Source organism: Cornus florida, unplaced genomic scaffold, assembly GCF_030987335.1.
Source record: "Cornus florida cultivar Cherokee Brave unplaced genomic scaffold, ASM3098733v1 CherokeeBrave_3.0.0_Hap2_Chr06, whole genome shotgun sequence".
Classification (NCBI taxonomy): Eukaryota; Viridiplantae; Streptophyta; class Magnoliopsida; order Cornales; family Cornaceae; genus Cornus; species Cornus florida.
The window spans coordinates 68611238-68683326 of record NW_026775576.1 but is presented as its reverse complement, the minus strand read 5'-3'; the positions used below and the strand labels follow the sequence as shown (position 1 = coordinate 68683326).

At 36.4% G+C, this 72089-nt stretch overlaps 3 protein-coding genes across 3 annotated transcripts; all 3 read right to left on the bottom strand.

Annotated features, from left to right (window-relative positions):
* Window positions 1-31545: 31545 nt before the first annotated feature.
* Window positions 31546-32530, bottom strand: LOC132314277 (uncharacterized). The gene is made up of 2 exons (XM_059813155.1): window positions 32077-32530; window positions 31546-31937 (listed from the first exon to the last, which is right to left on the bottom strand). The coding sequence occupies exons 1-2, from the start codon at window positions 32528-32530 to the stop codon at window positions 31546-31548; spliced, it is 846 nt and encodes a 281-aa protein (XP_059669138.1).
* Window positions 32531-32620: 90 nt separating this feature from the next.
* On the bottom strand, window positions 32621-34300 carry LOC132314276 (uncharacterized). The gene has a single exon (XM_059813154.1). It carries the CDS (start codon window positions 34298-34300, stop codon window positions 32621-32623), a length of 1680 nt encoding a protein of 559 aa, XP_059669137.1.
* Window positions 34301-41744: 7444 nt separating this feature from the next.
* LOC132314275 (uncharacterized) lies at window positions 41745-42643 on the bottom strand. The gene is made up of 2 exons (XM_059813153.1): window positions 42047-42643; window positions 41745-41942 (listed from the first exon to the last, which is right to left on the bottom strand). The coding sequence occupies exons 1-2, from the start codon at window positions 42641-42643 to the stop codon at window positions 41745-41747; spliced, it is 795 nt and encodes a 264-aa protein (XP_059669136.1).
* Between the last annotated feature and the right edge of the window lie 29446 nt (window positions 42644-72089).

Below are 72089 nucleotides of genomic sequence, written 5' to 3'. Positions count from 1 at the left end.
TAAAAGACATGCATACAACATGTATAAGCATCAAAAGCATGCAAGACAAGAAAATATAAACCTATAACATCCCCTACCTCACTAGGGAAACGTCTCTCTAGAATCCAAGGCAAATCAACACAAAATGGCAAACCTTTCTAGGGTTATGAAGAGGAGAGTGAGAGGAACAAAAAGTGTTCCAAGCTTCATGATCTAAGGTGAGTGGAAAGCCCTCAAAATCAAGGTCAAAACTTAAGGCTCTAAGCTTCATCCATGGAGGCTAGTGTTTTCTTTACAAGAGAGGGAGATGAAGAAATAATGTGTGATAGAATGTGAGTGGATGAATTAGAAATCCTTCACTCATTATGTGGTCTTACACTATGGTCAACACACACTAGTTTGGTCAATTGTACAAAAATCCTTCTTAAAAACCATAATCCCAAAGTGGCTCAAAAGGAATTGCAAGACTAAATTTGGAGTATACACTTGTCACAAATCAATGGCTCCTTCCTAGGCTTAATCTCAAGCCTACACTTGTCAACCATCCAAGCCAACAAGTGCACCAATCCTAGGTCAACAAGTGGATAAATCTCCACCCTTCATATGTCATCATCCAAGGCATCAAACTGTTTCCACACAAATATCAATAAGTGGACCAATGAGAATGTGACGCTTGTCACACTTTTTCGAAAATTGTAAAAAGGTCCTTTTTGAAAATATCTTTCAAATTAAATTGCAAAATGGTCCCTAAGATGAAAATTAATTACTTTTGATAATTACACTAGTGACCCCAAAAGAAAGAAAAATTCCAAGGAAAGTGTGCACCTACACCCCTAAGGAAGAAAGTGCACAAATGGTATGCATTTCTAGAAAAGTAAAAACACACGTCTTTAGGAAATCATATATCATGAGTGCATGCAAAAGTGGAAGCAAAACCGAACACAAAAAGTGAGTTATGCCAACAAAGTGACAACTGATAAAAAGACGAAAGATGAATAGTGTCAAAAAAAATGAAAAATGCAGAAATGACTCGGTCCTCAAAGGAAGTTGTCAATCCGCACGAAAGAGTCTCAGAAACCAATTCCAAGCACTCGAGACGACACTAAGTGACAAGAAACAGAGCTCGAAAAAGGAAACTAAACGAAAAAAAAAAAAAAAAATTATTCGTAAAATTTCAGGAAAAAGGAAAGGCAAATGACCGGGTCGTTACAAGAGAGATACATTTGATGTTGCCTAATGAGGAGAGTGAATGGATGAAGGAATATCGAGCAAATAATTTACCTCCCAAATAGATTTGTTAACATCAAAATGTTCACAATTGAAATGAGTCAAGCAAATTTTCAGAGGATCCTCCATTGAAAGAGGTGTATCAAGCAAATGATTATTTAGGGGCTGTTTTGGATTAGGGGAGACAATCTCTTCATCATTATTTTCCTCATTTTGAACCACAAATTCTTCAATTTTTTATGTGGCAACAATTTGATCTTCAACCACCATTTCTTCATTTTCACATGTGGTAACCATTTGATCATTCTTATGATCAAAGTTACTAGTAGTAATCTCATCATTTATAGAATTTTCTTTTGGATTGGCCACAAGTTCAATGGGAAATTCTTCTTCCTTTTTATGATTTAGAGTATTAACCATTTGTTGAATTTGGGCTATTTGGTCATCTAGCTCAACTCTAGATTGTGAATGAGAATAGGTGGTAGATTGCATGTTAACAGTGTCATCCAACATTTGCTTGTTGGAATCCATCATTTGCGTGCTGATAAACTCCATCATTTGTTTGTTAGCAGCAATAAACTCATCCAATTGAGACTATAGAAAAAGAGAAGAGGGCTGGAAATAATGATCATTGGGTTGAAAATTAGCTTGAAAATGTTGCCCATGAGATTGTGGGACTAAATTTCCCATGTCATGCGACAAGAAGTTTTGATGATCTCCCCAACCCGAGTCATAACCATTGAAGTATGGTTCATTACCCAGTTTAAAGAAATTTGCATTTGGTTGCTCTAGATAAAAATCTAAAAATTGTCCCGATGGAGGACAATCTCTTGTATGATGTGCATGACTAGAGCAAAATGCACAAAACTCATGTGGTGTGTAAGATTGAGTTGAAGGAAAACTACCCTCCATGTAGGACTAATTCAGCCACTTGTTTAGATACATTAAGGTAAATTCACACAAAATATATACAACACAAAAATGAATTTAAAACTAAAACATCAAACACTTACCCGGAGTCCTTAAGATTTCAAATTTTCAGCTTCTCCTTAGCGAGTTTTGAGTTCCTAGGATCACACAGAAACACACAAAGCACAAAAACAAAAAATATACACAAAACAAAATATTCACAATCAAACTAAATGTAATCCTTAAAACCTCGGTCACAAAATCGTTTGCAATCCCCGGCAACGGTACTAAAAATTGATGGGATCGGGCGACGATCTCAATTATAAATCAACCTTTTGCAATAACACAAATCATTGTATTATAGGGCTATTGGACGGGTAAGTTGGAGCACTGGGATTGCTAGTTTATAGCAACCAAAGTCTTTAAATTCACTTTTAGTTTGATAACAAGGGTATAGAGTTTGTTGGATTTGTCACTTGATTACTAGAATTGAAATGTGCATAAAACTATAATTTGCAAGAAATTTAGAGGAAATAAATCTAAGTAGAGAGGACTACGGAAGTGAATTCACTACCTACCCTATAAACATGTTAGTTGAGATTAATTTGGGATAACAACATATGCATATGACCATGGAATGCAACAACACAAAATTGGTACATTACCTTTAAGAAATTCATGAAATCAATAGGCAAGAATAATCTATCAAAGTTTTACATGCTTTGACCACCTAAACTAGGATGCAGCCTTAGACATGCCCACTAAGTTAGAGATTATCAAGCCCTTAATCACATGATAAAAGCACATGAAGTTAGAAATCAAGAATAGTCTATCAAAGGAAGGCCCTAAGATATAGACTATCAAACTTCCTAAACATCATGCCATTAAAACCATTCCACAACCTCATTTACATTGTCACTATTAAAACCAAGCCATATAATCATGAGAAATTAGAATCTAAGACAAGACAATAACTTCAACATAATCATTTATAGAGATTAGAATTCATTACATCAAAATGAATGCTCCAGATTGTGAAAAATCATAAATATACATCATTTCCCCCAAAATAAATCAAGACTAGAACATGCTTACTAGAGAGGGCTTCATCACCTCCCTAGATAGGGAGTTAGTTGCTCATGGATGCAAGAGAGGAAGGGGAAGGAGTGATCTTCAACTCCATTTTCGCACCTTGAGCTCAAGAACACACAAACCCCACACCTTTTAATATTTCTCTCTCTAGAATCTTGCTAAAAAGTCAGATCTCCTAAAATACAAACCTCCTAGCCTTTCTATATGCCACCATAGACTCCTAACCACTCCAATTTTGTGGTCCATGATCCCTAGGAGAGTGCAGCACCACACAAAATAGGTCAAGGTGACAGCCTTGAAGGAAACAATACTGACCATGCTCACATGTCTATGAAGTGGCGGGCACCCGCATGCGCAGGGTTGGCGCCCGCGAAAGCTCGAAGATTCTGCCCAAAACGGCGGGCGTCCGCGGTTGTTCCTCAGCTTTGCACACCTTTGGTAAAAAGGCCATAACTCCCTGCTCTAAACTCCAAATGATAAACCGTTTGATGATTTGAAAACTAACTCAAAGATCTAAGTACTTCATGTTTTAATGGAAGTCCAATTCTCAAGTTTGGTGAGTCAAAAATGAAGAACAAAGTTGAACTTCACTGCTGCCAGGTTGCTTTTGGGCTCGGTCTGCTTTGGCAGGCATCCTCCTTAGTGCTTTTTGTAGGGAAAACATGAGATTAATGGGTCACTAGCTTAGCCAAAGTGAAGGTCCCTGGCAACGGCATACTTTGATTCTTAAAAAACTCAACAAAGCAGTGCTTTTAACTATCTTTGGGGCACCAACCTGAAAATGAACAAAAACACGCAAATGAAGCTAATATGCATAATATGAATTTCGTTATCAAAACAAGTCTAATCGAGTTGTAAAATTTCAGTTCAAAAATTCAAAATTGAAGATCGGATGCTAATTTGAAAAAAGTTCAAGTGTTCATACTTTAATACACTTCGGGGTGATAAGAACAATGCTTTAGAAGGTATGTGAGTGTGTGAGAACACTTAGGAAGTTTTGGAAGTTTGAAATATTTAGGAAGTTTACATTCTGCCCAACTCAAAGTGGTAACCAGTCAAGAAACAAGTTCAATTTTTGAAGATGTGTCTTCTGTTCATTAGGACCCGGTAGCCAATCCCTCTACCAGTTCAAGAATCACATCAGATTCTTCATTGTCCATCTTGAACTGGTTCAAGAATCACAAAGGATTCTTCTCTGCCCATCTTGAACAGGTAGTCGAATCCACTACCGGTTCGATCAAGGCTTCAGATTTGCTTAGGTGTCTTTAGTTTTCTGATCTGTTTTGATTCTTTTTTGGTCCAGACTTCCTTCCAAAAGCCTATACACGAATTTCACTTATTTTATAAATATTATTAAGTCTTCCAAACTTCTATATAATACCTCTTTCATTTAACATTGAGGTATGGCTTTTAGAAATAGAAATTCATTATTTTGAGAAAGCCTTTTGAGAGAGATTTTTTAGAAAATCAAATCTGATTTTTCTGATTATATTTATAAGAGCACACACATATATATACTAGTGATTTAGTTGTGTTATTCTTTATCTCATCAGAATTGGAGTACAATTGAAGATTCAGAGATTCCGGAAGAGCAGATTTATTTCTTCTACATCAAATTCAAATCTTGAAGAACAGGAGTGAAATGATCACACTTTAGAAGGGTTAAAGCATTCGAGGAGTATTGTTTGATCTACCAACAATCCTTCTACAAAGATGAAGAATAAGTCTGAGGTCAAGAGTTGTTGGATGGGACATCGCAAAGCCAGAGAATTATCAATAATTGGTTTTGGTAGAACGATAGAGTGTGAGCTTGAGTCAAAGTTCAATGTATTTTGTTTCAAACATAGTGGATTATTTTGCTCTGAATTGCACAATCCGCAAGGTTTTTCCCACAACAATTGGTCTATTATGCCAATTGGGATTTTCTCGCTAAAATCCTGGTGTCATCTCTCAAATTCTACTTGTTTTACCTTTTAGTATTTATCTTTGTGATTTTGAGTGTTTAATTGATCATATTGCTTAAGTAAATTAATCAAACACAAAAATTGGGCAAGTTAACCTATTAATCTCATGTAAGCCATTTAGGGAGTTAATCACTGTTAAATCAACTAACAGTTTTCGAACCTTGTAACTCAAATCATCCTCGTCTCGGAAGTTTCGATCTAAGCTTAACTTACCTAACAGCTCGCATGAAACGGCGTCCAAACTGAACTGATATTGTTGGGAAACGTGCAAGTTTTAAAAACTTTTCGAGGGATTTTGATTCATAGATCTTGATTCATCACATAGAGACAAGTTTTATGCAAAAATAAAAATATGATGTATCATTCAATTGATGGATCGAATACTTACATCAAAGGTCTGAGTAAACCTTTAAAACTTTCCTCTAAAGTGAATGTTCTCACTTATTGTAGATCCCTTAGCAAGATGCCTTCTCCTTGGATCTCCATCTTCTTGGTAATTATTTTGCCTTTAGGAATCACTCATAAGCCTCCATGAATTACCTTGGAAAACTAGGCTTGTGGGAGCCTCTATTAGATGAGACCATAAACCCTAATTTTCTAGAGAGAGAAAATTTATTCCTTTTTCATTCTCATAAAAATCACCACCTAAAATATACATAGACCATGTATATTTATAGGCAACATAAAAATAAAGAAAAGGAAACAACAAATCCTTCTTCATCTCTAATTCATATGTCTCAAATCTAATATGATTCCAATATCAAGTTGGGCTATAAGTGAGAATCCATTGGGCCTATTATTTTATTGATTACAATGAATTAATAATTGGCCCGGTCCATGGACCCAATTCAATTAATTCATAAATTAATTTCTACTCCACTAAAAGAAATTAATTGAACTCCAATTAAATAATAAATAACCTCTAAGTCAATATTGCACTTTGACCCCTCTATGCATAATTAGTTATCGGATAAATATAGCCATCAATCCGACTACTTAATTAATATATTTATTTTGGTACCTTTGATTATTTCTGACTCGATCACAATAAAATATTTGTTTGACAAAAATAATAATTTAAATAAATAAATATATAATAAATCATTTTGTCTAAAAACACACGAAGGCCTTCGAATTTACTTTGTGATCAACCATAATCAATACAAAATAAATACAAGTAGCAATGATGCAAATATTGAAAATATAACCCTCTAACTATTAATTACATAACTACCCAAAGTGTCGGTCTAAGGATCCCGAAGAATCCGCCGAACAAATCAAAGTAATTATTAATTAATAAAAGAGTCTATACTTTTCTCATGCTTAAGAGTCAAATGTCATAACGGTGATAGGGAGTAATTGCATACGACGGCTCTCGCAATATATCTCAACCTAACGCGGATCCAGTTCAAGTCTTAATTAATTATGATTCCATCCATAATTACCGACTATGAACAATTTATAATTACTATTTATATATCATGCATTGATTGTCATCACATACATATATATAAATATTTCTTGTAATTACATGGACACTATCAATTTCATAGTGAATCGAAACATAATACATTGAATTCACCAATTATATAAATCATAAATATTTCAGATATGTCAGGAACATATGTCACTATAATCCAGATAGGAATTTGCTATGCCAGGGCATATAAATCCCAACAGCTCCCACTTGCCCTCATAGCCAATTCAAATTGCACCTAACTCCAATGTTATCCAGATGATGATCAAAATTATTGATCAATGACACCTTTGATAATGGATCAACAAAGTTGTGTTCCAATGCAATGTTCTAGCTACAAGTACATTTTCTTGCCGGATAATATCATGTAGAACATGATACTTCCTATCAGTGTATTTTGTTCATCTATGGAACCTTGGGTCATTGGTTTGGACTACTTCTGCACTATTGTCGCAATATAGCTCGATAGGCAGGCTAGTATGCTCCACAACCTCTAAATCAGTGAGATCAAACCAATAGGCTTATATTGCCACCTTTAAGGCTGCAATATATTCCACCTGCAGGTTTGAGTCAACAGTTGAAATCTGCTTGACAATCTACCAACTGATTTCCCTTCCATTAAGTGAACATACACTGAGTCATGAACCTCATAGTATATACTTCTGATTGAAAATCAGAACTAGCATACCTGACTAGGACCATATCATCACATCCATAAATGAATATGATATCATTGGTTCTCCTTAGATACTTAATGATATTTTTCACAATAGACCAGTTGTCAAGTCCAGTATTGGACTGATCTCTACTGACTATCCCTACTATGTAGCGGATGTCCTGTTTGGTATAGACCATGGCATATATGAGACTCTCATATGCCGAAGCATATCGTTCCAGTCTCATTTGCTCAATCTCCTTTTAATAGTCTTGAAAAACTACTTACTAGAGAGAGCCATCCATATCAATAAAGCAAGAACTCATTCTTTGAGTTATGCATACCAAACCTGGTCAAAACTTTATCAATGTAGGTTTATTAAGATAAGCCTAATTTCCTTTTAACTTGATCTTGCAAAAGCTTGATCCTAGGAATATAGCTTACATCTTGAAAATCCTTCATTTAAAAGTAATTGAACAACTACCTCTTTATTGATGACAAAACTTCCACATCATTTTAAATGAGTAGGATGTCAACAATATATATAGAATTAGAAAAATAATGACATTCCCTTGTACACTTATGATTTATTCACTAAGAAATCTTCTGATATCCTTTTGTAGATTAACTTGCCTTCCATAGGTATCACCCTACTAAAAAGTTCTACAAGATCCCAGAATTTATTAGAATACATAGATTCCAACTCTGATTTCATAGTAACTCGCCAAAACGATCTGTATCCATATCGATTCACGCTTCCGTGTAGCTTACTGGGTCCAACTCATGTTTAACAGGGATGTCCATAATGGTCTCACCTAAAACATGATTCTGTCGGATTGGATGATAATCCTCCCACTACCTCAATGTACCGATGCAAGAATCTGTGTAGTAGATGATGCTAACGCATCAATAGGGAATTCATATATTATTCTCAATCTCTATAATAAGTGTGTTCACATGTGGTACATCTGGTACTCATACCAAATTCTCTAACATTATGCTACTAGGTATGTGATTCATAATATGATTCTCCTATAGATAAACAGTGAGTGAAAACAATCAACTTTTATCTTTGAGATCATAAAATAATCCATTCTAGTGACTTTTAGAGTAGCTGTCAAATCTATCATGCGTATGATCTGTTTCCAACTTATTTGTCCATATCAAGCGCACATGTGCAAGACTACCCCATATGTGCATGTGATTCAAACTAAGATTTAGTCAAAAACACAGCTCAATGGTATCCTTGAGACAGACTAAGATGGAATGCAGTTCATAATGCGCATCGATGTCATTGACGCTAAACTCTTAAATGAAAGAGATAATGTGGCATAACTGATCATAGATTTAACCATGTTATCTGGTATTCTGTTATTCCTATTTGACACCTAAATGCATTTAGCGTCAATTGCGGAAAACTGGTACACAACACCCTCATTGACCATATAGTCTTTGCACTATCCCAAGAAATACTCAAATACTCGATCAGATCGAAGTGTCTTGATAAGTTTACCTAATCTGTGCTCCACTTCAGTCTTGACCCTCTCGGAATATACCAAAAGTATAAGACTTATGTCGCAACAGGTAAATTTATCCAAAACGTGAGTAATCTTGATTGGATGTTCATAAGACTACACGTGTACGTGTGTACCGACTCCAATTGTTCTTTATGTCTATTTCATTTGGCTGATTAAGCCCTTAGAGTTATCTATCCTTCAAAACAAGATTCACAAGTTTGGTTTAGGCTCCTCTGCCTCACTAGGTAATAAACCTTCTTTAACCAATCTTTAAATCTCATTTTGATTGATTACAACCCAAAAATAGACACAAAAAATACAATGAGTCAGGAATAACAAATTTTCTCTTAACATTCAATCTAGAAGTTGCAACATTAGTTTCTACATCCTGCAAATCTTAAGAGCTTGTGATTATAGTATATTAACCATCTTTCAATGCACCAGAAGCAATCGCATATCTATTCAATTTTATAAAACCAGTTTTACAAAATAACGATCTAGTTTTTATAAGCCCAAAAGTGAAATAAGAATGAGATTGCGTTTCACTTCTGTGCATAAAGATAGTTCTCTAATACTAATATCCTCATACTCTCTATTTTCAGATGTAATACTCCCACTGACTTAGCTACAACCTTGACATCAGGTTAAGTACAAATATATTCCATATCATCGAGGCTTCTGGAATCCTGAAATCCTTACAATAAATTGCAAACATGTTTAGTGGCTCCAGAATCTATCCATCAGGAATTAATAGACACAACCACATAACATGGCTCAATGATTAAATATATATTTTCCTATGCCACGTCATTGCTTAAACAGTTCGTCCTTTAGTGTTTTAGTTAGCGACAAAAGAAACAGTTTTCTTCGCCCTCAACATACATTGCCTTATTCCCTTTAACCTTTTTGAATACCCATGTTTTGTGCTAGTCTAGTCCTATTATCATCCTTCTTCTTTGCTTTGCTCGTCCACTTGGGCCTAGAAGAAGATGGTATAGACTAGGTTAGATTGATAGGAACGCCCATACTCTTGATTATCCCTTCATCTGTTACCAATTCTATAAGAATATAAGCGAGTGTGAACTCAAACTGATTCCTTATTTAGTTCACTCTAACAGAGTCGAATGAGTTTGGTAACAAGGCAATAATCATGTCAACTTGAAACTTACCACCCAAGTCAGCCTTATTGATCTCCAGCTAATTTTTAAATAATAAACAATCATTTTTCAAAATTCGATTTTATACTGGAGTTCCTTAGGCTATCTTGATGCTATTCAAGTCTGACATAGTACTTTGGCATACTCTCTATCTAATCTCACCAAAACATTTTATTGACATTTAACATGATGCTTGAAGAAAATAAAATAATACAAATGTTAGCTTTGGAGTATATTCGAGCTAAACTCTAGAATATTGCACCAAGTCATATCATTTGCCTTATCTAATTTATTAAAAGCATTAATGTCAAATTTGGTATTTCAAAGTAAAAGAGATAGGTATAGGAGTAATAAACACATTTTGTACCCTTACGTTGTGAATAAAATATCTAAGTTCATTTTCCAGTCATTATAAATAAGGTCCAATATCATAAAATATGTAAGCAAGCAGATAAAATGGATTAAACATAATTCATCTGAATATAAATGCATTCATACAATATGCAAGGTGAATTATTAATACTGTCATGCATATTTAAAATTAAAATGAGTTTGTTAACCACATAATATAATAAATCTCAATTGAACAAGAGATCATTATCATTATTGGTGAACAATCCCTTTTAATTAATGCGGGTCCCTCAACTCTGTAGCAAAATAAATCAACCAATCAATATGTCAATAACTTATCCTGTTGGAGGAGTTCATTATTACTATTGTTGAGATTCATCTACTATTAGGTGAGCACTTCCATTAAAATAGTATGTGGGTCCCTTAACCACTGCATGAAAAATCGGATAACCAATACACCAATAACTTATTCGGTTGGCGAAGTTCATTATTGTTATTGGCGGGCAAATCCCATCATTTCCATATCTCTTAAGACAATGCCTTGTCTATCTATATGAAATGATTTCCGATTATATTTAACCTTTCTAAAATCACCTAGTATAGACCACTCCGTTGGGGAGCTAACACTATTGATTTTAGATTGAGTGTATAACGTTATTAATGCTCTAATAAAAATAAAACATTAAATATCTTGTCATTATAATCTAGACTCTTTAAATCATGCGTAGGGCCTTATTTTTAAAGATCTAATTACAATGAACATTTAATATTTGTATTTTCATGAGACAACCATTCTTGTAATATTAATACTCTTCAAATCATGCGTGGGGCCTTATTTTTGAAGATCTAATTACAATGGTGTTAATAACAAAGGCCATGGGGCAATGTATAAAAATCCCCGCTCCCACTCAATTTTTAATCATTCATAATTAGGGTTTTCATTTTATTCATTTACATGATATAATGCATGCAAAACGTCTTGATTTTAATCCAATTAAATTTAGAAAATATTTGGACTTTAAACGATTCACTAATATTTAATTTGAATCACACTTTAAAAATAATTTACAAAAATAATTTTGCGTTTCCCAATAGGTGCCCTCAAATTAATTAGCAATCTAATCCAATTTATATTCATAATTGAATTAATATAAATCAAGCCATTTAATTAAAATTCATGGATCCAATGCATGAACATTTATAACAACTATTAACTTATTCCATGCATCAAATAATAGACAGAATCAATATAAATGGCCAATGGATTCAGCTTTTAACATTTAAAAACTATTCTTGCTGTACGGGCATCCTTCAACTGTCTGTAAACACCCATAGGAAGCTTGTACGCGTCAGGAGAAGCAAAACGCCGCTTGAAACGAGCTCGGAGGACCCCACACGCGCTGGCACGCGCCTAGGGCAAGCTGCACGTGCTCCCACGCGCTCCCACGCGCCGGCACGCGCCTGGGGCGCGTGGAATGCACACTCACGCGCTCCCACGCGCCTGGGGCGCGTGGGACGCACCTCCACGCGCCTTCACGCGCGTGGAGGTCAAGCTACCTTGGCTGGCGCGTGCAATGCACTCGCCAGCATGTGCACTCTCCTGGCGCGTGTGGAACACGCGCCAGGCTCACCATCTTGACGCCACACCTGATCCGGGCCACCTCCGACGCCCCTTCTCGCCGCCGGCGAAGTTCCGGCCACCGGAAAAACGCCGAAAAAATTCCAAAAAATCCGGAAAAATGCCAGAAAATTAAATTAAGCCTCAAAAAATTCTAGAAAAATTCCAAAAAATTCGAAAAAATTCCAGAAAATTACTGAAGCATAATTTAGCCCTTTTGGACCTTCTTGAAGCTTCATAGCATCCTTTGACGAAGATTACATGGCTTTAAAAATATTTACAATTTGAAATACAATGGAAAAAATTAAATTACATCATTGAACTTTCAAACGGCTAAATCAAAGCCTTAATTACATTCATCCAAAGATAAAATTACATTAATTTAACCTATAAGCTTCATCCATGGCCCAACCATACATCATCATTCATTCACAATTATTCATACATCATTATGTATCAATATATATCAACATATTAAATCATACATCAACATACATCAATAAAAATATATATGAATATAATTTTGGATCCATGAATGATGATTTTCATAAAATCATGATCTCTAGTAATGAATCAAACCATGCTCTGATACCACTGTTGGGAAACGTGCAAGTTTTAAAAACTTTTCGAGGGATTTTGATTCATAGATCTTGATTCATCACATAGAGACAAGTTTTATGCAAAAATAAAAATATGATGTATCATTCAATTGATGGATCGAATACTTACATCAAAGGTCTGAGTAAACCTTTAAAACTTTCCTCTAAAGTGAATGTTCTCACTTATTGTAGATCCCTTAGCAAGATGCCTTCTCCTTGGATCTCCATCTTCTTGGTAATTATTTTGCCTTTAGGAATCACTCATAAGCCTCCATGAATTACCTTGAAAAACTAGGCTTGTGGGAGCCTCTATTAGATGAGACCATAAACCCTAATTTTCTAGAGAGAGAAAATTTATTCCTTTTTCATTCTCATAAAAATCACCACCTAAAATATACATAGACCATGTATATTTATAGGCAACATAAAAATAAAGAAAAGGAAACAACAAATCCTTCTTCATCTCTAATTCATATGTCTCAAATCTAATATGATTCCAATATCAAGTTGGGCTATGAGTGAGAATCCATTGGGCCTATTATTTTATTGGCTACAATGAATTAATAATTGGCCCGGTCCATGGACCCAATTCAATTAATTCATAAATTAATTTCTACTCCACTAAAAGAAATTAATTGAACTCCAATTAAATAATAAATAACCTCTAAGTCAATATTGCACTTTGACCCCTCTATGCATAATTAGTTATCGGATAAATATAGCCATCAATCCGACTACTTAATTAATATATTTATTTTGGTACCTTTGATTATTTCTGACTCGATCACAATAAAACATTTGTTTGACAAAAATAATAATTTAAATAAATAAATATATAATAAATCATTTTGTCTAAAAACACACGAAGGCCTTCGAATTTACTTTGTGATCAACCATAATCAATACAAAATAAATACAAGTAGCAATGATGCAAATATTGAAAATATAACCCTCTAACTAGTAATTACATAACTACCCAAAGTGTCGGTCTAAGGATCCCGAAGAATCCGCCGAACAAATCAAAGTAATTATTAATTAATAAAAGAGTCTATACTTTTCTCATGCTTAAGAGTCAAATGCCATGACGGTGATAGGGAGTAATTGCATACGACGGCTCTCGCAATATATCTCAACCTAACGCGGATCCAGTTCAAGTCTTAATTAATTATGATTCCATCCATAATTACCGACTATGAACAATTTATAATTACTATTTATATATCATGCATTGATTGTTATCACATACATATATATAAATATTTCTTGTAATTACATGGACACTATCAATTTCATAGTGAATCGAAACATAATATATTGAATTCACCAATTATATAAATCATAAATATTTCAGATATGTCAGAAACATATGTCAGAAACATATGTCACTATAATCCAGATAAGAATTTGCTATGCCAGGGCATATAAATCCCAACAGATATAACATACCCAGTTTTGATGTGTGCCAATTCGATCCGGCGAGCTTCCCTTCACTCAGTCAGGCGAGCCTTAAGCCCGTGATATACAGCTGAGATCAGTGAGTTTCATTACTCTACACAGTCAGTGTCCAAGCTACCTCGACCCACCTTTACGAAACCCAGCGGTGAGCTCCATTGAAACTCCGGTGAGAACAAAACCATTTCAGCATCCATTGAAATCGGCGAGTTCCTTTTATCCAGCTAAACCCAATTCGGTTTCTTAAGCTTAGTCATTCTTTATGCATAAAACCTCAACTAGGACCGAAGTAATTAACTCAGATCAAACAACAAAGCCAAAACATCACCGGCATCGGCATCAACAGTTCGTCACCGGCGCAGCACAACCCACTGACGAGGCTTCCCATTCATCCACCTTCGCGTAAGTTTAGTTTAGTTTGAACAAAGCATTGTTTGGTGAGCCTCATTGCTCAACCACGACCGTGATAACACTGCGAGTTTCCAAGACTTGCACAGTCCTTCGGTGACCATCTACCAAGCACAAGAACAACTAGTAACGACGATGACGGCGGACAGTACAACGAGCTCCATCAACCCAGTTTCAACGGCGAGCTCCATCGACCCAGCTTCAACGTTGAGCTCCAAGTGTTGACGATACCAAGTTCAGTCCAGCGGAATGGTGCCAAAGAAAGGGACTTTGGAGACGTTGAGAGAGATGACTCGTGAGTCCTCGTCGCACGGAACTCCGGACGTTGGAGACTTTAGTGGGGCTGGTTGAGAGCTATGGAGATGGTGGCGATGGTTCTAAGTGAGAGCTATGGAGATGGTGGCGATGGTTCTACGTGTGGATGGCGGTTTTGGTGGTGGTGGTTGTCGACATATATGTAAGTCGTCGGAATAAGTGTTGCCGAACAAGATGGAAACCCATATAGCATGCAGAGAGGGATGGAGCAGAACGACGTCATTTTAGCTTATGTCCTCTTTAGTCATTTTATAAATGCAGCTTTTTAAAATAATACGAAAATTGTGTATAAAAGGGTAATTTGGTCATTCTATTTCTTTAAAAGGTAAGGTGAGAGACATTTGCACAATTTCAAAAATTAAAAGGTATTTTGTACACATGAGGAGTCAATATGCCCTATAAGCATATCAGGGGTTTTAAGTTTGCTTAACCCTATATTTTTTCCTATTATTTACTTTAATTTTTATACATCAACAATTTACTGTTTTTCTTCTTTGGTTCTGTTTCGGCCTCAGTTATTTCGATGTTGTCCTCTCTTACAGGCTAAAATAATTTTTTCATTCTTGTTTATCTTTTCATGAAGTCATTATTACTCTTCACACTATTAATTATTGTTATTTGTTCCTTCTACAGATCAAGAATAAGGTTACTGGGGAGTTTTTCAATTAGTTGACTTCAGAAATTTGCCATAAGTCTTGGTTCATACTTGCTTGAATTTTCGAAAAAAGAAAAAAAATAATAATAAAATAAAAGAACTGGCTCATTGCAGTAGTGAACATTTCAGCTTGTCATAAGGGTTTAAAATGAATATTTACTTTTGCAAAGTGGTCTGGTTTTGTTGCTTTGAAATCTGTCTTGTTTAGTTTATGCGTCAACATAAATTGAATGTGGGAGGAGATAAACGATAATTTTTTTAAAATATTGATTTTTATAATTGAGTCTTTATAAACAGAATTTTTATACACCTATTTTAAGAGTGACAAATCAAACAAACCTTTATTTGTCAAATAATTTTCTAATTTGAGTTCTTTGAAAATTATCTTTAAAAAACTAAACAAAATATATCCTAGATTTTATGGTGTTGTGGCCTGAATTTGGTGCCGGGTCACAACTTAAAGCCCGATGACCCGTTAGAAAAGCTTTGCCTGAAAAATTTTCACCAGTTTTTTGCTCATGGGTCGTGGACCCTAATTAGTCTCTTATAGCCCAATATATAAAGGCGCTTAAGGTTTGAAGTGGAAGATGAGAGAGTCTCTGAAATGAAACAAAGAGAGGGACTGAAAACTTGTAATCTCCGATTTGCCACATAGTGAAACCTTTCGCCGGATCCTAACCTTGGACGTAGGCTGTTACCGAATCACGTATAAATCTTTGTGTCTTTGTGTGGTCTGTTTACGTTTCCATCGTGATTCTTGATTTTGATTTGGGTTTGTTGCGTTTGTCATAACAAATTAGTATCAAAGCTTTTGGTTCGAAGCATGGATGTTATCCAAGTTTCTGGAAATCGAGAAGTTTAACGGCAGAAACTATTTCAACATGTGGCAGGTTAGGATGCAGGCTTTGTTGGTTTAACAAGGGTTATCCAAAGTGCTGAAGGGGAAGGATGCACTGCTAGAAAAGATCAAAGATAAAGATAAGGTTATGGAGAAATCACACAGTACGATTTTGTTGTGCTTGAGTAACGAGGTTCTGCGAGAGATTGTTGGAGAGACTGCGGCGGATGGTTGTGACAGAAGTTAGAGTCCCGGTATATGATGAAATTTCTTGCAAATCGCTTGTATCTCTAAAAGACCATCTTGACGAGGTAAATAGCATCATCATGGATTTGAATAATATTGATGTCAAGATAGAGGATGAAGATCAGGCTATTATTCAGTTGTGTTCTCTACCACCCTCGTATGAGAACTTTGCCGATACAATGATGTATGGCAGAATTGATATGTCTATAGAAGACGTGAAGGTAGCTTTGAATTCTAAGGAGTTGTAGAAAAGGGTTGAGGGCAATACAGAAAGTTCGACAGAGGGGTTATTTGTTAGAGGGAGAACGAATCAAAAGGGAGGTTCTGGTAGCAAAGGTCATTCTAAGTCTAAGAACAAAATGAGGGTGTTGAGATGATTTATCTATCACAAAGAAGGGCACTTCAAAAAGAATTGTCCGGAGCGTAAGAAGGGAAATGTGAAATCCTCTGAAGTTAAAAATGTAGCTGTTGTAGAGGGTAATGATTCAGATGGTGGTAATGTTCTTACAATTTCAGCCGGTAGCTCTTGCGATAAGTGGATTCTTGATTCGGGTTACTCATTTCATGCTTGTCTAAACAGCGAATAGTTTACCTCTTATCAATCCATTAATGGGGGGAAGTTTTGATGGGAAATGATGTGGCGTGCAAGGTTGTAGGTATCGGTACAGTTCGAATCAAGATGTATGATGGCATAATGAGAACACTGACTTATGTCAGGTATGTACCAGAACTGAGAAAGAATTTGATTTCCCTTGGTACATTGGATTCCATCAGGTGCACTTATAAGGCTGGAGGTGGAGTCATTCGGGTTTCCAAGGGTGCTCTTGTGGTGATGAAGGGATGGAAGAAGCATGGTTTATATGCTCTGCAAAGTAGCACAATCACGGGTTCAGTTGCTGTATTGTCCTTGGATCTAGATTCAGACACTACCAGATTGTGGCACATGCGGCTTGGGCATATGAGTGAGAGGGGGATGGATGTTCTGAGTAAGCAAGGTTTACTTGGTGGTCAGAAAACTGGGAAGCTGGATTTATGTGAGCATTGTGCCTTCGGGAAGCAATGCAGAGTGAAGTTCAGTACATGAATTCACATGACCAAAGGTACGGTGGATTATATTCACTTTGATCTTTGAGGTCCCTCTCAGGTTACTTCACATGGTGGTGGTAGATATATGATGATGCTAATTGATGACTTTTCTTGGAAAGGTTGGGTCTATATTTTGAAGCACAAGAATGATGTTTTTGTTACATTCAAGTAGTGGAAGACCTTGATTGAGAAGCAACAGGTAAAGCGCTTGAGGACAGACAATGGCTTGGAATTTTATGATGGAGAATTTAATGAGTTCTGCAAGACTTACAGGATTGTGAGACACCACACAATGAGGAAGACTACGCAGCAGAATGGAGTTGCAGAATGGATGAACAAAACGCTATTAGAGAGGGCATGGTGTATACAGCTAGACAAAGCATTTTGGGGTGAAGCTATTTATACAACTAGTTACTTGGTGAACCGGTCTCCATTGACTGCTATTGATTGTAAGACTCCAGATGAGGCATGGTCTGGTTCTCCTGCTTAGTTATAGTAATCTAAGAATATTTGGGTGTCCGGCCTATGCTCATGTGAATGAGGGGAAGCTTGAACCGATATTTCTTGGTTATCAGCCTGAGGTCAAGGGATACAAATTATGGTGCCCAAAGGCTTCGGGAAAGAAGATACTTGTTAGCAGGGATGTGACCTTTCATAAGTCTATGATGCTTACTCCGCAGAAAGAGGTAGTTGATTCAGGGAAAGCTCGGGGTGTCAGTGAGCAGATGGAACACATAGACGTTCAGTTAGAGGATAGTCCTGTTTGGTCGACTCACAAACAGGTGTAATTTCAGGCCGAGGGAGATACACAATTGCAGCAGTATATTATGGCTAGAGACAGCCTATGAGGGATATTAGGCCACCTTATAAGTATGGGTTTTCGCATGCTGATTCGGTTACTTATGCAGTTAGTGTGGCAGAGGACATTAATGAGCCGTGTTCATATCATGAGGCCATCACAGGTGGAGAGTCAGCAAAGTAGTCTGTTACCATGAGTGAGGAGATTGAGTCTTTCATAAGAACTAGACTTGGGAGCTAGTTAAGAAGCCTAAGGGCTAGAAGATTATGGGCTATAAATGGGTCTTCAAGAAGAATGATGGAATTCCAGGGGTGGAAAATGTGAGGCACAAGGCATGCTTGGTGGCAAAGGGCTATACACAGAGGGAAGGGGTGGAATTTAATAAAGTGTTTTCTCCTGTGGTGAAACATAGTTCAATCCCGGTGTTACTTGCTATGGTTGCTCTGTATGACTTAAAGCTTGAGTAGCTTAATGTCAAGATTACTTTCCTGCATGGTGAGTTGGAAGATGAATTTATATGCATCAGCCTGAGGGGTTTGAGATATTGGGAAAGGAAGATCATGTTTGCCTACTGAAAAAGTCGTTGTATGGGCTGAAGCAGTCTCTTATATAGTGGTACAAGCGATTTGACACCTTTATGGTTGGGATAGGAGTAAGTTTGACAGTTGTGTGTATCACAGGAAGCTCTCAGATGGTTCGTATTTGTATTTGTTGCTGTATGTTGATGACATGTTGATAACTTGTAAGAACATGTTGATAGCTCAGCTTATTGGTGAATTTGAGATGAAGGATTTTGGTGCTGCAAAGAGGATATTGGGAATGGAAATTCACAAGGACAGAGAGCGGGCAGATTGTATTTGTCACAAAAAAAAAAAAAAAAAAAAAAAAAAAAAAAAATACATTGAGAAGGTGCTTGAACGTTTCAGTATGCAGGCATCAAAACCTGTGAATACTCTATTGGTTACCCACTTTAGACTTTCAGAACGATTGTCACCACAAACCGAGGAGAAGGTGGAGCACATGTCTCGTGTTCCTTATATTAATGCAGTTGGTAGCCTTATATACGTTATGGTGTGCACCAGGCCAAACATTTCACATGTAGTTAGTGTAGTGAGCAGATACATGGATAGACCTGGGAAGGTCCATTGGCAGGCTGTGAAATGGATATTACGATACTTGCGAGGCACTGCAGATGTTGGATTAGTCTATGATAGAGGCAGCGACACGTGTGGGAGTGTTGCTAGATATGTTGATTCGGATTATGCTGGAGATCTTGATAGGAGGAGGTCCTTGACAGGGTATGTCTTCACTCTTTGTGGGAGTGTGATCAGTTGGAAGGCGACTTTGTAGCCCATAGTTGCATTGTCTACTACTGAGTCTGAGTACATGGCAGCTATAGAGGCAATGAAGGAAGCTATATGGTTGAGAGGTTTGGTTGGTGATTTGGGCTTGCAGCAGGATGATTTGACTGTGTTTTGCCACAGCCAGAGTGCCATATATTTGATTAAAAATCAGATGTTTCATGAGAGGACCAAACATATTGTTGTCAGGTATCTTTAACAGAGATGTGGTTGCACAGGGTGCTATTGCAGTGAGGAAGATTGGGACAGCAGAGAATCCGACAGATATGATGACTAAAGTCATTCTCACACTCAAGTTCAGACATTATCTGGACTTGATTGGTACTTGTAGTTGCTGAGGCCCTTAGGGGCATGAGGAGGCGATGAAAAGAGTAGCTGGAGATTGTGGAGCTTGGCGTAATTCGAGCTAAGGTGGAGATTTGTGATGTTATGGCCTGAATTTGGTGTTGGGTCGTGTTGCGACCCACTTAAAATCCAACGACCCGTTAGATGAGCTTTGTGTGGGCCCAAGCCCACCAAAGCTTTGGGTTTAGATTTGACCATAATTAGTTTCTTGTAGCCCAATATATAAGGATGCTTAGGGTTTGGAGTGGAGGATAAGAGAGTCTCTAAAATTCGTACAGAAATAGAGAGGGGCTGAAAACTTGTAATTTCCGATTTACCACATATTGCAAACTTTTGTCGAATCCTAACAGTAGATGTAAGCTATTACCGAACCATGTATAAATCTTTGTGTTTTTGTGTGACGTGTTTACTTTTCTATAGCGTTTCTTGATTCTGGTTTGGGTTTGATGCGTTCATAATAACAGATTACTAAGTGATAACTGCTAGGAAATTTACACTGCAGGTTTGGTAACGGAATAACCCATTGCGATTCGCCAAACATTGATGCAAAGCACAGTTTAAAACTCTACCAGTAGATTAGATGCATGCAATATCACGGAAGTATTACTGCCTGTTACAGTTGGCAAGGACTCAAAAAAAACATAAAATTATTTTTCTGAAAGTTTTAAGAGAACTATTATCTAGTAACAAGATCTTTTAGTAACTCATTTTTAAAAAAAAAAAAAAAAAAAATAGTTTTCAAAACATCGAATAAAATAGAGTTTTTATATAATTTTTTATTTTGAATTACAAACCAAGCCAAGCGGTCACCGTTTCCAAACATCCATTCAAAATTAAACTTGTTTACATACAAGTATACTCCCAATTTACTACCCAAACCCAAGAATGGAACCAAAACAACCCAAAAAATATAATGGATTGGGATTCATATCATTACTGGTAATTATTATTTTCTTTTATTAATAATATTTTTGGGGCCAATATATATATATATATATATATATATATATATATATATTCTCTTGAACCCTATACTTTATTTATTGAAAAATGCTTCACGAATAGAATTTTGTCATGTTATCATAATTGATGTGGATTTTTATTTTTGAAAAGAACTAAGCCAAATAATTAAGTCAAATAATAAGAAAGAAATGCCTCCAGGAAACTAAACTTGCAAATTGTTTTGTCATGTGCATCTTTCAATGTAGGGTTAGTTGTGTATCTTGTCCATATCTCAATTTAGGGTTTTGAATTGATGAATTATGGTGATATAAATATATATAAAAAATGAATGGTGAATGGAACCTAATTGAATGTTTAGATGGATTAAAAATTCAAAACTAACTCCAAACTAGTTTTAAAGTTAATGTTTTACAAAGTCAATTAGGTCTCTTCTTAGGTAATTTCTTACATATTTACTGAATGAGTAAAAATAGAACTCATATATATAATATTCTTATGTGTGTATATATAGCTAAAGAAAGAGATGAGGGGAAATATGGGAAAAAAAGGTAATAAAATAACTAAAAATACATATTTACCATAAATATATACTCCGTATTTCATAAAAAAAATTTCGTCACATGTAGCGTTGCTCTTATTTATTAAAGTTTCGACCGCATAGTATCCACTCAGGTTTAGACGCGTATTGGGCAAGAGTTGTTTCTAATAGTGGATTGTGAGGCGGTGTCATTCGTCGGTGTACGAATAGAACTAAGAAACTAAAGTCACTTGGTTTAGAATTAGGAAACCAAAGTCACTTGGTAATTAAACATGTAACTAAGAAAATTCTATTTAAGTAGGTAAACTAATGTGCTCTCTCTTTCCTCATTCAGTCTTCTTCTTCCTTACTCTCTCTCTCCACCCACAAACTTAACGAAGAATGTCACCGAACCTTATACAGTTTCGCCCTAAAAAAAGTGTTATTTTCAGCTTGTTATGCTAACACAAGGTTCATTGACTATTCCCAAGGTTGGTTGATTACTGTAGACAACAACACGCAGTGCTTGACCCTCATCAATCCCTTAGTTCAACAAAAGGGTATCATCAATCTTCCTCCACTTTCCCATCTACAGAGACGAACGTCGATCTCTAAAGTTGCATTGTCAGCTGACCCTGCTCAATCTCCACATGACTATTTAGTGACGGTCATATACGACGAGTCTCAAAGATTGGCTTTCATCAAATCAGGTGGTCAAAATTGGACTTATGTGTCCACTTTTGGTGGAGATTGGGACGATGTTATCTGCCACAAAGGCCTGATATATTTAACAATGCGATCCACTGGTGAAATTTTCTCGTGTGACACTAATACTAACCCTCGTCACGAGTTGAGAATCGTGGTGACATCTTATAATCACGATTATGAATTCCAATCTAGGTGTCATTATTTCGTGAAATCGCCTCAGGGTGATCTGTTGTTGATTCGCAGGAATTTTGGTTGGTGTTATGATGGTGTTGGCGAAGACCATTGGTGCACTACCAGGTTCGTAGTTTTCAAGATGGTGCTAGGTCAGGATCAGGGAGATAATTGGGTCAGTGTAACGGAGTTGGGTGACATGACACTGTTTGTGGACGATAATCACTGCATTTGTGTTTCAGCTTCTCAATCTGAAGCGAATTCTATATACTTCACAGATGATCGTGGCATTTTCATCTTTAACTTGGGAAGAAGAAACATTCGATCACTTCATCAACCAGATCATCAATTCATGTCTTCCATCCCGAGTCCGGTTTGGTTTCTGCCCTCAAATATTCATGGAAGTTAGTACTCGCTTGAGCATCGCCTGTTTGAGTTATCAATCATTCTTGATTTTATGATCGGTTTCTTTGAATGAAAAAAACTAATTGTGAATCTTTCTTTCTTTCTAGATATGAGTGATTGAACAGATTGCTCAAAAAAATTGATTGTAGATTTTACTCATTGAAACAAAATCATTTATTTGTCAAATTAATTGTTAAATGTTTGATGATTCAATACTTCACTTTTATTATATAAAATATTTATTTAATTGAGTATATTAGATAACATAATTTGAATATAAAAATTAAGTTGTCACTGAACGATGAACACTAAAAACTTAAAATTTCACTCAATGGTCAAGCAAATTCAAGATTTTTGATACCTTCAACCCAATTAGACTTAACAATGCAATAATTCACAGAACATGACGTGAGTTTGTCTTTAAAGTGCACATCTGTTGACAAATTCTTAGATTTTTATTGATAGATTTTATAAAATAGAAATATTTATATAAATTAAAAGATCAAAAAGGAGACTTTCATTAATAAATAAATAAAATTTACAAAAACAAAGGAAAAAGAAAAAGTGGACCAGTTGGAGTGAGAGAGGACCTGCTAACTTTAGTCTTTAGTCTAATGATACCCCACCATCTCAAGGTGCCCTTTATCGATATTAATTAGTTTAAAAAAATAAATAAATATTGATAAGGCAAATACTCACCCACATCCCCATAAATGTTCCCTATGAGATCTAAAACTCAGCACTAAACCACTTACAAAAATGATGGTTACATTGCATCTTCTCTTTAATTTAAAATTTTATTGAGCATGCTAAGAACTTCAGTAAATGTTGTTTCTTTCCCTTTCCAATATGGTTAAACATTTAATAGATAGATATATTGACCAGTTTTTATGAGGCACAATTATATCTAGCCACATAAAAATTGAATTATAGGGATGATTCGATTATACTTTGAAGGGGTCAAAGTATTTGTGGGGTGTTATTTTATTTATGAGCGATCCTTCTTTAGAAATCAAGAGTAAGAATGAGGTCGAGAGCTATTGAACGGGAGAGTCCCAAAACTAGAAATTTTGGTAGAATGATATGATGTAAGCCAAAGTCAAAGTCGACTATTCTTTACTTCAAACATAGTAAATCTTTTTGCTCGAGATCGCATGAGAGTCTCCGAAATTTTTTCGATTGATTTTCCTCGCTAAAAATCCCGGTATCACCTCTGAAACTTTATTTATTATACTTGCAATTTATTTTGTTTTTTGTTAATTTGATTTTAATTTTAAATAAAACTTATTCACCCCCTCTAAATAATTTCTAAACTAAACTTTCACATCCCATAATGCAAACCATAATTATTTCAGACAATAGAGAAAGGGAATCTATGATCGATCACTAAGGAGCAATATAATCCGCAAAGTTTTGAGAAAGGAAATACTAAATATTGTTGACGAATGTCTATTATGGTTTGCAATACATGTATATAAAGAGAACTAAAAAGAAGTCAATAATTAATGGCACTAGCTCGAAACATTATATATATATATATATATATATATATATATAACTTAATCATTAATTATCAAGATTAGAAGAAAATGAAGTGATTTAGATCTCTAACAAAAATCCTCAAATATTCAACCTTCTATTGGGCCTTAAGCGACCGAATTTGACGGTATATCACTAGTAAAATTGTGTTTGAAGTTGTTCCCAAAAAATGTATCCAATCAAATCAAAACAAACAGGTCAAAACTGTCCCAAAAAATGTGTAACTATATTTGTCCTTCGGGCAATATAATTGGTCCCATAGCCAAAATAAAAATATGTTCAAACTAACTAGAAAAAATGGGTTTGTTCGAGTCAACACAAGCTAATCAAAATTGTCCTGAAGAAGTATGTCGGCCTGCATATTTTGGGCTTCCCCTGATCAAAATGATCTCATAGGGTTCGTTTGGTTAGCGTGAAGTAGGTAAAAAAGAAAAGAAACCGAAAAGAAATTTAATTTTTGGAAGTTTGGTTACCTGGAAAGGGAAAATTTTTGAAAAAGTGAAATTCCCGCATCGATAAATTTTTCTAAAATATTTCCCCGCATAAAACACAAGAAAGTTAACTTTCTCACACAAAACTGTCATTTTATTTCCAAAATTCCTATTATGCCCAGTTGTTTCTCCATTTTTTTTTTCACATAACAAATATAGTGGTTATTAAATTCAGACTTAGAAAATATTCCAACAATTATTATATATTGGGACACATAATTTGATTATATCCAATACATCCTTACCTATAATTTTTGGAAATAAATTAAGAGTTGAAGGGTAGAATATTAAATAATATAACTTTTAATTTTTATCAATATCTCAATAGAAATATGAGAAGAGATTAATTTAAGTCATCATAGTATTTATATGACATAACAATTTTACATGGATGGAAATCAATATATTATTTATTTTTTACTATCTATACAACTTTGAACTGAATAACATTTTATACTGTGTGATTTTTGTATAGAAGTGGTTCATATTCATAAAAAATATGAAAGGGGACTGATAAATTATGCAAGAATCATAAAATTATTATGCATGAATTATAAAATATGTTACTTTTGCATGACAATTTTTATCCTAGAGTTGCCATTTAATGTTTCTTCGAGGGGCTTAAAAAAAGATATATTTAATAATTCAATAAAATATGAGTATGTTATCATGAATGAACTATATTCTACATATAAATATAAATAATTATTATTGAAAACACAAAATAAAAAAATCTGGCAACTAAAATGCAGTCCTCCTTAGTTTTTCTAATTTAAATATGAATAATAATAATAATAATAATAATAATAATTTATAATCCATTATTTTATGATAAAACATGAGTATGTTATGATAAGTGAATTATATTCTACACATAAGTATAAATAATTATTATTGAAAGCAGAAAATAGAAAGAATCTGACAACTAAAATGTAGTTCTCCTTACTTTGTCTAATTTAAATATGAATATAAATAATAATAATTATTATTATTAATCCATTATTTTACTATTTAATTGTTAAAAATTAATATAAATAATTGGGTATAAAGATGATTCATCAAACACAAAATTAATTTATTTTTTAATATTTTAAATCATGAGGGTAGTTTTGGTAAGTAAATCATTTTCTTTTCCCTTTCATGCTATCCAAACTAATAAAATAATATTTTCCCTAACTTTCTTGAAATTTTTTCTTGCTAACCAAATGCATGCAGGAAACTTGATTTTCCTTTCTTTCACTTCACTTTCTTTCACTTTCACTTTCACTTTCCATCATAAATTTCCGTCTAACAAAACGGACCCATAGTGTTAGTCAATGGTCACTTGAAATTTCAAGAAAGTGTCGAACACATTTTCAGTTTAATGAAGCACTTATTTTTGTTGGGATAAATATCTCCCTCCAATATACTCAAGGGTCGACTATTGTTGAAAGTTAAATTTTTCATTCATCACACATAGCGGAAGCATCATCACATCATATCCACACAAGCATATATTTAGATTACAATCATACACATCCACTCACAACTCAGTATTTTACATGGTCCACCCACCTCTAAGGTTACATCCATGGAGAAAGAGACTTCCACTATTATGAATTAAAAATATATATATACAACCAGATATCAAATCCCCACTCATAATCTCTTTTGAGACTACATCTATACACTCGAAAATTAGATATTGCCCCCTCTCCTCACAACACTCACCTTTAAACCTGTTACATCTTTTATATCTTCTCTCTCTATCTATCTCACTACCTAATCGCATATCTATTTATAGAGTTTTCAAATCCAATTTCTTATTGGACAAGTATTCCACAATTTGCCACAAAGGAATTGTACCATATCAGTCTTCAACTAAAAAATAACAGACTTTTGGCTTTCATATCCAACTAGTTCAACATTTCTTAAACTAGTTCAATTAGGGTTACATGTCTAACTAGTTAACAAAAAAAGTTGATTTGGTTCCAAATAACTTGAACATGTTCACTTATGCCAGAACACCACTCGCACACTGAATTCGAGTCACAAAACCAAAGAATCTCCACCTTGACTTGAATTCAGTTTTCACAAGTTCCTCCATAGCTCTACCTCGAACGAAGATTGCTTTACCTTAAACCAATTCCATCCTCGAACGAAGATTGCTCTACCTTAAACCAATACCATCCATCATCCCCATTGGTGTTCAATTGCTGACACTGTTGACCCTAAAATCAGCCGGCTAGAGCCGATCTCAAATTGATGTAAGCCGGGCATACCAGAACCACTTGGGTGGTTCGATTATAAATAGTCAACGTCAGTCCCTTTGAGAAGGTTGACTTTTAGACGATGCGAGGAAAAAAAGGGAACAATAAAATTCCTCTTTTGGGTTCAAAAATGCCTTAGTTAAAAGGACTTTCTGTAAACAAATTGTAGTAACGTAACAAGAGAATAGAAAGGGGGAGATAATAGATATAGCAAGAAAAGAAAAGGAAAGAATGAGGAGAGAGGAAGAGAGAAAGAGAGAGAAAGATACCGAGAGATTGAGATAGAGAGATAGAAATAAAGAAGAAATAGCAAGAATGCTATTCTTAGAAAAGCTTGAGAAAACAAAAACAAATAAATATAATGATTCTGAGGGTGCTGGACCACTTTCACGGCATGCCTCCTTCTTTATTTATAGATAGAATACAAACTAATTCCTAAGTACAAGCATCCTAGTTACTTTCTAATACATCTAAGAATTATTCAAATCTAACTAATCCTAACTAAATACTAATTCTTAACCTCATTTAAATACAAGATAAATATATAACTCTTATCTAATATTTTTGCAATTCAAATGTTTCCTATCCTATCTGCAGTGCCTTTGCATGTAACTTTGCCATCTTCTGTAATTTTGCCACGTCATTCAACCAACCACCATCCATGTGATGTGTAAAGCCTAACATCTTAACTGTATTGCACCATCCTAGCTGAAAACCAAATCATTTGCTTACCAACATACCTCCAAGCCCAACCTCATTTTTACATGTTTCACCCCATTATATTCTCTCGGCCCAATACTTCACTGCTCATCAAATCCAATTAGGGCCAGAACCCAATTACCAAAACGGGTGCCACGCACATTTGGTTTTCATTACTGGGCCGAAGATGGGTTAGCAATCCAAAAACCAAAATGGGTGTCAACAATGCCCCCCAATTTTGGTAGCCGTTTTAACCCTTCGGCTTCCAAAATTCAAATATACCAATTGCATCGTAACTCTGTATATATCTAATAACTCTATCAGCTTTATCTTGATTGACTTCCCAAAACATATCGATTATGATAACCATCTTATCACTCATTAATTATCGTCGTAATCACATATTTTCAACCACACACGGCTTTTCCATTACCCATAATCTTCTGTAGACTCTTCTTTCTACCACAACCCCTTCTTCTCCAATCTTCTCTCTGACAAAACCTTTTCTGCAACATGACTTCAAAACCAATGAAACAAACTGATCTAAACTTGGAAAACCCTTTTCCAGAAGCGACATCGCATACCCAACTAACAAAATCAGCGATCAAAACCCTAGATTAAAGCGAACTGAATTCCAATACCTTGATCGATATCTCTGAAAACGTTAAGGGACATGGTCTAGCGTTTGTTACCCGATTTCCCCCTTCCTTATCTTCAATTTATCCACAAGCCGAACCCTACCTTCCTTATTCCAAAACTCTCTATCTAACAGCGGAAGGAGACCGACCAACTCTCTCTGTTAGAAATTGGCATCCATCAATGCTCCAATGGAACGATTGGGTGGATCATGTGTCAGCAGCAAAAGGAGAGTAGTGGAAAAAGATGGGTCTCTTTGACTTCATTCAGCTCAGTAAGATTCCTTTCTCATTTGACCAAGCATTATTTTTTGCCACTTTGCACTTTTGGTCCCCCACAACCAATTCACTACACTTGCACTGTGGCATAATGGCCCCTACCCTGAGGGACGTCTGCTTTCTAACAGGTTTAAAACCTGGAAGGAATGAAATCAATTATCTCCTCCAGGATGAAGAAACCTTATTTTACTTCCCATAACAAAAGGGGGCTAAACACTTTGTGCAATCACATGGACCATTCTTGAAAGAAATGTTATGAGAAGAAGGGACTGACGTAGATGAACAAGAACACATAGGATTCTTACTACTGTGGCTATGTAGATATTTGTTGTGTGCTCCTGCTATCCAGATTACCAAGGACCTTACCCAATTGGCTATCGCATTATCCAAAGGGAAACCCATGGCTTTAGTTCCGTTCCTGTTAGCGTCCTTGTATAGAGGCTTATCCGATCTTATTACTTCCAACTTTGCAAGATCTGGAGGTTCATTCTGGCTATATCAGTTCTGGCTACATGCATATTTCCTTGAGTTATCCTCTCCCATTCGGCCTGCTCCAAATGATCATTTTCTATCATTTGGATATGCTAGAGTCAAACCCAAAGACCATTCCTTTAATGACTGTTTTCAATTCTTCTATCATCAGTGCAAGGTCAGGACTCAATCCCAATTCTTTCCTTTTTCCAAATGTCAACTAGCTCCATCTTAGTTGTTTCCCCTTACTGTCGAGTCTTCTCCTGAACAGATTGACCTTTATATCATTTCATGGGGCCACTTCTTGGTCGCAAGAGATATACCTTGTAATACCGTTGCTCTCAATTTGCCCAAAAGCCGAATTGGGGTTGAGTTTTATAACCCAGCGCAGTTAGCTCGGTAATTTGGATTGACGCAGATGATCCCATTACCTCCCCATTTTTCTTACAACAAGAACTATCATCGACGAGTGAAGCTTTCCAACAGTGAACAAGTTGAAGATGTGTCTAATCGATTCACTCAACTCCTTCAAGGGTTTCAGTACAAACCCTTCCTTGAAGAACCGAGTACTGACCCAAAGTTTGAGGATTGGTGGACATCTTACATCACTTTTACCAGGACCGTGGATTCCAGTCAGCTCGTGTGCACTCTCCTTGGCTCCTATAAGTTCATTTCCCTTAACTTTCAAGGTTTGGATTCCATTGAACCCATAGCCCTCTCTATTGCTCCTAAACCAGAGAAAATAACAAATACAGCACCAACTCGTCCTCCTCCTACAGCTTCTGCAGGTAGGACCAGATCTTACTCTCGGCAAAGTAAGTTTTATATATCCTCATCTTTTCCATAGAACTTCTATCTGGTTTATATGCTCACTAATCATAAATCCAGGTACTCATTCTAATGCCCCAGAGATATCCACCAAATCTGAAGAAACTCAAGTCAATTTTTATGTCCCTCTTCAAAGCATACATCCATCCTCGGTTACTAAGGTAACACCCATAACTAAACCATATATTTATTCTTTTGAGGCGTATCCCTTTTCTTGCTAACACTTTTTGTCCAAAAAAACAACAAGAAAGAAAACGGTGGGGCAAAAACCTAAAAAGTCACGAGCCAAAAGACACTTCGAACTGATTGATGATGATGAGGAGGACAACGAAGAAGTTATATCCAAGAAAAGGAAACCCGCTGCTGCCTCTCCCAGTGTAATCTCTTTTTTGCCTGACCTCGTATATTACCTTTTCTCCTTCTAATATAACTAAGTCGGCATTGTTTTCAGGAAACTCCACTCTCTTCAGAACAAAAATCAATTCAAGAAATTTCTACAGACCATGCTGGAGAAGAAGAAAAGATCGAGTTATCAGTTGGTCAGAAACAAAGGTCCCCTGTGCCTTCTCCACCCTTGGCTGCAACATCAATTCATAAGCAGGTCAGAGATTCTGATGAAGTAAGTAATGATATATGTATATATACATTTCTTTTATAACCTATTCTTGTAAACTTATTATAGCTATGGCATATTTCAAGTACAATAAGGCTCGGCTATTCCAACCAATCCTATTAGTACCAACCTAAGCTCTCCCTTTGCAACCCTTGACTCGTTATTTGATTCTGTCTTTGACTCACCTGATCTTGAACTTCCTGAAATTCCACCTGAACAAACCTCTGACACACCCCCAGAAGTTATAAAAGCCATCCAAATCCTGTCCCAAATGGTGCAACAAGACTTGTCTCTAGCCCCTTCATTCAAAAATGAGTTAACTAAAACCTTGTCCTTCTTGAGTAGTTACCCAAGATTCTCTTTATGTGACCAAGCTCTCTTCAAGAACTTCCAACTTCAAGTCCCTTCCATGATGACTGCTTATGCCGAGTCTACTCAAACCCTCAACCATTGTGCTGTTCAAACCCAAGAGAAAGAACTGCTTGCTCGATCTTTGAAGAATGGAAAAGAATTGCACTTGTCATTGAAGAAAGAAGCTGTTGAACTGGATGCACGAGAGAAAAAACTTCACACACAACTAGCTCATCTTCAAAAAGACAAATCACAACACAGCAACAAAGTGGCAGAACTAAAGAAAGAAGCAGAAGTTGCTGCCCTAAGGTTCAAAGCACTTCAGACTCAAATGCCAAAGTTGGAGCAGTCCAAAAAGCAAGCAGAGGCGAAGATTAATCAAACCAGGGTATCATGGGCAAGTTTCAAAGCCCAATTTGAAGAATTTCAACAGAACTTTAACCAACCTTGAATTTTTATTCTCTCATGACAACTATTATGGATTTGTAATGTGATTTTCAAATAATTTGCATCTTTTGGGAAGTAATGTGGTTTTCTTTGAACAATCTAGTTATCACATTATATTGATGTTATTACTTATTCATCACAAGAGCAAATTTTATCTCTACATACCTTGCATAACATACAATCCACACTATCTTGACTTACTGGAATTTTCTTTTCTTCCATGAGCTCAAAAATAGTTGGCTTATATTTTTTAAGGTATCTTCCATTTATTGGTCTCTCATGGATTTCACCATCTAAATCTTTTAACATGTAAGCGCCTCCATGCAATACTTGGTGAACCAAATATAGACCCTTCCAAGTAGGTGACCACTTGCCATAGACCCTATCCACCTTTCCAGGTGGAAGAATTGTTTGCCAAACTATATCGCCCTCCGCAAATGACTTGAACTTCACCCTTTTATTGTAAGCCCTCATGACTTTTGCTTTATGCACCATAAGGTGATCCAAAGCAAGTTTCTGGACTTCATTTAAGCATAGCTTCGTTATAATCGTCAAGAATGAGATTATGTTGCAAGGCAACCCTTGCCGATTTTACGTTTAACTCCATCGGCAACACTGCATCATGACCAAACGTTAGCCGTTATGGAGTTGTCCCTGTACTTATCCTTTTTGAGTTTCTATAGGCCCATAACGCTTCTGAAAGGGCTTCATGCCAACGCCTCAGCTTGGCTTTTATCATCTTTTCAATAATTTCAATCACAACTTTATTTAACGCTTCTGTTTGGCCATGTCGTTGAGCATAATAGGGTGTCGAGGTAACCATTTTCACTTGTATATCAATGCCGAGTTGTAATACTTCATTTGCTCGAAAAACAGATCCATTATCGACAACAATTGTTTCTGGTAAGCCAAATCGGTGAAAAATATGTCGTTCTAGAAACTGTATCACCGTATTGTGAGTTACTAAGACATATTCCTCGGCTTCAACCCACTCAGTAAAATAATCGGTAGCTAAAATAAACCAATGATGACCCTTTGATGAAGGAGGATTAATTTTGCCGATTAGATCCATAGCCCAACCTCTGAAAGGCCATGGTTTAACTAGTAATTGCATTTCTATTACTGGGACCCACTACATTGGACCATGCTTTTGACAGTCTATACAGCCTTTTGCATAAGTCATACAATCTTTTCTTATTCCAGGTCAATAATATCCATACCGGTGTATTAACCATCTCATCTTTATACCGGCTTGGTGAGCTCCACATATCCCTTCATGCACCTCGGCCATAATCTTCAAACCCTCAAACTGACTAATACACTGAAATAACAGACCATTATCAGCCGATCTTCTGTAAAGATCTCTATCCATCAACACATAATCAACTGCACTTCTTTTTATTCTTCTATCGACTTCAGGAGTTGGATGTTGCAAGAACAATATGTAAGGGATTCGCCAATCATCATCATCCAACTCAGCAACATCAGTGGCAAAGACTTTTTCCATAACCTGATTTCTCGTTTCAGCCGATGGAAGACATCGGCATGTAATTTTCATTATCCTTTCCTTCATACCACTTGGCACCCTAACTCCAGAAGCAATCTGTGCTAAATCATTAGCCATTTTATTCATGGCTCTCGGTCTGTATTCCAAAGTCACACTGTGAAATTGGTTGACTAATTGGGCAGCCAATGAATGGAATGGTCTCAATTGCCAATTCAAACACCTAAAGTCTTCTGAAATTTGATTAATCACCAAACTTGAATCTCCCACAATGTGGACGCCTCTGACTGCCATTTCTAACAGGATTTCCAAGCCGATAATTAATGCTTCATACTCGGCTTGATTATTCGAACACCTAAAATCCAAAAAGAAGGAAAGCGAAGTTTGATTCCCTGTTGGGGAGATTATGACTATACTAGCTCCCGAGCCTTCACTGGTACTCGACCCATCGAACATTAAAATCCATGGAGTCATGAATATGGATGCTGAGTCAAGCTCATCAAAGACTTGTGACTCAATTTCAGGTGAGGGATGATTGGCAAGGAAATCTGCCAATGCTCTTCCCTTAATTGCCTTTTGTGGAACATATGCCAAGTTGAACTCCATTAGTGCCAAAGCCCACTTGCCAATCCGGCCTGTGATTAATGACCTTGATAGCATATACTTTATAAGATCGGTTTGACAAACAATATACACCAAAACGGGCATCATATAGACTCTTAATTTTATTGCTATAAAATACAAGGCTAAACATAATTTCTTAATTGGTGTATATCTACACTCGACTGGAGTTAGAACTCGGCTGAGATAATATATTGCTTGTTCACTCCCTGCTTCATTTTCTTGTGCTAACATAGCTCCAATGGATTCTTCAGCAGCCGATAAATATAACTTCATCGGCCATTTCTTCCTTGGAGGCATCATGACAGGAGGACTCGACAAGTATTTCTTAATCTGGTCAAATGCCCTTTGATGTGTATCATCCCATTTGAATTCTTCCATCGGCTTCAACTTGAGCAGCGAGGAAAACACATGTAATTTTTCGGCTGTATTAGCAATAAATCTCCTAAGATAATTCACTTGCCCAAGTAATCTCTGCAACTGTTTCTTACTTTTTGGCGCACTAGCATCAATAATCGCCTTAGCTTTATTCTTATCGATCTCTATACCCCTTTGATGAACCAAGAAACCCAAAAAATTTCCTATCGATACTCCAAAGGCGCACTTTATTGGATTCATTTTTAGCTTATGAGCCCTCATTCTCTCAAAAGATGCTTTAAGATAGACTAGGTGCTCTTTCTTCGCTGCCGATTTCACCACCACATCATCAATATACACCTCCATAAACTTGCCGAGCATATCATGAAAAATAGAGTTCATGGCTCGCTAATATATCGCGCCAGAGTTCTTCAACCCAAAAGGCATTACCACCCATTCGAAAGTTCCAATCAATCCAGGACACCTAAAAGGTGTCTTTGGAATATCCTCATCGGCTATGTAAATCTGATTATAGCCTGAGTGTCCATCCATACAAAACATAATTTGGTGTTTTGCAGCCGCATCAATCAGCTGACCAGCTATCGGCATTGGATACTCATCTTTTGGAGTTGCCAAATTTATGTTTCGGAAATCAACACATATACGTAATTTTCTATTTTTCTTGATAATAGGAACTACATTTGATAACCACTCAACATACCTTGTGGTTCGAATGAAGCCAGCATCCAACAATCGTTCGATTTCTACTTTGACTTTATCTACCACCACTTGAGACATTCGACGAGGTGGCTATTTATATGGCTTATAACCATTTTTAATGGGCAGCCGATGTTCCACCAGATCTCTGGACAAACCCGGCATTTCCTCATAATTCCAAGCAAAATAGTCACTGTATTGCTTCAATATACCGATAACTTCGGCTTGCAATTCTGGTTCTAACAGTGCACTAATATAAGTAGGTCTAGGCTCTGTGTCAGTGCCTAAATTCACCTCCTTTAATGGATTTTGAGTTTCTGCTTTAAGATCATCGAGCTTAGCTGGTGCTAATTCCAAGTCTTTTAACTATATCGCATCCAACTTTTCATTATTGAACCGATCAATCTTGGTAAGATTAACCGATGCTCCTGGCTCTATTATTGCTTCTTTTTCTAGCCATTTTTCAGCTATGTTAGCTTAAAGCCTGATGCAAGTGGCCCTAAAGGCTTGCTGCCGAGCGGCTTCCCTTTCAAGTTTTGCTTCCATCAATAACTTCTTTAGTTGTAGTAAGCCGAGGGAGTTCTACCTTCGGCCTGGAATTCTCTTACTGCAACTCACCGATTCCACGATCGGCAAGACTTCGTCTCATGGTTGCCGAGGTTGGTCTTCCATCGGCTCCTGTTCCCACAAACCAGATAGGAACACATTCTTCGTCATATAAAATAGCATCTGCCGAATGCACTTTTGCCACAAATGGCTTATCATCGGCATTTACTATTTTTACTTTATCTCCGTCCCAAAAAATCAGCATCTGGTGTAATGATGATGGGATGCACATATTTGGATAAATCCAATCACGGCCTAATAACAAATTATAGGAAGTCGTGGATTCAATAATAAAAAATGCCGCAAAAGACATCCTACCTCCAACTTCTACTTCTAAAGGAAGGATCCCTTTAGTGCTGGTAGAACCTCCGTTGAAACAACAAATTGCTACATCAGTAGGAATAATATCTTCCATACTCTTGCCGAGTTTCTTCAATGTGTTTGCTGGAATAACATTTAGAACCGAGCCATTGTCTACTAAGACTCGATTAATAAGTTGACCTTCTACCCACACCTTAACATATAAAGGCTTAAGTTGTTGAGTCATTGCTAACAAAGGTTTTTCAAAAACCACATTCTCTGCCGATTCTGAGGAAAGAATTGATAAATTCCGAATCGGCTGAGTTTCCTTCTCATTCTCCTCAGTATTTGCATTTGATGCCGATGGAGCCTGGAACATTGCTGGTAATACAAATGCCATGTTACATGACATCTCATCTAGAAAACTGCCAAACTGAATTTTGAATTCATTGTTATGTCTGGGCCACGTCGGCTGATGCTTCTCATCCTCTTCATTTTTATCTGGAATGCCGATTTCCTTTGCTTGTACTACTTCTGCTTTCCTTTTTCCCTCAGCTCTTCTCCTTTGTTCTCTACGCTTCTGAGAATGAGTGAGGCCCCCATTCTGAGATTGTTGAGCTTTAGGGAACTTTGGATAAATAACTCAAGTCCATCTATCTTCAATCGAGTCTGTCCTTGGTTTCACAGTTCATACTCTATATGAATTGGCTCATTTCTGTACCCAAATCTCTGACTAAACCGGTGACTGCCTCTTAAAACTGGGATGTCAATTTTGGGAATGAAATCGGCTAGATATATCACCTTGCCGAGTTGGCCTTCCTGTTTTCAAATGGTTGTTGCTGGAATCACCTTGCCGAGGCTCCTCCATAGGCTTCAATGGGAAAATAAGCCTCTCAAGAATTCCTTTCTTCTTTGGTTGAACCTCCATTAGCACATCTTCCTTTGGTTATTGCTTTCCTTTGCAATTTGGGCAACAACCATGATCAATCAAGGCTAATTGAGCCTCCCTTAATTACTTCTGCAATTCTGCCATCTTTTCAGGTGTCGTAGTTGATGAAAGGAACTCATTAGATATCTTCTCTGCCTCCTGCCGATTCTCTCGCTTGGCTAAGCTTATCACATTTGTAGATGCGATTGTTGGAAACGGATTAGTATCCACCTTCATGGTCTCTGAAGTTTTCTCCGGGAATTTTAAAGTGCCTTCATCAGTAGCTTTCTGCAATACACCTCGTAGAACAGTACAATCATTAGTAGCATGGTTCCAAGAGTTATGATACTTACAATACTATTTTCCCTTCAAGTCACTTACCGATGGAATCCTATGCCCTTTAGGTAAAGATATCATTTTATCGGCCATCAAGTGATCAAAAATTTAATTTGTTTTCGATAAGTCGAACGAATAACTTTTCCAGGTATCGGCAGGACCTTTCCTTACTGCCGATGTTGACGTTGATGAATTGCCCCCCGTGGTCAGTTTAGGTTTAACCAACGCCTCACAAACGTATGGCTTTTTGATATTAACCTCTGCAACGTCAACTTCTAATTCATCTCCAACTTCTACCAAGAATACCTCATAATTAGGGTCCTTGTACCAAGTACCCTTAGAAGAATTCTTCCTCTCTTTCTCTTCTTTTAATATTTCCTCATACCGAGAAGCCCTGTCTGCCAAATCAAAGAGATCTTGAAACTCAACCCCATCAAACCTCTTGCGATGTTCAATGTCTAAACCATTTAATGCCAACTTGATGTATTCTGGTTCTGGTAAACTTACTCAGCATTTGAGTTTAACCTTTCTGAACCTGGCAACAAAAGTCTCAACTGATTCACTCGGCAACTGAGATAATTGAGATATGTTTGCCACTGCAGCTTCTGTCTCTATTCAGTAGAATTGGGTATGGAACGGTTCCTCCATCTCATCCCAAGTCTAAATAGAATTAGCCGGTAAGTTGTTGTACCATTCAAAAGCTGCCTCAGCAAGAGAGCTAGAGAATAACCTCATCCTTAACAGCTTCTCCACATTATGCAGCGAACCTTGCAATATGTTGTACTGTAGAGAAATTTTCTTCGCCACTGTACATAGAAAAATTGGGATACCAATAATTTTTAGGCAACTCATGGGCATCAACGTGATCAGGATAGGGCTTTCTGTATACCGGCCGAGCACGTCTGCGACCTTGTGCTACTTCGGCCTGTATTAAAGCCAAAATCGGAGCCCTATCAATCCCTGCATTTCTTCCTGGAGGATCATTTGGGTGCCGCAGAATGAAAGGATTAACCCACTCCCTTTGTGGATCGGCATTCACTTACCCCCCAGTAGCCGCTGGAGGTATCAAAGGATTGACCCTACCTTGGTTTAGATGGCCGACACCTTCTTGTTGATTTCTCACTGGTGGAATCGGCTGCTCATTGGAACGCTGCACAAGCTGATCATTCATTAATGGCTGGAACACCGACACAGGATTCACCACCAACGGATTTGATAAGATTGGCGGATTTCCCATTGGCATGCCAAATGTATGATTCGGCACGTTGCTGATCGTAACACCAATCCTGCATTTGGCAGTATGGTGCTTGTTCGAGGTCCTTGGGATATATGAACCAATGGTGCCGTCAAACGCTGAAATATGGACTCATTGACGTGAGACGCTTTAGCCTGATCTTGTCGGCTTTGATTCGCCGATATATTGGTTTCAAGTTTCTGACTCATTTTCTCCAACTGAGTGTACATCATTTGGTTTAACTCCCTTGTCATCAACCTCATTTCATGCATTTGAGCAACCAAAAGCTGATTTGATTCTCCCATTTGAGACCTTACCTCGCTGATCTGTGCTTGCTGGGCATCGATTTTTTGCATAATTGATTCCAGTACCCGACTCAAAGGGACGTCGAATGGAATAGATGAGTCGGCATCATTGCCTACGCCGATCTGTGGATTTTATTCGTCAATATTATCTCCTGTATTAACGCCTTTCGAACCTCTTAGCTTTGGAGGCATCTTTACTATAACTTGCTCACCTGATGGGGTCCCACAGGGCATGCCAAAAATGTTAACCCTAAAATCGGCCGGCTAGAGCCGATCTCCAATTGATGTAAGCTGGGCATGCCAGAACCACTTGGGTGGTTCGATTGTAAATAGTCAACGTCAGTCCCTTTGAGAAGGTTGACTTTCAAACGATGCGAGGAAAAAAAAGGGAACAATAAAATTCCTCTTTTGGGTTCAAAAATGCCTTAGTTAAAAGGACTTTCTGTAAACAAATTATAGTAACGTAACAAGAGAATAGAAAGGGGGAGATAATGGATATAGCAAGAAAAGAAAAGGAAAGAATGAGGAGAGAGGAAGAGAGAGAGAGAGAGATACCGAGATATTGAGATAGAGAGATAGAGATAAAGAAGAAATAACAAGAATGTTATTCTTAGAAAGGCTTGAGAAAGCAAAAACAAATAAATATAATGATTCTAAGGGTGCAGGACCACTTTCACAGCATGCCTCATTCTTTATTTATAGATAGAATACAAACTAATTCATAAGTACAAGCATCCTAGTTACTTTCTAATACATCTAAGAATTATTCAAATCTAACTAATCCTAACTAAATACTAACTCTTAACCTCATTTAAATACAAGATAAATATATAACTCTTATCTAATATTTTTGCAATTCAAATGTTTCCTATCCTATCTGCAGTGCCTTTGCATATAACTTTACCATCTTCTGTAATTTTGCCACGTCATTCAACCAACCACCATCAATGTGATATGTAAAGCCCAACATCTTAACTGCATTGCACCATCCCAGCCGAAAACCAAATCATTTGCTTACCAACATACCTCCTAGCCCAACCTCATTTTCACATGTTTCAGCCCATTATATTCTCTCGGCCCAATACTTCACTGCTCATCAAATCCAATTAGGGCTAGAACCCAATTACCAAAATGGGTGCCACAGGCATTTGGTTTTCATGACTGGGCCGAAGGTGGGTTGGCAATCCAAATACCAAAATGGGTGTCAACAGACACATGCATGGAAACCCATTAATCAATCAACTTATCTTCATTAATTGTTTTTCTGGCTCAAAGCGCAACAAACTTTTCTTCTTCACTCTTCATTTATCTTTATCAGGCTTAAAGACAACCCCTTGATTCCTTATCAACATACTTGCCCATCTTGAGAACTAGCACCCTCTCTTTAACTTGTCCCCAAAACTTTTTTCCTTATGGGCTTCACACCATCACCATACCTGGTGTCATCATTAACTTTGATTGAATCTCTATAGCACCTCATAATTAACCTTCTGCTCTGAAAAACTTCACATCAATCTCTTGGTCTGATCATTAGGACAAAACCACATGTTTGACCCACACTCGGCTTTGATACTAGTTATTGGGGATAATTAACTCCCTCCCATGGTTAATTATTGTTGAGAGTTAAATTCCTTCTTTATCACACATAGTGGAAGCATCATTACATCACATCAACACAAGCATATGTGGAGATAATAATCATATACATCCACTGACAACATAATATTTTACATGGTTCACCTAACTACATGGTTACGTCCATGGATATAAAGATTTTCACTATTATGAATTAAGGAAGAGAATATACAAATAGATATCAAAACCCCAGCCACTCACACATCATATCTTTTGAGGATACATATATACAATCAGGAATTAAATATACTCTCCCCTCTCCTCACAACACACCCTTAAAACCCTTACATATTTTCTCTCTTTCTATCACTCAACCCAATCCCATATTTATTTTTAGAGTTTTCAAACCCAATTCTCTGTTCGATAAATATTCCCTAATTTGTCTATAAGGAATTACCATATCAGTTTTAAACTCTAAAATGGCAGTCTTGTAGCTTCCACATTCAACTGGTTCAACTTTTCTTAAAATGGTTCAATTGGGGTTGCATGTCCAATTGGTTTAAGAAAAAGTTGATCTGATCCTAAATAACTTTAACATGTTCACTTCTGCCAGAACAATAATTGCACACCGAATTCGAGCCACAAAACCCAATAATTTTATACTACGATTACTTTCACCAACAAGTCACAACCACCAAATGGACAATAACCCAGTTGGTACGTACAAATCCTCCTTCCCAAAATAGGGGTTAGGTGTAAATAAATTTTAAAAAATAAAAAGTCGATGAGGAGTAAGAGAGAACATGCTAACTTTAAGTATAATCTAAGAAGCACGGATACTTCTAGGAGAGCAATGTACCTAAATCGGATACGTGTCAAATATCGATATTTCACGGATACTCGCGGATACGTGTTTAATACTTCTTAAATGTATCCATAATTTTAAAATACATTTTTTTAATTTCTAACACATATCTGATACTTCTCGGATACTTCTTAGGTATATCGATTGCGTATCCGACATTTCTCGGATACTTCATAACACATTTTTAACAAGTTTGAACATTAAAATGCAACTTTTTCAACAATAATAACATAGTATAATTGTTAAAAAAATAATAATAATAAAATAAAATAAAATAAAAAATAAAAAAAATCAAATTTTATTAAGTGATAACTAGGGATGCTTGTTTTATGTGTTATGAAACAAACTTATATACTATGTTAATGATTGTAATTAGATTCATAATATTTTAAAAAAATTGATCAAAAATTAATTTTTATGTATACATAAAAATTAAATTTATGACTATTTTATTGCCTTATCCCACTGTACCCGTATCTTATTTTTTTGAGATTTGTCGTATCGCCGTACCTATATCGTGTCGTATCCATATTATGTATTCACATTTGTGTTTCTAGAGGATAATGATACCCACTACTTCAAAGGTGACTTTTATCAAATGAAGATTAACCAATAATTTTTTTCTTTTTCCTTCCCTCAATTGTCTACTATGGACTCGAAACCTCACTACTTCACTGTTATACCATTTATACCCTCTCAAAAAATGACGGTCACATTCTTTAATTTGAAATTTTATTAAGCATGTTAACAATTTTATTGGATTAAAATCATAAAACTCCCCATACCATTCCAAAGTAATATATAACCCTAGAGTAAAAAAACTGCTAAAAAGTCCATTAATTATAGAAAATTCAAGGAATCACTCCTATTCCGTTTTTAGGTCAACTTTTTAAAATTTTTTTTTTTTTTTGAAAATTAAAGCAAATTGTATAAATATAGAGTGAAGAATACAAAGAAGGCCTTTGGCCAAAGACAGCCTTTCACAAGAAATACAAGCCCAAAGGCAACCCAGCCCTCAACCAGAGCAACCTAGAGCAGAGGCCCAGCCCAAGAACAAAAAGATCTACAAGTAGCAATGAAATCGATACTTGGAGAACTGAAACCAATTCCGGTAAGCGAAGCCTGCGGCAATGGAGGAGAGACCCTCCACCTCTTAGTCTGGTGGACAAGGAGGAGGTCTACAACAAGAACGAGAAAGATTCCAGCTGCTCAGAATCGATCTAGAGGCCATGCAATCCTTTAGACAACCCAGGCGAAGCAAGGATGTGATTGAGTTGCAGACCTTTGTTAGAACCCTGTTCTGAGTTGATGGATTCCCTCTGAAGATACGGTTGTTCCTTTCCTTCCATGTGTGATATACTAGGGCTGACAGGGGGATTTTCCTGAGGATGCTTATCGAAGAATTTGACTTCCATTGGCTACTAATCCATAGAATCAGGTCTTCCCATGTGAGAAAATAATTGTAGAATCTGCATCTAGCTTGGATAAACTTCCAAAGAGGGGCTGAGAAGTCACATCTGAAGAAGAGATGGGAATGTGATTCATTTTCAATTCCACAAAGGACACAGGTATTACCATGGTGAACCATAGCTCGAGAGTCAAGTGTGGGGAGTCTGCTTTGAATTGCTAGCCACATGTTAAATTTCATTCTTGGGATAGAAACTGTGTGCCACACCAGGTTGTACCATGGAACTAAAGTATCATGATCCATGATGTGGGAAATTGTGTGCTTCAAGCTAAAAGAACCAGAGGGAGAAACAGTCCAAATCAACTTGTCCTTTCTGAGAGGCACTGGTTGTTGGATTGAGTTTAGCTCTGAAATAGCAAAGAGGAGAGCAGGTGGGAAATTCCAGCCATTGTTGACAATGAAGTTTGCCATACTTGTATTCTTATCAATTCCCAAGAGTGATAGAATGGTTGATGAGAATCTTAAACACAGAGGCCCTCCAGCAGACCAATTGTCGAACCAAAAGGAAGTATCAATCCCATTGCCAATAAGGTGCTTGATAAAATGCCTTGCATGGTGTCTCAGTTGTAAAATTTTCCTCCAGCTCCAGGAGCATGAGTGAGGAATCTTCAAGGTCTAGAAGTTCCTGCCTTTAATCCCCTATATACTATCCCAAAATGTCATATAAGTCCCACACCTAGCAAAGTGAGCATGTTACTCCCATTACATGACAGGGCTAAGTTTCAAACTTGTATGCCATATGTGATGAACAGGAATGTATGTCTGTTGTCCAAATATGCTATAGTGTATATGTGGTGTCCAAGTTTAAAACGGTGAGGCAATGCCATAGGTGAGGCTATCATATATGAGCTGTACACTATGTATTCTATCATATTCTAACAAATATATATTGGTAGATTTATTTATTTTTTCCATTTTACAAAATGATACGCCATCATACAAGTGATAATAAAAATGAGGGTGAAGTGTAACACACCAAATAAAATAAATAACATTGTAATACTCATTTATTAAATAGGTTTAGAGAAAGTAGAATTAAATTAGTATGGGATTCAAAATATGAAGAAGTGAGTATATAAAGTATACTGATCTAACTTCTCTTACTAAATCTGTCTAAATTGATATACTCGTACCTCTATCACACGCACACGTTGTTACGTAATTTCTTCCAATATCCCATCTAAAAATAGAAATAGCATAAACCATCCAAAAAAAACTTATTTTTTTTAGTGATAAATTTATTCAATTTGATATAGTGAAAAAATTGAACGTTATTAAGTTAAAGGATACATAAATCAGTTCTTCTCACTTGAAAAGTATGATTAAAAAACATTGATATTATATTCATGTTAATCACTCTATAAACAGGAAACCGAATCATGTGGCAAATGAAAATTCATGTGGAGAATGAGAATAGGCAGGCCGGAGCCAGCTTGGGCCCCGGGCATGTGCCCCCTAAACAGGTTTTTTCTTTCTAACACACCGATATAATTTTTGTATACATATAAATATATGTTGTAAAAAATTACTTTGTCCCCCCTGAAATTAAATCATATATGGCTCCGTCCCTGAGAATAGACGTGTGGTGCAACGACGGTTTTAAATTTTAATAAACATTTATTAAGTCCGGACAAGTTTTACACACAAGCCAAAATAATAATGAGGATTATTAGATGGTTCTGTAATATATGCTGTTATTAAGCGGGGACATATTATACTCGCATGCCCATCGTGGTCTCGTCAAATTAAAATTGATGTTTTAATTTCTTTGTAATATATTAATATAATTTCCGGAATTTATTTTTTTAATTGAAGAGTCTTGATTTGACTGGATTCAAGTGTCACTGATTTAGAATCATTTAAGAATCTGTCCGTTGTCAGAGGTGGACTAACAAATTTTTAGATTTCAAGTTAGTTCTAGGTCTAAATGAGGTACATGATTGGGTTAGTGTAAGGGAACATGACACTGTTTCTGGGCGATAACCATGCCATTTGTGTTTTACCTTGTCAATGTGAACTGAATTCCATAATACTTCACAGATGATCGTAGTATATATGGTCATATTTGACTTGAAAGAAGGGACATTGGACCACTTCGTCGACCAGATCATCAATTGTTGTCTTCTATCCAGAGCCCGATTTGGTTTCTGCCCTCAAAACATTTCTTGAAGTTGGTTCTCACGTTAATTTTCATCTCTCTGAGTTTCTTTGAATAAAAGAAAAAGAAATTGTGAATCTTTTCTCTTTAGATATGAGTAAGTCAACGGGCTGGTCTAGATGGATTGTTTGTAGATTTTATTCAATGAAATTAAATCAATTTTTTTGTCAAATTAAGTGTTATATATTTGATAACTCAATTCATTACTTAAATTCTTGATAAATAAACTATTTATTTAACCAAATGCTAGATTTACTTTCAATATCACTGACAATAATCGAATTTTATGTGAAGTCTTGACTTTTTTTTTTTGGCAGAAGAGTCTTGAGACTCTTGACATGTTACGGAAAGTATTTTAAAATTATATGACTAGGAAACCATGACTAACTTTGAATCCACTAATTTTTGGGAAAGAGAGTTCTTGATACTGTTGATAAATATCTATTCTACTTATCGCGAGCAAAAATGTGTTACAATTTTCCAAAAATGGTTCTCTTCAAACTAAACTCTCCTGAAAAATGTATCAGCTCGTCTGTTGCTGTTCTTCAGCATCCAAATTTTAATAAAGTAGGTTCCCAATATATATATATATATACACACACACACACACACAATTAAGTGTCGAACAAATTCACAATTTGATATCTCACATTCTATTAGACTTGAAGCACTAATTTTATATGACAATTACATTCACCAGGAAGACAACAACCCACACAGCACGACATGAGTTTTTGTCTTAAAAATGTATATCAAGGTGCCTTCTATGGAATAAAAATTAATTCACTACTTTTTTTTTTTGGTTATGTAAAATACTCCCAAACATTCTCATAAACTATCCACTAGGAGACTCGAAATTTTACCTTTATACTACTTAGAGCATTGGCCAGTCAGTTTAATTGAACAATGCATCTCCCTTTTAATTTGAAATTTTATTGAGCATGTTAAAACCTTTATTATGTGCTTTTTTCTTTTTCAAATATTTAATAGATTTATATATATATATTTTTTAGACAAGCATGTCTCAAGCCACATTATAGTTAATTCATAGTAGCTACAAACCATATATGTGTTAGGTTTCACATACAATTGGCAAATATAACATATAAAAAACACATGCACATAAGTAAAACAAGATTTTATGTGGTTTGGTAAATTGCATGGTCCACGGGTGAAGAACGACTAACTTTACTTCAAAAACTTGAGTACACATTCTTTTCTTTCTCACAATATGAATTCGTTTTTTTTTTTTTTTTTTCTCTCTACAATTTTCTCTCTCTAATCATTTCTTTATTTATAGTCTTCAAAACCATATTCCTTGTTGGACAAGTTTTTCCCAACTTGCCTACAAGAAGTTATCGTATCAGTCTCCAACTCTAAAATAGCAGATAAACTTCTTCCCCAAATCTTCAGCTTTTTTCCCAAGTTTTCACTGCTAAAGTTGAACTAATTCAACTTTAGCAGTAGCCAAAGTTAAAAGTTAACGCCACAATTGAACCGGTTCAACCCCCACTTAATTGGTTCAACTTTGGCACTAGCCAAATCAAGTATGTACAATCAGGGAAAAAAAAAAAAAAAGAAAAAAAAAAAAATCAAGTATGTAAATCAGTAACTTCAACCTCCCAAATCATTCACGTAATCAACACGTGATCAGACTATGTCTTCATATACTACAACATAACTCCACTTCGGATAAGAATCTCTTCATAACTCCACCTTAACTAAAGATTTCTCCACTTCAAATAAAGCACTATGACAAAATTGAGAAACACTCTAACAATCTCCACATTTTCTCAAATTTTATTATTCTCTTTCTTGTTATTCTTCACCGCACCACCTTATTCATCTATTCTTAGCAAATTCTAAATTCAGATAATTAAACTTGGAATCTACTTTCACATCACCAATTAAACTATTCTTGCTTTTGGGATAAGGGCTGGTGCTCTTGCAATTGTCAAGACTTTTTCTGTCATTTGCTGTTCTTGATTCTTCATTCTAGTAAATCTCGAAGGCTTCTATTCCGTCTTTATAATTGTTTTACTTAGCATAGTATTTTCCAATAAAATATAGAGATTGTTGACTTTCCTTACCAAAAGGATGACACGCCCTCTTCTAATCTTCTTCAAACCACTCTTTACTTCACACAAGCAACCCTTGGAATCAAATGCTCCCACAGAGATCATATTCCTTCTAACACATGGAATATGACATACATTCGTTAAAGTTCCTACCAAACTATTCATTGTCTTGATTTTAATTGTTCCAATTCCCATAACATCATAAGAAACATTATTCCTCTTAAATACCTTGCCATCTACAGGTTTTTAGGTAGCAAACCATTCTTTATGAGGATATACATGAAAGGAACAAGCAGAGTCAAGTATCTATTCCTTAGTTTCTCCCTCACTATCAATGATTAATAATGCTTCATCATTATCACTCTTTTCTTTGGTAACTTTAGACACAACAACAACATGGGATTCATTCTCGTTTCGTTCTGGACAAAACTGTAATACCCCTAGTTTTCAAAACGATAAAATGGGAATTTAATTTTGTTTTTATTGCATTTTTATTTAATTGTGTGACTTATGTGTTTTGTTGCTTAATTAATTAAGTGTTTAATTGAAATGGTTTATTTGGTTTGGTTTATTAGTGGATTTATTCTGCTGTAATTATTTAAATTGTGATTTAACTTTATTTAAATTGATTGTTTATTTGGTTTAATTTAATTGGTTGATTAATTGGTTGTTTAATGAAATTAGTTTTATTTGTTTCAATTATTTATTTAGGGTTTTGTTTCTGGGTAGTCACGTTTTTATATAGCCGACTTAGTATAGAATTAATTATTTTATCGGTTTCATTCTTGTATTACAATTGGAATTAGGGTTGAGTTTTATAAGCCTATATATATACGTATATAATCTGCCAAGGGTTTGAGAACCCTATACACGTACTAGAGGCAGAGCAAAACAGAGAGAGGTTTAAGAGGAAAACAAAGAGGAAACCTAGGGTTTGGTAAAGAAGTGTTTGTTCGTGTGTTGAACCAAGGAGGAAACAGAGGAGTTGAGGACAGTAGGAGTCACCGGAGAATTTAGGAAGACGACGCAGAGGTTTTGAACCCAAACCTCAAAGGCAAGTTCTAATCCTATCTCTATTCCTTAGACTCGTGTTCTTTGCATCTCTAATACAATTCCAGGATCATATAAAGTTTAAAATTCAACTAGTATGCATGTCTGAATTTTTAAACTGAACTTGGTCGCAGGATGTGTATTATTGGTTTAAATTTCCTTTTTGCATAACTGCTGTTTTAAATTCATGTCAATTGGTGTTTTAAGCGTTTAATTAGTCTGGAACCTATTGTAAACTACTAGAAGTAATCTGGATTATAGTGTTTGAATTGTTCAAACAATAAGCGTTTACAAACTGTAAATTGTCTGTGTTGAATCCTTAATGTATAATTCAAGTTTAAATCATCGTTGGTCACTAGACAAAGAGGTTAATGGTCTCTGGAACACCTTAGAGTTTAGTTCAGACCTTTTTGAACCTTAGGTTAGGAGGACAGACAAACTAGACGTCACCAGAGAAGACGTAGTCGAAGAGAAGAAGCAGAGAGGAGGGGAGGAAGTTAGAGGAGGCTCAAAGGGACTTAGAGGCGGCTCAAAGTGACTTTGAGCCTGCTCAAAGTGAGATGGAGGCGGCTCAAAGTGGTTTAGAGCTGGCTCCATCTAGGTTGGAGGCGGCTCCAACTTGTTTGGAGCAGTCTCTTTTCAGTTATTCAGTTTTCTGAGTTTTTGGGTGACTGTTTGGGCTGTGGAACTCGGATTTTAGGATTCTGTAGGAAGTTATACTTGGGTGTTTTGAGATGTTCTAAGTCTAGTTAACACTCGAGAGAGTGGATTAATGCTTAATAAACCAGTAGGAGTTTATAGCTTGAACACTGGTAAGTTTCGACGGAAATTGTTTTACTTCAGTGCCGAGGAATTTTAAATTATTAAACCTTAATTTATTTATTCTCTGTGAGTGGAAGTTTTAATTAATATGATATTATTGATAGTGGATAAGCATGGTAATTAATATAATTAATATTATACTTGTCATGAAATAAGGAACGGGGGAAACGGATTTTGTGTAATCTCAGGTGTTGGAGAATTCTGTATTGGTAATTCGATATAAGCATGACAGCTTATCTATTTGTTAGTTATTCAATATGGAATTGATTGATATATCTCATGATAAGAGTTATCAGTTACTGGAGTAAGCATGTTAGTCTATATTTCTATTTATGCTTATTGTGGGTTACAGAATGGTTGTATTTATATCTCTGCGTTTTAAATTTGTAGAGAATTACATACTGGTAGTATTGAACAAGCATGTTGTTTATACATTCTTGTTATACTTATTTTGGATATGTTGGTATTAAAATGTTACTGTCATTTTTATTATCAACACTGGATAGATGGTTTGTATGCACCGGTATGGGACAGTGACATACTAGGGGGATTAGCTCAAAAAGAACGCTAAGTCCTACCTATTTTGGATTAAGGAATGGATTAACTAAAAGTTAAATCCTATGGATTTGTAGTGTCATGGCAACAACTAGTTGAGCGGCACTACTATGGATTTTGATGGAATTTAAATATATTTTTATGGTGCCACGATATAAGCCTGAGTCTCAGAGTCGTTGGCTAGGGAGCGTATATGCATTGGGATGCATAGCTGGCTATGATGGTTAGATGTGTACCCTATTAGGTCTAGGTAGTCATGCCCACCTCAGGTGCGTTTTGCATGGTGCCTACTAGTTAGGTTGAGACGGACCTGTAGTCCAGTGAGAGTCCTGTAGTATGATTATATATATATATATATATATATATATATATATATATATATCTACGGACTATTAGTTATTGTTGAATTGGTTAGGATGTACATGCGTATCGAGTCTCTGTTTGGATTGAAGTAGGATAGAACTTGTTCGTGGGCCTGACCCACTTTTATTTTCAGGTGTTCGACAGTTACAGTCGTAGACTTGATCGTGCTGAGCAGAAACTGTTACTCACTCTTCCGACTACATAGGATGTTCTTTCTTATTTTAGTTTTGGTTTTAATTCTATAAATTTATTTATCGTCTGGGATTATTAGGGTTCCACTAGATGGATTCCCGAGTTGTACGGATTTGAAGGATTTAAATGATATAAATTTATTATTTAAAGTTTAAGGATTTTTATTTTAGATTTCTTTCAGCGTATTATTAATTTATTCTTAATTCAGTTTTTTATTCCTGCTTGTTTATATATTGATTGTCTGATATCCCTCGGATCTGTGCTCGGACTTGATCACCCGTGGCTCTAGAATCGAGGGGTATCACAAAAACCACTGAATATGCCACTTTCTTCCATACTTAGTACTATCTTTTCTATGACAATGGCATAAGGTTTCTTGAATCTCCAAATCTCTTTTTATCTTGAGCAATAAGAACTTGAGCTTGAGCATCACGACTCTCTTTATAATTCAACTTTTCATTAGAGAACAAAGCACTCTTAACTTGTTCCACTGAGATCTCTCCTATAAAGAAAAGTTGAATAAATTCTTATGAGTAGAGTGTACCGACGTAACAAAATAATTGATTTATCCTTATCACTTAACTTGACATCAATATTAAACAAATCATAAATAATTTTGTTGAACTCATTAACATATTCTTGTAGGCTTACCCCATCTTTTCTCTTGAAGGAATACAACCTTGCTTTAGAACTAACGGATTCCCATATATAGATTCTCCAACTTCTTCCATTTGTCTGCTACTGAATCTTCTTTTATCATATCGTACACAATATCAACCGCCAACATCAATCACGCACTCATTGCCTTTAAGTTAATCTTCGCCCAATCTGCATCTTCCATCTGAATTAGTAAATCCCACATCTGAACTTACTAAAGACTGAAGTTCTTTTTTCCATCAAACTTCTCGACCACATACATTCCATCTGCAATAGTTGTCGACATGGCTCTGATACTAGTTGTTAGGGTTTCACACATAATTGGCAAATATAACGGGTAAAAAAACACAAGTAAAATGAGATTTATGTGATTTAACAAATTGCTTAGTCCACGGGAAAATAACTAACTAACTTTACTTCAAAATTTTGATTACACACTCTTTTATTTCCCAGAATCTCAACTCTCCATAATTTTCTCTCTCTAAACCTATTTCTATTTATAGAGTATTCAAACCAGCCAATTCCTTGTTAGACAAGTATTCCCCAACTTGCCTACAAGGAGTTACCATATCAGTTTTCACGTCTAAAATAGTAGGTACAACTTTTTTTCCTAAATCTTCAGCCTTTTCCCTAAGTCTTCTGGCTTTCAAAACTGATTAGGAAACTATTTTTTGCAACTTCCAATAAGTCACTGTCCAAGTTGAATTGGTTAAGCCCCATTTGAACTGGTTCAACTTTGGCAATAGACAAAGCCAAAAGTTGATGCCACACTTAAATCGGTTCAACCCATACTAAATGGATTCAACTTTGGCAATAGCCAAAATCAAGTTTGTAAATCAGCAACTTTAACCTCCCAAATCATTCACGTAATCAACACGTAATCAAACTATATCTTCACATGCTCTAACATAGCTCCACCTCGAACAAGGATCTCTTCATACTTCCACTTTAACTAAAGATTTCTCCAACTCAAATAAAGCACTATGATAAAATTGAGAAATACTATAACAATATAGGTCCAGAGTTAAGCATTGTAGCATGCTTGCTTATATGGTAAGGTGATATTTTTGCTAAAGCCAACACTAGCTTAAGAAATAATTTTCGAATTGACAGACAAATAATCTGTACATAATGCTAAATTTAATGACATTGAAGAGGTAGATGAGTTAATTTGGGTTCATAAAATTATTATGGAATTTTTTTATATTTTATTTATTACAATGTAATACACACTTATGTTAATAATACAATATGAATTTCAAAGATAACGTTAACAAAAATTTCACTATCTTTGATAACAAAATGAATAATGCATTGATATCACTTCACAATACTCTCAACAAAATGCATAAATATACCTACACGAACAACATAGGCATAACAATAAGCCATAGAATTCAAACACAGAAAAACTCATCAATAGAAAATCACCAATAATAAAGTGATAATTTCACTAAAGCCAACACTTAGAAATGAATTTTGAATTGACAGAACAAATGGAATCATGTTAAAATCTTTGCGTATCACAGTAATAATTCATTATTTTCTTTAGCCTACTACATTTTAAAAGCTTTGCAAAGATAGTTAAGTACTTAAAGTATCAGACTTTATAAATAAGTTTCAATTAGTTTTAAAAATAAGTCAAATTGCACTCAGACTCTTATGTACTATTAAAAAGTTGTAAAATACTCCCTCTACTTTTGTTTTAAACAACAAATCTCTTTAACTAACCAAAACTTGTAAATTGTGAGTTACATAATGCAGAATAGTTGTAGAATATAATATGAATAAGTAACCTATAGAGGGTGAATGGGTTCAACTTACTATTTTATTTGATTTTTGCTTTAAATTAAATTTACGAAATAAAGTAAATTAACCACACACAAAGCAATAACTTAAAGTGCAAGTAAAGTAATTAAAAATTTAAGAGTTAGAGAGATACCGGTTTTTAGCAAGGAAACCTAGTTGGAGAAATCATCCAAACATCGTAAAAACAATGGAAATTATCATGCAGTCTTGAGTTAAAATATCCACTATGTATGAAACAAAGTACAATGGACTTCTTCGACTTAGGCTCACACCTTGTCACTCTATCAAAAATCTATTACTAACCATCTTCGGCTTTGTAACTCTTCCGTTCAACGATTCTCGACTTCAAGCTTACTCTTGATCTTTATAGCTAGAAGGATCGTTGACAGATCAGCCAACACTCTACAAATTGTGATATTCTTCTCCTTTTATTCAAAATAGAAATTTTGAAGTAGAAAAACAATTCTGCTTAACAAACGGTAGCAATAGAACATAAATGAAGAAAACACCAATAGAATGATGAACAATCACTACAAGAAAAAGAGTTTTTTACCACGGTGAAAAATACTTTCTACCACGATTTTGAACCGTGGTAGAAGCAACTGTGGTAGAAAGTCTATTTCCTACCACGGTTCTGCACTCTACCACGGTTTTGCACCATGGTAGAAAAAAAGTCTTTCTACCACGGTGCAAAACTGTGGTAGAATGTGTTATATAATGTTTTTTTAAAAATAGTGTACAGCCCCTATGAGGCCTTTTTTTTGCCCTACTACTAGCCTTGCAAGGACCCCATAAGCAAACCCTATAAATAAAAAATAGCATCATAACCAAAATAACTTACAACTAGCCAATAACATCATATATATATATAACCAATTCCAAATCATGGTTTTATACAAATTTGAAAGAAGTACATGATCCATACCATATTTCTTTACTTAACCAAAATAAAACAAAAATTCTTCATATCTTCTTGCTTTGTTTTAGTCTCTCTCTTCCATATATGCAACTTCTTGATCATAAGCCATACAAAAAAATATAAGAGCAACAAAAAAAGTAATGGGAACCGCAATCCTAGCTTTGACCTACAAAATGTAATAGTTAAAGTAAGAGAATGTAAAGCAAGTTGTAAAGTTGCCAAAATTAAACCAAACAAAGTAAGCATTATACATGGGTGAGAGAGGGAATTTCTCTATGGCCATCTCAAAAAGGTATGGATGGTGGTGGTCAAAAAAGAAGAAGAAACAAAAGAATGTTTGCACAATAGAGACTTCAAACCATTTGCTTAATTACACATGGATGGAGTCTGAAAGATGTATTTTGGCTAAGGTTGGGAGGCTGAGAGTAATCCTCTCCTTTTTATGTACAAGTCTTTGAATTTTTTGAGCCATCCTTGCCTTGATGCATTGGACTAAGCATATTGGTAATTCTAGCAATTTAGTATAAAATCTTCAATTTGGGGCGTACCAAATATTTCAATCTTAATTTACAAGCAAGTTTAGCCTGCGTTACTATATTTTGTTGGACTAATCTCTATAGCAAAAACAGTTTGTATAATCATATGAATATTGTAGAAGCAAGTAGTATATATATATATATGCTAATAATTAATTACTTGGACACCAACGGACCAGTGGCCAAGCGGTATCAGCCTCTTATTTCCCAAAGGGAGGTCAGGGGTTCAAGTCTCAGAAGAGACAAGTGTGTGTGAGTACCAACTAGGAAAAAAAAAAAATTAATTAATTATTTGGACCACTACAAGAATTAGTTGATGCCAATTAAAAAATAATAATAATAAAAATATAAATAAATAAATTCTATCATGAGGACATTCTCACTATGACTAGGGTCTCAATCAAACAGCTTAGGGGACACTTTGATCATGCCCAAAGATAGTTTCTACCGTTGAAATTTGACAATTGCTATTGTGGTAGAATGGTGATTCAATATTTTACTGCAGTCCCAAAGATGCAACCTATATGAATTTGTTTATATAATCATAAAGGAATGTATCAAATTATGTAAATCATATAAAAAATGACTTTAGCTAATCAATATCGACTTGCATTATAGGTTGCTATTTTTTTCTGTTTCTATGTTTTAGTTTTCAAATGATCAATAGAAAGCAATCAATTTCTTGTGCGACATTGATAGTGACAAAAGAAACTTATAGTTATGAACTTATATATCCCATAAAATGGCTAAGAGAGAGATTTTACTTGATTTTTTGCCTCGTTGAAGTCCTCTATGTTCAATGGCCTTATAGATATGATTTTTTCCTCTTCACTTTCTTCTGGAGCGGTCTTTAGAGTTTTTTCTATCAAAACCTCTCAACCTTTTCTCCTGGGAAGTCAAATCATCATTAACATTCAAATGAGAAACATGAACCTCTAGGGAATCAATGTAGTCTGGTATGTAGATTAAGCGAGGCATATGAAAAAGGAAGTGTGACGGCCCAAGTTTTTCAACTCGGTGCGTCAGTGATGAACCGAAAGATGACCGGATAATGGATCCGAAATGCAGAAGCAAAAGATAAAACAATGGTCTCTAGAGATACAACATGACTCTAAGACACCAATGTGACACTCAATGAGGTCACGGAACCCAAAAGAAACAAATGCGGAAACAACGTTTCAAAAACAGAAAAGAATGCACCTAGGGGAAAAAACATCATTTTCGGCTTAAAAGTGGGTGCCACCAAGCACACCATTGGAAAGACAACGAAAAATTAATGAATTTAGACTCAAGAATCACTTGATTCGGAGTCCAGATGAAGAAGCTATGGCTAACGGAAAAAACAAGGGCAAAACGGTCAAAAAGTACCAATCCAAGAACATCTAACCGATTAGATGACCTATCTAACCGGTTAGAAGGCCAAAAAAACTCGACCAAAACACTGCCCACACTCATCTAACCGGTTACGAAACCCCATCTAACCGTTTAGATGTAAATGAGGCAGAATGGGCAGCAAGAAACCCTAGCAACAGGTTTTTTCAGAAAAAATTGAAATTTGAGGGCCTAGATGACATTTTCTGGAAAAATACAAAGAAGAAACCCCCCTCATAATTTAGTTTTCTAGGTGACTCATGTGAGAAATCAAAAAATACTCACTGTGAAATTCCCAAAATGCCCTCCCAAGAAATCTGGTCCAGAGGGTCGAAAAAGCTGCTAAATAGAAAAACAGAAGCTGAACTTCGGAAATGGTTTCCGATGCCAAAACGACATTTTCAGGAAAAACACAAAGAAAAAACCCCTCCCTAAAATCATATTTTCTAAGTGACCATATAAAGAACAGAATTTATTTCCCAAATAAAATTCCCAAAATACCCTTAGGTCAGATTATGCAACAAAAGTGTAAAATGAGTCCGTATGAGGCTCATTTCACCAAAGAAGAAGCTTTGCCCGGAAATGACTATGCATGCAAATGTAACTTACCTAATAAGATGTGCTACAATGGTCCATGGCTCAAAAATATGGCAGATACAAAATATGACTCCCCAACGGCCAAAATGCCAAAAACGAAGTTTGGAACTAAAACTTGGAATTTAAAATCATGAGATTGTTTCAAAATGCCGTTTGGCCCTTGGCTGCACTTCATACATGATGAATGAATGCTAATGGATGAGTTTCATACATAATGCACACCCCGGTGCAAAATAGCATACTAAAACGCATGATTTTTCATATATTCTCATTAAGACAAAAATTAACATCCATGATATAAATATGATTCCAACAGAAGTTTGGCCCTTAGCCTCATGTCATATACACAAAATGAGAATCAAAAAGTGTGCTTAGGCACACATTACAAGTTTAGCATCAAATATGCACATTTGACAAATAAGGTTACAAATAGCATTTCAAGCCAACCTTCACTAAAATGGAAAATTTTAAGTCCACAACCCATCTAAGCATAATGGAAATCTCAACCTTGATTCCTGATCCTAAAAATATACCCCAGTAACTTTGGGGTGAGCAACTTAAAGCTACTCGTAGGAAATGAGCATGCATCAACCTACGTTTTACAATTTTGCATGATTTATTTATTGTGGTTCATTCCACCTAACTTTTATGTCAAAGGTGAGAGTCAAGGAACATCCTAGCTACCTAAGATCATTTCTAGCATCAATCACCTCATTCATGCAATTTTAGCAACATAGGGTCATCCTTACACAAAACAACAACATAGGAGCATGCTTACACAAAGCAACAACATAGGAGCATGCTTACACAAAACAATATATAGATTCTCAAGGTTATCAACTTGAAGTCTAAAATGTAACATCAACTAAATATAATAATTTAGCATAATTAGAATATCTAATACCATACATCAAGACATAGATTCTCTAGGTTATCAACTAGAAATCTAAAAGTGTGAAACCAACTAAATATAATAATTTAGTATGGATGTACTTAACAACATCAAAATCGCCAATAGCCAAAACCACAAGTCAACAAGGTAAACATGATTATCAACTTGGAATTGAATGCGAAAACAAATAGTGGAAGACTTGGACATCACGCTCGGAATTCTACCGAGACCTCAATAGTTATTCCGGGCACTAACCCGCAGGGAAGACCACCCTAAGTGCACAATATCTCAATGACTTAGACGACTCACATCCCTGTACTAGAGCCAAACCCTAGCCATCTCAACTCAACAATGTCCCAAGATTCCAAAATAAGCCAAATAAGTTCACAACTTATACATATTACTACTACATAGTAACAAGTTAGCAATTTAACTCCCAATAGTGCATAATAAGCATTTCATATCCATAATGCTATGAAATCACAAGCCAACAATATATTCATATTAGAAACATACTCTTATAAATATAAATTTAACAACAATGCTCTTCAATGCATATAACAAAATCAAGTGAATACATCACAAGTCTAAATCCATGCTTTTAAAATAGAAACAACTTTTAAAACATGATTAGATCCATGGATAAAAAAGATAGAATTTAATTACATCAAAATAATTAAACTCTCGAAATTTCAAATCATTTCCAAATGGCCTCAATTTAATATATGACAAAAAAATATATCATGGTCATTACATATATTCACACAAAAGCTTAATTAGGCCCATGAAACCACAAAAATAGATTTTAATTAATTCTCTTAATTAAAGTCTCTAGATTTCCAAACTCAACCAAATGCTCTCAAATTAAAGTATGTTAAAGAACATGCCATGACTTAATTTAAAAGCATATTACAACTCAATTTCATGCAAGGTGCGGCCATAAACTTTAATCTTTCACAAAAGATAATTATTAATTAAAAAGAGCAATTCTTATTTAATTAATCCCAATTTAATATATGTTAACCAACATATTAAAACAAGAGTTTCTACCATGCCACAATTCAAATCCAAATTTCTCATCATCATGAAAATTAAATCTTATACAAAGAATTAAATATTTCAAATTTCCTAGATTTGATACAAGACATGCATATAGGTTGTATAAATATGGAAAACACACAATACAACACATATAAAATCCTAAAACATTCCCTACCTCCATTTGAGATGAAATCTCAAATTCCCCACCAAAATAAATCGGCTCCGAATCTGACGAAACTCCTAGGTTTTGTTAGGGACAACACCACGAACATGAATCCCAAGGAAGCCCAATCAAAAACACAACTTGACTTTAAACCTGAACTCAAGAAATGGCCAAAACGAGATTCCAATCGGTTGGAATCGAAGGCCTCGCCAACACGAACATAAAACACTAAGGCATGATAACTTTTCATTGAAGGTAAGAAGCTCAAAAGAGGAGAGAGAAGGTGGCAGCCATGGGACGAGCTTGGACCAGCCTTAAGAGAGGAGAGACAGAGAAAAATCTGATTTTTCATCTACTAACCCTCTATTTATAGAAAAACTCAAAAAGTGCCCCGAACGGGCCCCGCCGGGTCCGAAAAAGTGAAATTTGAGCAGACGCGCTCAAACAGCAAAACTCCATGAACAAAAAAGATTCAAAATGATAAAATATGAACAATGGAAGAAGCGGCGTCAAATATCGAGTCCCGAGCAGAGAGTTATGCCCCAAACAAATTTGGCACAAATTAGGGCCAGAAACCCTAAAACTGGAAAACATCGTGCAGGAGGAAATTCTAAGAGTCCATGACTCGATGAAATGTGAAAATGAATCCCGTACGAGGATCCAGGCTCAAAACAAGGCATTGAGCAATAACCTTCATTAATTGCACAATGGCCCCTCCAAAAAGTGAAAACTGTGAAATTGCCCCAGAATGAAAATATCTTCCAAAAGATATTTTCTTAGATACCCCTGAAATAAAATATCTTCAAAAGATATTTACGAAAAATACCCCAAGAAAAGGAAATGTTTACAAAGAACAATGCATCCATGCCCCTATGGACACCGGAAGCAACTAGAGTACTTTCTCACGAAAGTAAAGATACCTATCTCATAGAAATTATTGAGAATGAAGATACGTGAAGTCAGAAACCAACTCCGAAACACAAGAAGTGTGGTTACGCAAACAAAGTGCCAAACGGGAAAAAGACAAAATAGGGAAAAGGACGAAAAGTGAATAGTGTTGAAAAACGAAAAATGTGGAAACGACTCGGTCCTCAAAGGAAGGTGTCAATCCACAGAAAAGAGTCTTGGAAATCACTCCAGAGCACTCAAGATGACACTAAGCGACATGAAACTAAACTCAGAAAGGAAAAAGATCAACGGGAAAAAAATATCCGTGAAAATCTGAGGAAAGAGAAAGGAATTAAAATGACCGGGTCATTACAACCTTCCCACCTTAAAGGGATTTCGTCCCCGAAATCCAGCCCAACGAAACAGAAAGCAAAACCTGGAAAACTACAGAGTACATCTCCGAGTATCCCTCACAACGCGCTACACCAGCAACCTCAAAGCTAAAAGGAACACACAAACCAGTGTCAATTGCACCCGCGTGCTCATGACAAGACAACCCCCCAAGGGAAAAGTGACCACATGGCCATACGACAAGTCAGAACTCACACACTGAACCCAAGTCAAACAAGGGAATGGAAGACAACAACCGAAAGCATCCTTCCTAACGAACCACCATACGAGTTCGAAAACAACCAACAAAAGAACTCCAAAACAACAACGTATCAAATCAAGGTACTGAACAGAGACGACATGGCAGTACGAATAGCGACCAGAACCCGCCCACGATGTACTCAAATGTGTGGTAGCAATAACAGTGCCTAGTGCCCGCCCACACTTACTCGTCAGTAAGGTAGCATCGACAACAACTAGTACTCGCCCACAACACACAACTTTGTACGGTAGCATGACAGTATAAGGTACTAATTCATAACCTGCCCTCCACTAGGTCTACCCAAGAAACCTCTTAATACAAATGACATCAATGTCAAAAATGATCATTGCCAAAAGCACTACGGAGACCAACATTTTGTGAGAGTTGAGATATGGTCCAAAGATGTCTGGCCAGACTATCTCGGCTAATCCCAAATCTCTGACAACAATGTCATAGGTACCGCTATGCTTAAGGCCTTAAATCCTCAATATAACAAAACCAGCATCTCCAATGTCTCAAATACTTCAACCAACAACATTAATGAAGAATCCAAAGCCTAAAAAACAAATCGGAACCTCCAAAAATCAAAACGAACCTCTCCACAAGACATTTCATCGAAAGTCCTTCATATTTCCCTGAAACAGATCAACTACAAGACTACACCGTAATCAAACATCAGATCCGCACCCCTATCATGGATGACTAAATCCTCGAAATACAAGTCTACCAAGTGGCACACACATCAAAATGCTAACAACTAAGGTCACAAGATGAATCTCTCAAAATCATGCTTGGCAACACCAAGCTAAATCAAAATTTCTCAATTTCTATCGATCCATAAACAACCACTGGAACTACGATTCCTCAAGACCATGCCTAGATATAACTAGGACGAGAAGACTCCACAGACAAGCCATATTTAACAGCGATCCTTCAAAACTCCTCCTAAAAGTCAACAACATCAAGATTTCCAAAACTGAAACAAGTCTCCAAAAGACGTTCTCAAAAGAGCATCGAGCTTACCTCACGAATCAAACGAATCCTCAATGGTATGGACATATGTCCCCACAAAATGTTCTGACACCAATCAACTCACTCTGAGCACCACAACTCCGTCAACAACCACGACAAAAACTCCCCAAGGGAAGACACGAAAGAAAGGAACCACCAGTCCCCAAAAAGGACAACACCATGACTCCATCTCCGAAATGAAAGACAACAAGGTCAAAGACTTCACCCCCTCCATAAAAGTAAGTCGACCAAAATCCCATCAAATCCTCACCAAGGACTCAAAACAATGATAGTGGTCCTCACGGGCCAACCAACCCCAAAACAGTGCACAACGCAACGAAGAGAAGAGACTCACTCCTTGTGAAGTCCTTTACTCGAGCCAAGAAAAGAAAAGAAACCCTATCCTCCCACAAGTGTCAATATAACAACCACGAAAATGAGTATCCTTCCCACCTTAGGGAAGTGGACAGCTCAAAACAAAATAAATGTGACAATTCCTCTACAAGGAATTTCACAACGAACCCTTACAGAAACCCACATACACACTACGTGCAACCGAGGGAAACGAATGGGAAAACCAAGCCTAGAAGTCATGCATGTGACAAGGAATGAAACTACCAGAAAGAAAATCTAGTCGCATAGATAAAAACCAAAGGTACATGCAGCACGTCTCCACGTAAGCACAAAAATCATGTCAGTAAAATACAGTAACAACACGGAATCTCTAAGCATATAAAGAAGGCATGCTAATGCCACCCAACAAGAAGGCAAATGTGGATACACCTCCACTTACTCATGCATCACAATATCATAAATCATACTACTAACATGGTAGTAAACGAAACTGCATAAGACAACATGATGCAACAATGAACCCTATGGACATCGTGTCCTAGAGTGTCTAAGAAAAGAAAGGACAATTCCTAGTCATAAACTGTCTCCAAAACCAATGCGACAACAACCTGTCTCCAAACAAACGTAAGCCCTTACCACAACGGTAAGACTCTAACAATCTAACTCCGAATCTAGAGGTGGCACTACAAGTGACACTAAGAGTGCAGTGCTCTCACTACCCGTAACATCAATCAATTGACTTGATCCCAAAAGCGTCATCACGCAAGAACTCCTCAAAGAAAATGGCAACTACAGCCATACCAATAACAACTAAATCAGTCACCACAACTGATCCCCAAAACAACCATCATCATCACCGATCAAAGGACAACGCCTATCAAAACAAAACCAACACTGATTCCATCCGAACTGCGCTTGTAGCTAGCCAACACGGTAGCATAACAGTGCCATACACTCGCTTACCAACGTACCCGTCCACGAAAAATGCAAGTTCCAGAGGAATCTTCCTGGACAATCAAGGATCCTAAGAGGTCCATAACCTCATAATGGTCCAAAACCAACAAATCCACCACTACGGTAATGCCAAATGACTCATCTCACAAGAGCCTAAACAAAAAATGACCATCCACCTACCTCAAAACCAATGCTAGGTCGACAACAACCTACATCACCACGAGACTATGACTACAATCACCATCCACCCAAACTCGTGCCTCAATGACCATACCCGTGTCATGCCAAATATACAATACAGTTATGCATATACAAATCTAATCTAGCATACATCATATGTCATGCTCTTTACGACAAATTTAAATCATGCTATACAAATAGCATACCACATATAGCACGTAAGCACATAAACATGTTATTAAACCAAAACATGTTATCATGAAGCATATAAGCACATAAAGCATGGCAACATAAGCATGATATGCACCCAAAACCCATCATCCAAGGTATTCAAACCAAGGAGCTCTGATACCACTTGTGAAGGCCCAAGTTTTTCAAGTCGGTGCGTCAGTGATGAACCGAAATATGACCCAATAATGGATCTGAAATGCGAAAACAAAAGATAAAACAACGGTCTCTAGAGATACAACAAGACTCTAAGACACCAATGTGACACTCAATGAGGTCACGGAACCCAAAGGAAACAAATGCGGAAACAACGTTTCAAAAACGGACAAGAATGTACCTAGGGGGAAAAAACGTCATTTCTAGCTTGAAAGTGGGTGCCACCGAGCACACCATTGTAAAGACAACGAAAAATTAATGAATTTAGACTTAAGAATCACTTGATTCAGAGTCCGGATGAAGAAGATATGACTAACGGAAGAAACAGGGGCAAAACAGTCAAAAAGTACCAACCCAAGAACATCTAACCAATTAGATGACCTATCTAACTGGTTAGAAGACCAAAAAAACTCGACCAAAACACTGCCCACACTCATCTAAACGGTTACGAAACCCCATCTAACCGTTAGATGTAAAGTAGGCAGAATGGACAGCAAGAAACCCTAGCAGCAAGGGTTTTTCTGGAAAAAATGGAAATTTGAGGGCCTAGATGACATTTTTTGGAAAAACACAAAGAAGAAGCCCCCCTCAAAATTGAGTTTTCTACGTGACTGAAATGAGAAATCAAAAAATACTCACTGTGAAATATCCAAAATTCCCTCCCAAGAAATTTGGTCCAGAGGGTCGAAAAAACTGCTAAATAGAAAAACAGAAGCTGAACTTCGGAAATGGTTTCTGATGCCAAGACGACATTTTCAGGAAAAACACGAAGAAGAAATCCCCCCTAAAATCACATTTTCTAAGTGACCATGTGAAGAACGTAATTTATTTCCCAAATAAAATTGCCAAAATACCCTTAGGTCAGATTATGCAACAAAAGTGTAAAATGAGTCCGTAAGAGGCTCATTTCACCAAAGAAGAAGCTTTGCCCGGAAACGACCATGCACGCAAACGTAACTTACCTAATAAGATGTGCTACAATGTTCCATGGCTCAAAAATATGGCCGATCCAAAATATGACCCCCCAACGGCCAAAATGCCAAAAACGAAGTTTGGAACTAAAACTTGGAATTTAAAATCATGAGATGGTTTCAAAATGCCATTTGGCCCGTGGCCACACTTCATACATGATGAATGAATGCCAATGGATGAGTTTCATACATAATGCACACCCCGGTGCAAAATAGCATACTAAAACGCATAATTTTTCATATATTCTCATTAAGACAAAAATTAACATCCACGATATAAATATGATTCCAATAGAAGTTTAGCCCTTGGCCTCATGTCATATACACAAAATGAGAATTAAAAAGTGTTCTTAGGCACACATTACAAGTTTAGAATCAAATATGCACATTTGACAAATAAGGTTACAAATGGCATTTCAAGCCAACCTTCACTAAAATGGAAAACTTCAAGTCCACAACCCATCCAAGCATAATGGAAATCTCAACCTTGATTCCTGTACCTGAAAATATGCCCCAGTAACTTTGGGGTGAGCAAATTAAAGCTACTCGTAGGAAATGAGCATGCATCGACCTACGTTTTACAATTTTGCATGATTTATTTATTGTGGTTCATTCCACCTAACGTCTATGTCAAAGGTGAGAGTCAAGGAGCATCCTAGCTACCTAAGATCATTTCTAGCATCAATCACCTCATTCATGCAATTTTAGCAATATAGGGTTATGCTTACACAAAGCAACAACATAGAAGCATGCTTACACAAAGCAACATATAGATTCTCAAAATTATCAACTTGAAGTCTAAAATGTAACATCAACTAAATATAATAATTTAACATAATTAGAATATCTAATACCACACATCAAGACATAGATTCTCTAGGTTATCAACTAGAAATCTAAAAGTGTGAAATCAACTAAATATAATAATTTAGTATAGATGTACTTAACAACATCAAAATCGCCAATAGCCAAAACCACAAGTCAACAAGGTAAACATGATTGTCAACTTGGAATTGAATGCGAAAACAAATAGTGGAAGACTTGGACATCACGCTCGGAATTCTACCGAGACCTCAATGGTTATTCCGGGCACTAACCCGCAGGGAAGACCACCCTAAGTGCGCACTATCTCAATGACTTAGAAGACTCACATCCCTGTACTAGAGCCAAACCCTAGCCATCTCAACTCAACAATGTCCCAAGATTCCAAAATAAGCCAAATAAGTTCACAACTTATACATATTACTACTACATAATAACGAGTTAGCAATTTAACTCCCAATAGTGCATAATAAGCATTTCATATCCATAATGCTATGAAATCACAAACCAACAATATATTCATATTAGAAACATACTCTCATGAATATAAATTTAACAACAATGCTCTTCAATGCATATAATAGAATCAAGTGAATACATCACAAATCTAAATCCATGCTTTTAAAATAGAAACAACTTCTAAAACATGATTAGATCCATGGATAAACAAGATAGAATTTAATTACATCAAAATAATTAAACTCTCTAAATTTCAAATCATTTCCAAATGGCCTCAATTTAATATATGATAAAAGACATATCATGGTCATTACATATATTCACACAAAAACTTAATTAGGCCCATGAAACCACAAAAATAGATTTTAATTAATTCTCTTAATTAAAGTCTCTAGATTTTCAAACTCAACCAAATGCTCTCAAATTAAAGTATGTTAAAGAACATGCCATGACTTAATTTAAAAGCATATTACAATAAAATTTCATGCAAGGTACTGCCATGAACTTTAATCTTTCACAAAAGATAATTATTAATTAAAAAGAGCAATTCTTATTTAATTAATCCCAATTTAATATATGTTAACCAATAAATTAAAACAAGAGTTTCTACCATACCACAATTCAAATCCAAATTTCTCATCATCATGAAAATTAAATCTTATACAAAGAATTAAATATTTCAAATTTCCTAGATTTGATACAAGGCATGCATATAGGTTGTATAAACATGGAAAACACACAATACAACACATATAAAATCCTAAAACATTCCCTACCTCCATTTGAGATGAAATCTCAAATCCCCACCAAAATAAATCTGCTCCGAATCCGACGAAACTCCTAGGTTTTGTTGAGGACAACACCACGAACATGAATCCCAAGGAAGCCCCATCAAAAACACAACTTGACTTCAAACCCGAACTCAAGAAATGGCCAAAACGAGATTCCAATCGGTTGGAATCGAAGGCCTCGCCAACACGAACATAAAACACTAAGGCATGATAACTTTTCATGGAAGGGAAGAAGCTCAAAAGAAGAGAGAGAAGGTGCCACCATGGGAGGACCTTGGACCAGCCATGAGAGAGTAGAGAGAGAAAAATCTAATTTTTCATCTACTAACCCCCTATTTATAGAAAAACTCAAAAAGTGCCCCAAACGGGTTCCGCCGGGTCCGAAAAAGTGAAATTTGAGCAGACGCGCTCAAACGGCAAAACTCCGTGAACGAAAAAGATTCAAAATGATAAAATATGAACAACAAACAAAGCATTTTCAAAAACTGAGTCCCGAGCAGAGAGTTATGTCCCAAACAAGTTTTGCACAAACCGGGGCCAGAAACCCTGAAACTGGAAAATATCATCCAGGAGGAAATTTTAAGAGTCCATGACTCGACAAAATGTGAAAATGAATCCCATACGAGGATCCAGACTCAAAACAAGGCATTGAGCAATAACCTTCATTAATTGCACAATGGCCCCTCCAAAAAGTGAAAACTGCGAAATTGCCCCAGAATGAAAATATCTTCCAAAATATATTTTCTTAGATACCCCTAAAATAAAATATCTTCAACAGATATTTACGAAAAATACCCCAAGAAAAGGAAATGTTTCCAAAGAACAATGCATCCATGCCCCTATGGACACCGGGAGCTACCAGAGTACTTTCTCACGAAAGTAAAGATACGTATCTCATAGAAATCATTGAGAATGAAGATACGTGAAGTCAGAAACCAACTCCGAACACAAGAAGTGTGGTTACGCAAACAAAGTGCCAAATGGGAAAAAGACAAAATAAGGAAAAGGACGAAAAGTGAATAGTGTCGGAAAACGAAAAATGTGGAAACGACTCGGTCCTCAAAGGAAGTTGTCAATCCATAGAAAAGAGTCTTGGAAATCACTCCAGAGCACTCAAGATGACACTAAACGACATGAAATTGAACTCAAAAAGGAAAAAGATTAACGGAAAAAAAAATATCCGTGAAAATCTGAGGAAAGGGAAAGGAATGAAAATGACCGGGTCATTACAGAAAGGGAAATAAAAGAAAAAAGAGAAGAAAAGGAAAACATTTTTCCTTATTCATTTCCCTCTAATTACCAAATCATTTTAAATATTGTAATAATAAAATTGGTTGTAAATAATGAAAAAGAAAAGGAAAATCACATATGAAATAAATACTTTTCCCTAACTTCCCCTTGTAATTCTTGTGCCTCTCTATTTTTTTCATGGTAATCCAAAATAAGAGAAAAGATTTCCATTATATTTTCTTTTTGTTGCATGGGGCAGAAAAATGTTCAGCTTAAACATGAGTTGAAGTTTACTCATCTGATATACATTAATGATGAAAGAAGAACATAAGTTTCAACTTCACTGCACGACGATACTGCTTTTTACTAATTAAAATTTTTAGAACAAATATAGAAATTTGCCTCATATAATCTCTTCAAACTAAGGAATCCATGTCCTCCATAGCATTTCTAGCAGTATTTTTTCTTTTCCTTATTAAAATTTGATTGTCCTACTGCAACATTGTTTAAAGTAATCTTAATGAACATACTTTCAACATTGTTTTAAAATTCTAAAACATGCAGTAGAAAGCATTTATTAAAAATATTTTCCTAATATTTTGCATAATTGGAACAAGCATGTAAAGGAAATGTGGGGTTAAACAAAAACCTACCATCTTTGAATGACACCTAGCTTCGACAGCTTCCCCACAGGTTTACCAAGTCTGAACTTCTGCCAAACACAGATCATGAACGCATTGGTATGGCCTATTAAATCCTCACTTTCAATTTTAAGTACTCTTAAAAATTAGATTAAAATAGTCAAATAATAAACCTGCAAGTGACACTTCAAGTGGTAAAGAGTCAGTCCCCTCATATTCATTATCTGCAAGATAGCCTTTGGTGTGGCCTCTGCAAAGGTATTGCAAAAATGTGAGAAACACCAAGCTACCAATTAAATATATAGTTAACATAAATTTTTTTAAAAAAATTTGATGCAGTTTTGATCGTGCACACACACATTGCAAAATATAAAAATGCATTAAAGTACTATATATGTTGTTGAATTGCTGAAACAACACTTTTATTGCTAATATTATTAGTCAAGGATCAAACTAGATTTAAGATTTTGATCTTCAAAACCTTAGAATTAAATAGGTTTGGAGATGATTCTCAATTTCTCTATAGGAAAATGATGATGATTAGACAATAACAGTAAGAATAAATTAATGATGATTAGATAAAAGCAGCAAACAAGCGATCTACAGATTAGATACCTAAAACTCACTCCCAATACACAATTAAACAATCGGAACAAATTTATCAAATTCCAATCGCTACACAAGCAAACAAATATCTTCCTAACCACATCAAAATTTAAAATCGCATCAAAAGCATGTCAAGCGAATATACATATGAATTTAAATCACACATACAAATCTACTAGGTCAATCCAAAGCCTATAATTCAATACATAACAGAAGATCCAAAATCATCTACCGGTACTAGTGCATCTAAAAAGAAAAATACATATCCACTGCATAGATGAATCTAATCATACAAAAATAACACTACAAATGCACAAATCAGCTCAAAACATATGAATATACAAAGTCATAGGAACAAAAAAAAAAATTCAGATTCAAATAAAGAATAATACGAAAATCTATAGAAACCCTAGGAGATGCTGAGAAAAAGAAACAGAGAGAACCGACTGTAAATGCAAGAAAATATCTCTCAAAATTTCTCTAGAGTTTCATTACATTTTTTTCTATCTCCTCTTTCTCTTTCTCTTTCTCTTTCTCTTCTATGCCTATTTATAGGCAATTACAAGTGTTATGACTAATTTCTTATGTTGGGCTCTCAGTCTTCGGGCATTCTTCCTTTTGGGCTTGACCCAATCTGGTGGATCTCATGTGTTGGGCCCGTGGTATTACTCTCCAAGCTTGGGCTAGAACCTGCTGCCCAACCCGATGCTCTCCTCTCAGGTCAGATCCAGTCCACTCTATCTTTAGTATCCTTAATTACCCCCATAATTACCCCCTAATAAATTAGGGAGTATTTATTAATGGCTGCGAATCATGATTTTGACGGCTCAAGGAGTTCTTATGGGAAAAGGATGGTTGGACCTAGAAACGATGCTTCGAGATTCAAAAAACTTCTCGTTTTCCTGACGCTTCGGCCTTCGAGCCTACTTTGTCTTTATAAGTCTCAAAGATGCCCCCATAACCCTCTTTACCATCTCCATCCTGCCTTGTTGTTAATCAAATCCTTGTTTGTCACTTTCGAATCAAATCAAATCTCTTCCGGTGAACTCTTGCGAAAGCTTCTTTTCCAGTGATCTCACAGTACTCTTTGCAGTCTCTAATCTTTGAGGTTAGTTTTGCTTCTATTTCTTCTTTCTGGGGATTCACTTTACTTTCCCAAAGTTCTTATTCACTTTCATCATGACAATCGACCTGGATATCCTTCGTATGAAACTTAATCTCCCCAGTGACGTTCAAATCAGGGCATGTCCTAGAGATGTAGATGTCAGAACTGGTACGGGTCTTCTTCTATTTTTCCATCTCCATCTTAACGTCATTAGGTTCCCTCTGCACCCCTTCTTTAACTATGTTTTTAATAGATTAGGGATTTCCCCTCTACAGGTAAATCCAAATTTCTTTAGAATCTTATCCGTTCTGCTGCTCCTGACCCGTGACAGAGGTCTGGATCTTAATCTCATAGATCTTCTCCTCTGTTACAAGGTTAGCAAAATCCGAACTGAAGAACCGTTCTACCACTTCTACCTGTTTGAAAAGAAATCCATATGTAAGGATACAATCAAATCTGAGAAGGGTTGGAGAAAGAACATAATAGGGGTTAGGGGGGCCTGGTCTTCTACGGCTGCAAAGGATTATCCAATCCCGAGCGCCTTTGGCGTGTGCTCTGTTTCTTCGTATAAGAAATACAAAACACACAAGAGCGATTATCCCTTTGAAACTTGTATTCCTCATTTTTGCACTTTCTTATGTCATTCCCTGAGCATTCCTTGTAATGACTTGAGTTATGGTGTTTGCAGGGATAGGGTTAATTACCTGAAGAAGTATGTTCTGAACAACATTCCTTCCTGCTTAGATCTCTTTACTTCAAATAACCTTTCTGCCCTTTTAGTCCTCGGCAATACAATGAGTCAGCTCAAGATCCCATCCTTTGGTAGGAAGAAGGACTCTCCAAGGATCACTGCCGATTCTGCTGCAACCTCTTCTTCAACCTCGGCATCTTCTTCTGCCACTATCTCTGGCACCTCCCCTTCTATCAATCCAACCGTGGTAACTGCCAGCCCAGTCGTCAACGTTCTGCCTACCAATCCAAGCACAACTTCTTCAGTCAGCAACCCTCCGAACGCAACCACTGTTGCTGCTCGTGAAAAGGTGAGAGGGAAGAGGCCCCTGCCTGAGGGTACATCTGGCCCAGATGGTATCCCTCCGACCAGAAGGGTTCGCACCTCTAGACCGAATGTGCCTGTGTCTCTACCAATTAGGTCCCCCTGCACCCTCTGGGTCTGTCACAGCCATTGCTTCTGCCTCCGTAATGGCGCCATGGAGTCTTCAGTTCGTCCGACCGGATGAGACAACTGTAAAGCCGAGTGAGACCATGTTCAGGGATGGTGCTACCGCCATGGCATATTATAGGAATATGTGGACTCCCAAAGACATTGAGGTGGCCAGAGGCTTGTCTCAAAAGGAAGTGTTCAGCCGCTTCCCCTTATCTGCCACAGAGGTATCTTTTTCCCCTTTAATCACCAGATCTTTTCATAGTCTTTACACTTGACCTCCTCTGACCATGCGTTTGATTTAACCAGTATTCATGCATATCTCTGCAGACCTTGTTCGGCATGATGGCCATGCAGAAGCAAGTGGAATTGGGGAATGCCAAGGCTCGTAAGTTTTCTGATGGCTTTGATGTGGCCAAAAGAGAGAATGGGATCATCAGCGCCAAAAATGCCTAGCTAATGGTTCAACTTAACAAAGTTGAAAAAGAGAGAGATGCTCTGAAAAAAGGAGGCAGATTCTCTCCAGAATGAAAAGGACACTCTGCCAATTGAGAAGAGTGTTTGGCATACTGAGCGTGAATCATTTAAGGCTGAGAAGGGAGAGCTTCAGCGCCTACTTAATGATGAGCAGACCGCTCGAATTGCTTTCGAGAGAAGGGCTTTGGAAGAACGCGATGCCTGCTTAACATTATTGGTAAAGTAAATGGCAGTATGATGGCTTTTCATGCACGCTTTTCCAGGATAGGTGCCCTCAGGTATGCCCAGGGGTTCCGAGAGGGTTATACCGACCGCGTTACTGCCGAAGGCTAGACTGGTTCTACTCCAGATGAGGTTGACAAGGAGTTAGAAATTGATCCCCCAGGAACCTATGTTGATCCAGATTCCACTTTTGCTGAGCATATTTTTGACGAGTGTCAGGAGATTGCTTCTTCCAGGGTCACTCCTACTCCTACCACTGATCAGCCTTTGGACATGCCTCCTCTGTCCACCCTGGTCCCTTTTGTGGCCACTGTTGAGGTTGAAACTCAGCAGAACGACTCTGTTATTCAGCTTGATTCTCCTCCTCATGGAGATGGGGTGACCAATGGTGGCGAGGAGATAAGTCAGCTCAACCAGGAGGGTGATAGAACAGAGGCAGCCAGTTAGGGTTCTCCTGTTGCCACAATTTCTTTCTTTTTGTATTCATGTCATCTGTATACTTCATGGATTGTAACCTCAAAATTCTTATTATAAATGAAATGACAGATTTTTTGGCTGAACTTTGCTCCAAATTTTTTTTACATTTTCCCATTGATTACCACTTACTCTGCAGAGTGGTCGGCGCTCTTGGCGTTCGGCTCGTAGTGCCAGTTGCCACTTGATAAGCGCCGAATATTGCATATTCAAGCGCCCTTAATTGCATTAGTTAAGTCCATTGTTCGTTTAATTATGTAGATTACTTTCATTTGTATGTTTTTGTGCATTTTCAGGTTCAATTGCAATAAAGGAGCAAGAAGGGTGTTTTGTAGAGTTTTTGAATATCAAGGTGCCAATTCTGAAATTCTGGCAGCAGTGAAGTCCGAAATTTGTTCGCCATTTTGACCTACCAAACTCAAGAATTGGACTTCCATCATAACATGAAAGATTTAGAGCTCTGAATCAGCTTTCCAAATCTTCAAGCGGTTTGTCATTCGGAGTTTAGAGCAAAGAGTTATGATCTTCTTATTAGAGGTGCTCAGAACTGCCTAGCAGCAATGAAAGTCTGTCTTGTTCTTTAATTTCGACCAACCAGACTTGAGAATTGGATCTCCACCAAACATAAAGTTTTTAGAACTCTGAATTAGCTTTCCAAATCTTCAAACGGTTTGTCATTCGGAGTTCGGAGAACAAAGTTATGGCCGTTTTACCAAAGTAGGTCCGGGCGGAGCAAACCAAGCATAGGGCATTCTGCCCAATTTTCGAGTGCTCGAGGCCCTATTTCGAGCACTCAAAATTAGGGCAGAATTCTACATGACTCAGCCCACTTGTGCTCAGATTTTAGCCCTTTTGGATTGCCTCCTTTATGAAGTGGTTGGAGATGTTGGTTGGTAGCTTTTGGGGTGGATAAGTGATCTAGATAAGGGAAGCAAAGCCACTCATTATCTCTTAAGCTTCATTTTACAAGATAGAGAGGAGAGAAGAGAGAAAGGAGGAAGTGTTCTTCAAGCCTAAAGAGAGGAGCACGAAAATGGAGTTGGAGGCCTTGCTTCTTCCTTCATCTAGGGCTACCATGGGTAACTAACTCTTTCTCTGGTGATGAAGTCCCTCCCTTGTAAGCAAGTCCTAGGGTAGTCTATTTTGGGGGATTGCAATGTATATTTCTATGGTCTTTTTCATAACTAAGAGCCTTTCATTTGTTGTAATGAATGTTTATATATGTATGGTTGATTTCTTCAAGTTCATTATCTTAATTGTTAGGTGATGTC

Bases quoted from the DNA above. Each gene is read 5' to 3' on its own strand.
- LOC132314277 (XM_059813155.1), bottom strand. From the start codon at position 32,530: ATGCAATTACTAGTTAAACCATGGCCTTTCAGAGGTTGGGCTATGGAT. The intron at 31,938-32,076 runs GTACAGGGACAA...GCTTAAATGAAG, and splicing joins TAGAAACTCAAAAAGGATAA to TCCAGAAACTTGCTTTGGAT.
- LOC132314276 (XM_059813154.1), bottom strand. From the start codon at position 34,300: ATGAACTCTATTTTTCATGATATGCTCGGCAAGTTTATGGAGGTGTAT.
- LOC132314275 (XM_059813153.1), bottom strand. From the start codon at position 42,643: ATGGCAAACTTCATTGTCAACAATGGCTGGAATTTCCCACCTGCTCTC. The intron at 41,943-42,046 runs GTCTGCAACTCA...TTCTTGTTGTAG, and splicing joins AGAACAGGGTTCTAACAAAG to ACCTCCTCCTTGTCCACCAG.